Here is a 70,840-nt window from a genome sequence, read left to right on the forward strand (position 1 = left end):
AAGTTTTTGTGAGAACGATTAGTTTCGTTAAAAAAATATTGGTCGTGGTATTGAACGCAATCGTATCGGCTATAAAATCATCTAAAAAACCAGCGAGCACCATTACTTGTGCTCGGAATATACCGAGCACTTCTACTTGTGCTCGGCAAAGAGCAAGCACATTTAATTGTGCTCGGAAACGTGTAACATAGAATAAAATGGCAATACTATTTCAAAAACTACAAATATAGAAGAAGAATGGAGATATTACACAAAGAAAAATGTATTAAAATTATTATTAAAAAAAACGCCATGCTGAAATGGCGTGCAATAGCGCAACGAAACCGCCCGCTCGTGGCCGGTCCGAACGGTTGATACGGATTGTAAACCAATTATTTGATTCAAGTTTTTGTGAGAACGATTAGTTTCGTTAAAAAAATATTGGTCGTGGTATTGAACGCAATCGTATCGGCTATAAAATCATCTAAAAAACCAGCGAGCACCTTTACTTGTGCTCGGAATATACCGAGCACTTCTACTTGTGCTCGGCAAATTGAGATTGAGAAACCCTGCATTTCCTTCCCGCCACTCCCACCGAGAAGGAGCATCTATTCATCATAAAATCACACAGGTTTTCGGAACCGCCGCCGGAAACGTGTTGCAGGTGATCGATGTAGAGAAGAAGACTCTCAACAACGTCATCACGTTTCCTCTCGACGGAGTCTTCTTCGTTCGGTCCGATATTCAGGTTGCTTCCGCTCAAAGAGTCAATTTTCGGTAGTTTATTCAATTAGACCATAGTCTGTTTCGATCGCGTTGATTTTTCCTTTGATTGATTGATTATGATGTCATTCTATGGATTGATTGAGAGTATATTAATTGTAAATTAAATTGTTAAGCTGGTGGAGTCGAGGTCGAGGTCGAGGTCATTCGAAGTTTTCAATTTCTGTCATCGCTTAAGATCAATTGTTTGAATTTTTTGCCTCTGTGTAATGTATTCCTATTAGTTGTAATTTTTTTTGCCTGTGTAATGTATTCCTATTGAGGCAGCTACTTAGGTTCATTTGTCTAAGCAATATGTTCGTATAGTGTTGAGTTTTGTGATCTGATCATGTGAATGGACTAAATAAATGCTCCAAACGTCTCTATTGGTAATAAACAAATGTAACTAACTGTGACTCATATAGATTTCCTTGCATTCTTTGAGCAATGAACATGTATGCTTGATTAAGGAAAACATTTTTGAGTTTTGTGATGTGATCGTGTGAATAAACAAATGTGACTAACTGTGACTCATAGCTTTTCTTGCAAACTTTGAGCAATGACATATGTTAGATTAAGGAAAACATTGAGATGATAAAGATATTGAAGTTTTTATTGCTTGAATAAATGAAATAGTGAATTTTTGTGATGCTCTGTAAATTTACAAGTGCAGTTCTGTGGCATAAGGGTTGGGAGTTTCCTCTACCTCCACTTGATTAGGGTCGGTAAGTGAGTCTATCCTCTTTCTGAAAAAAGTTATTAATCAGTTTCATTCATTATTTTCCTCACAACATTTCACTGCATCCACAAATTCACCCTATAGAATACACTCAATCAGTTCAGTTTTACATGAAGCATTTAGGGGATTTAAACATTGTTTCTTAGTTTGGGCATGAAAATATATGTTAAGATGTATTCTTGTAGCTTATACAACTTTTAATTTTGCTATGTGTGAGAAACTTAGTTAACTATAGTGGAGGTATACTATTATTTGGTTGTTGAGTGTGCGCCTTATTCTTGAAAACAATGATCATGAGAGACTGCTGCATCTCTGATAAGTTCCATAATCAGTGAGTTTTACTATTTATTCAATTGAATTTACCTGAGTGTAATGCTATTCTCTTTGATGTTGCAGTATGCTTCCATCCATGGTGTGATATCTTTATTGTAAGTTGTACTTTCCAGCTTCCATGTCTTACACATGATACCTCTTTCTGCTTTCCCTTGAACATATTCTACTCGAGATTTTTCCAATCCAATTGACGCTGCATTTTGGTTTATCAGGATTCCTTGAAAAGTATAAACCTGTCAGGCAGTAGCTCTATAATTCTAGGTCTTAAAAACTTAAGACAGGTAGTGTGGGAGACTTTGACATACCCTGTACTCTTAACTGCATTTTCTTTCAGTCATGACCACTGAGCCTTATGCCTTATGAACCAGTTATAGCGATGGACAAGCAAGGTAGCACTTGATCACATTCCATTCAAGGTTGCCATAACTATTTCTTCTTACCTGCTTTTGTATGAGTCTGTTTTGTGTGAAAGCACCTCATCATGCGTGCTAACAACTCCAGGTGCTGCAGCTCCAACGTTTTCGCCGTCGACCGGTGAGGAAGAGGCCTACCATTCAAACTGGCTCTGAATAGGCCCGGCCTGACGGCCGCGGCCTCCACCAATGTCGCCCTGCATGTACGAATCCTTATTTGCTTTAGCCCCGTCTTTGTTTTCCTTCTCAATACCCCAATCTTTGTGTTTACTGTGCAACATATGCAGAAATTTAGTTTACTGTGAAATTGTGTTCTTCATATTTGGTTTTTGCTGCTGTCGATTAACTGTTTCTGTTGCATAACATGAAAGTTGTCCTTATCATCTATTCTTTGTGTTCTCCTTGTATTTGGATTTATTTCATGGGATCTCTTTCCCCCTTTAAGAAGCAGTTTTAACCTGAGATTGTTTGTTCTATTTCATGTTTAGTGGTGAGATGTGAGATATTAATGTGTTTGCACTTCTTATTTCTGTCATTTAGGTTGCTTGCTTCATTTAGTTGGCTTCCTCTTCATCATGTATGGCTGGGACTAGGGATGTTGTAGCGCTACCGTTCGAGATGCATAGGCTTGGATTCTAGGTCTTGACCCGGGCTCAGTGCTCGTCCACGTCCCCGAGATCATGCTTTGTATTCAAATTCATAAATTTTTTGCATTTCAAATTCAAATGACTGTAAAACAATTTAATTTAATTCAATATAATATCATTTTGAGTTGGTTTATTTTATATATTTAATTATTACTCCTGATTTAGGAAAATACAATAAATTGAAATATAATTTATTAATAATTAAAAAAAAATAGAATACTTTTATAAACCAGATACCGAGCACCAAGGTGCTTGGAACTATTCCATTGCCCCAGAGTGCTCGGAAATATTCCATTCCCCCTAAGTGCTCGGAAAATTGCAAGCACAAATCGGTGCTCGGAAATTTTCGACCACAAATTTGTGCTTGGAAATTCCGAGCACCTGAGTATGTGCTCGCCATGTTCCAAAATCTGAAAATCATGTAAGTGCTCGGAATATTTCGAGCACCTACAAATGTGCTCGGCATTTTTCGAGCACAATCAGGTGCTCGGATGTCCGAGCACTCTAAAGTGCTCGTATAAAAATTCCGACGAAGCGAAAGCCGAGCACTCTCGGTGCTAGGAAAGTGCTCGGTATATCTCGATTTTCCGAGCATTTTACCTTATATTTCCGAGCACTTGGTGCTCGGGAATGCCTGTTTTTCTTGTAGTGTTGGTACAAATATAGTAATAATTTGGGATTTTATTGTTGATATTATTAAAAGTTTATGACAATTTAGTGACGAGAAAAATTAGGATTTAGTCTGATAATTTTGCCGTAATATCAATAGTAGCATGCAAATAAGAATAAAAGCGAAATTGAGAAACAAACATAGTAAAGAAGCATAGATATTAAATTAGCAAGTGGGAGTGGTGATGCCGCAGACGGCAGCCACTTTTCTGGCGTTGGGAGAATCAATGTAAGGCTTAAACTCAGGGTTGCTCATGTATTGGCAGAAGCAAGGCTGCTGCTCCTTGAGCTTAGCGCAGCACTCCGCCGACGGATCCTGCCCCGACGACATCGCCCCGAGGCATGGAAACAGCTGAACCGGGTCGCATTCCGCGCCTGCATGCACCACCATCACCATCACCATCATCACAAACAAGGCCCCACCAATACCCTTCATCGCTCGATCGAGTTTAATTTTGATGTGGAGAAGAGAAACAATGCTACCATACTTATATATAGGAATAGAATTGAGATGAAACCATAACCATGGCTGTTTTTAATTCGAATCTGTACTGGAATCAAATCACCTCTTCCACGCTCAATAAGATTCATAGTAGATGTTCAGCTACATACTACTAACTCAGAATTTCTAAGTCAAACCAATCAATCTCTTTCTTCTTCGCCTATTAACTTGTTTCTGCACCCTAGCTATACCCTAAATTTGTCTGCTCTCTTTTAAAAATTCTTAAATCTTAGAATTTTAAGAAATACTCCATATAACGTAAAACCTAATGAAGTAAATTAATAGTGGAAAATGTTAATGAAATTGGGTTTCACTTTTATATGTAATTATTAAGTTATATTAAAATGTTAGGGAAATGAAGTTAATAGAACGTTGGGCTTACTTCAATAAAAATGAAAGTGAACTTATATTTCAGGATGAAGACTCTTATCATACAACGGAAGGAATAGATCAATTTACAATAACCCATATTATACACTTTGCATAGGATAAGAATATTTCTTGCAATCTGAAATCAACTTTGATGCCCTGCGGGCAGGATAAGAATATTTACTATTACATGCAGTAATGGTACTCCATTCGTCTATTAGAAGTGATTATTTTTTTATTCTTTATTGTTTGCATGATTTCCCCTTTTTTAGTTATTCCATCACAGATGATTGATTTCTACTTTTAGCAAAAAACAACATATTTACTTTCTCTTGCTTAATTCTCGTCTTCTCTATCCTATGTTAATCTTTCACTTAACTTAATAAATACCATTTTCTTAAATCTAATATCAAAAGTCACTTAACTTAATAAATGTCATTTTCTTAAATCTAATATCAAAAGAAACCAATCACTTGTATTAGGATGAAGAGAGTAACATATAGGGATCGGGCCAGTCTAGCGAGTTTTGGATTAATCCTGCTCGGGTTGCATGTTAATCGGATTGTAATTATATTGGGTTTAAAATTTTCAATCAATTAGTTGGCTGATCGAGAGCTGCTAGTTAAAAATGATCATGATTAATTTAATAAATATGAATAAAAATTAATCGTGTTTGTAGAATAACAAATACTCAAGCATGAGAATTTTGATGTATATGTTCTAACCCACTCTTGACCTTGGATACTAATTACGCTTGATAAATCTTGTGTTGTTAAATCAATTACTAACATATAAGAATATGTTGTGATGCATTATGATATTAAAATAAATACTCCATTCGTTCCGAAAATATAAGGACATTTGGGACAACACGAGAATTAATGCATATATAATTGATAAAGTAAGTAAATGAGAAGAAGAGTAATTAAAACAGTATTAATTAGTGGATAGTGAGACACAAATTATTAATAGTGTTTAACAATGGGCACTTGTGGTATAAATTGTAAATAAATTAATGTATATAGGTAATAACTTTGAGAGAAATTTCCATAAATGGAAATAAGAAATCTTTATGGGACAAGAAATAAGAACTTTGAAATGACATAAGCTCTAATGAAAATTTTGTAAAGTCAAAAAGAAATACTCCCTCCGTCCCGCTTAAGATGACACGTTTTCCTTTTTAGTTTGTCCCAACCAAGATGACACATTTCCTTATTTGGAAACTTTCTCTCTCCAATTAATACACTCAACCACTTTTTCTCATCAATATTAAAATATTCACCTTTCTTTCTCTCTCTATTTTAATACTTCCACTCACATTTTCTCTCTCCAATTAAACACATTAACCAATTACTCCTAAAATCCCGTGCCGGCTAAGGAATGTGTCATCTTAGCCGGGACGGAGGGAGTATGACATATCTTCAAAATCAAATTGTGTGCGATTGTTCAAGTGGTTGGAGAAGCGCTATTAAGTGAAATAAGTGCACTTCTCCAACTGTTGAATAATCACACAATTGTTTTTGAAAATACATGATATCTATATATGTCTTTCCTAAAGATGCGAAATAGAAACACGCGTTTCCCTTGGTCGAAAGTGAAAAAAAAAAGTTTGCGAAACATGTAATCCATTTTCTATATGTTTTGAGAATTTTGCCGAGCCACGTTTGTAAAAGATGAGGAATTAGTTGTTAAAATTCTAATATTTTGTCTCACATCGGCTGGGTGATGATCCTATCTCTTCACATCGGCTGGGTGATGATCCTATCTCTTCTATATAAGGATGGATAATCCTCTCTATTATGAGGCCTTTTAAGGGGTGAGTGGCCCATTTCTAATATGGTATCAGAGCGGGCCCAAGTCGATGATGGAGTTTATTTTCTTTATCTCTTCTCTTGCCTACCCACGTGATGGAAGTCCGATGTGTCATTCCGGCCCACACGTAAGGGGGCGTGTTAAAATTCTAATATCTTGTCCCACATCGGCTTGGTGATGATCCTGATCCTATCTCTTCTATATAAGGATGAATAACCTCTCCCTTATGAGGCCTTTTAAGGGGTGAGTGGCTCATTTCTAATATTAGTAATTTTATCTAATTATCTGGGTCTAGCTTTCAAAGACGTTATCCTCCAAATTATTTAGTTTGTCTTTCGGGTTTAAACATATATTAAGTATATATTTGATATTCTATGAACAAAAATGTCATTTTTTTAATAAAATTTCATTCACAGGTGAGTTATCTGTCCTATCAAATATAATTACTATATTTTCAAAGCAGGTTTCTTTGGGCCAACAAAATAACACAGACCTATAATATGTCGCAATTACTTTACTATCCCTTACTATATTCTCTCGCTATTTCTTTATTTTAACTTGCTAAATACTTGTTTATTGATCTATGTGCTTAAAAGAACACCCCAACATTGGGTCAGTGAGAGTGATTATGTAGTACTTAATAACTTTATTACATTGCTTTTTCACTACCACACATTCTCAAGTGTGTTGTCCATCCATTATTTTCAGCCACAATTTCATGGCTAATATTTTTTATGGAAGATCGGTCTTTTTATCTTCTTTTTGATGAATATATCCTTGTCATTCCAACGCATTCACAAGTAGGTTCTATATCACTATTGTGGAATCGACTTTAGTTTGATTCTTCCATTCTCTTTTTCATATACTCACAAGAGATGCCATAATCTAAAAAATTATACACACACAATGATACGAATCATATATCATAGGATCTTCTCATTATTTAGTTATATTTTAATTCACCATATCTTTCTCCTATTTGTTAGATATTTGTTTCTTGTTGCATAAGTTAGGGTATTAGTATTCTAGTATTATAACATATTTGTTAGATATTTGTTTCTTGTTGCATAAGTTAGGGTATTAGTATTCTAGTATTATAAATAGGAGAGCTTGTTATCATTTTAATGAATCAATGAAATACTTTTCCTAAACTTGTCTTGAGCAAAACAAAAAGATTATCTTTCGTTCCTAATTGTTGTTCGTCGGAGAACGTCCGAAAATCAGCAATTTGTGGTCTATCATTCGAGAACGTCGAAGGTTCGATCACCTTATACCTCCGAGAAGTTAGTTAACCGGCCACCGCCGCCACCGCTACGATCTGATCTTTTGCTAATGCAACCAAGTACAACATCTACTATTGAGCTGCCGCCCTACACCACCCCGAGACCGTGTCAGCCCTTGCTACCGCTATCCGTGAAAGCTCCATTATCGGCCTCTACTCGTCAACTGCAAGGTGATGTCTCAAGCTCGAGGAAAATGGAGTTGGAGAAAGATTTGCACGATAGTGAAGAGAAGAAGGAAGAGAAGTTGATCGTACTTAATAATGTGGGGAATCAAAAGAGATAGAGAAAGAGAATGACTCTAATGCCAAAAGAGAAGAAGAGGTCAACAACACTTTTCAAAAGCTGATCGAGAAAGAGATAAGACCTAAAGCTCTTGAATCCAGTTTAGAGACACAAGAAAAAGATTTAAGTATGCTTCCCGAGAAGAAGCAGAGAATCGAGAAGATGGAGATTCTATGCATTGTTGAAGAGGGCAAGACTGCATTTGAGATTCAAAAGCACGGCCTTGAAGGGAAAATGGAAGATAGGAAAGGGTTATTTGAGAATGAGATTAGAGTCATGACTGAAAAATTGGTTACGAAGAAGACCACAATCAGCAATACGATGAAAATAGTGAAAAAGAGAGGGCAGTCTTGTGTGTTTGATCCCGGAGGGACTCTTCGTCGTGTCGTGGTTCCCACCTTGAGGACAAGGTGGATTTCAACCGTGGGGGACTTGATACAAATCATATATCATAGGATCTTCCCATTATTTAGTTATATTTTGATTCACCATATCTTTCCCATATCTGTTAGATATTTATTTCTTGTTGCATAAGTTAGGGTATTAGTATTCTAGTATTATAAATAGGAGAGCTTGTTATCATTTTAATGAATCAATGAAATACTTTTCCTAAACTTGTCTTGTGCAAAACAAGAAGATTATCTTTCGTTCCTAATTCTTGTTCGTCGGAGAACTTCCGAAAATTAGCAATTCGTGGTCTATCTTTCAAGAACGTCGAAGGTTCAATCACCTTATCCCTCCGAGAAGTTAGTTAACCGGCCACGTTACGGAGCACGTCTGTAACACACAACTATCGTAACTAACGGCGGTGACAGCTTAGTTTAATTTTATAAATATTATTGAATTAGACAGATGTTATATCATGGAGTACTTAATTTTACTAATACAACAAAATTAATCTCAATTTTTTACAAAAGAATATTCTTAGTTTACATTTTTCTTTTTCTGTTCATTACGATTAGGTTTTATCTATTTATTTATGATAAATGTTTTTTAATAAGAAGACTCTTATTTTCTCTCAACACTACTCCAATGACTTTTTAATCTACTTTTTATAGTACTCTCTCCGTCCCATTTTAAGAATCTCATTTTGAGTTGACACGAATTTTAAGAAATGTTAAGAAAAGTTGATGAAAAAAGATAGCGGAATGTGAGTCCTATTTTTATTTATTACTCCATCTGTCCCGCTTAAGACGACACATTTTTCTTTTTAGTTTGTCCCAATTAAGATGACACGTTTCTTTTTTTGAAAACTTTCTCTCTCCAATTAATACACCCAACCACTTTTTGTCACTCCTATTAAAATATTCATCTTTCTTTCTCTCTCTATTTTAATACTTACACTCACTTTTTCTCTTTTCAATAAAACACTTTAACCATTAACTCCTAAAATTCCGTACCGGCAAAGAAATGTGTCATCTTAGCCCAGATGGAGGGAGTAGTTTTATAATAAAATGAGAATGAAAAAAAAGTTAGTTGAATGTGGGGCCTATTACCATTTATGGAATATTCCAACCATGACTCCTAAAGTGGAACACCCAAAAATGATAAAATGGGACTGCTAAAGTAGGACGGTGGAGTATTATATTTGCATTAAACTCATATTTCTCTCCCGTTGTTCGTCATTCTTCAAATCGTGTATTACTTGCTTTAGTTGCCTTATATGATTTAGAGCTGGAACAGTTAGATGTGAAAATAACTTTTCTTCATGGCAGCAGTCGGATGGGTTCTGTAACACCCCGACTTTGCTAGTAATTTAATTACCCTTTTTTATTTCTGACTTCATTATGGGGCTGAGCTCCTAGCACTTGGTCTGTTGTAGTGAATTCCTTGTGAATTTTCTCAGGCCTCGGGATCACTACTACTTGTAGGATCTGCCTCCAGGTCTAATAGACTCTTCTTTTCACTCAGATAGGGCATTAGTTTCTCATCGAAAACAACATCCCTACTCACCACTAACTTCCCCTTTCCTTACTCTGTGCACCAGAGGCTAAAAGCTTTAGAACCAAATTAATACCCCTAGGAAATGCATTTCATTGCTATGGGATCCAACCTTCCCGTCTTCACATGGGGCCCTACAACCAAAAGGTTTGAGCCTAGTACATAATATGGAATTCTCCCATACCACAAGAGATCTGGCACTTCAAAACTGTGTTGTAGTAGATACAGTTTCTTCCTAAAATCTCTTATCAGCTCCAGAAGTCAAAACATACATCTTACTCTTTTAAGAATGGTTTTATTCATCCGTTCAGTGACTCCATTTTGCTGTAGATTCCTAGGAGCAGTCATGTGTCTCTTTATGCCTTTAACTTTGCAATATTCATCAAACTCTGATGACAAATACTCTAGCCCATTGTTTATTCTCAAGCATTTTAGAGTCACTCCCTTATCCCTCTCAACCATGGTATGCCATTCTATGAAAAACTTAATAGTTTTTTACTTTTCCTTCAAAATCTAAACTCATAACTTGCTAGAGAAATCATCTATTATAGTGACAAAGTATTTTCCTCCATTCATAGTGGATGGCTGAGTCGGTTGATACACTTTTTATTAGCACTAAAAATACTTGCAAGTATACAGGGTAGATCTAGTATAGCTAAAGGTTAGTACCGGGTTGTCGATCACGAGGAATAAGATCACCGACGGGCTACCTTCTACTAAGCCTCTTTTACTATTTGGAGAAAAAGAGAATTTCGAAAACTTTTGGAATTAAGTAAATTGAAAGCAGTAAATAGCTAAATGCAACACAAACTAGAGATGAAATATAAGAGATAAGAGAATTTCAGGGATGCGCGTTCACAGTTATGGTTATACAAATTCCAACTACAATACCCTAGCATAGTATATACTTCGATAGAACGAGTCACACTAGTTATGCCCATGCGGTACAAGCGTAGATTACTAACACTAGGGTTGTCAATCCTAGATTCGTAACTCCTAAAAGCTCCTAAGACCCTTGAAAAGTCCTCACTCTCAATTAACAGTGTCGTTTTAAGGGAAACTAATTATAGTGTCTATTAAGTGGATCTAACTCGCCAACCTCCTCTCACGATTATGTAGAAAGTTATATTAAATCTTCATCAAATGTGTCACTCAAACATGAAGTATTACGAAACAACTTAAGGTGAAACAAAGTAAAAACAAAACGGATATTAAATAGAAAAAGGAATTGTATAACCAAAGTCGTTACTAACACATCCCTAGAATCCTATGAATTTAGTTACACATGATAGAATAATCTAAAAACATAGTTTGAAGGGAAAGCAAAGTAAACATAAGAACTAAAGCGATAAAACCCAAAGGTAGAATCCTTGTAGCCTTGATCTTCACTTGAATACGTCTTCAACCTCTTGCATAGCGAAGAACTCTCAAATATTATGCTCTAGAATTGTGAGGAAAAAAGTGTGTAAAGTAAAGTATGAGTGTGTCCAAATGAAGAGATATGAGGGGGTATATATATGGGGATAATTCGAGTCCTATGGATATAAGGAAAATGTTGGCTAATTATGGTAAAATCTGGAGGAAATCTAGGTCAAATCGTGCGTCACGTTTTCGCAGCGGACTACTGCACCTTGGCCAGCAGTCACTGTGCGTTGTCCGTAGCTTCTGCCCATTTGTGTAGCGATCGCTGCATGTTTTGTAGCGGTCGCTGCAAATTAGTCCAGTGGCTTCGAGACCTTCTTGAGCGGTCGCTGCGCACTCTCCAGCGGTTGCTGGGCGTCTTCAGATTTCTAACACAACTTTCTTCGGAGCGGGCCGCTATGGGTGTAGCGGTCACTATGGTCCAGCGGTCGCTGCGACACACGCAGCGGGCCGCTGGACGTCTTGAACGCACCAAACTTCCATCTTCGACTTTTTCCTATCTTTTTGGCTCAAATATGCACAATTCTCACAAAACATGTCAAAATACCAAAATAGATCAATCATGTAAAATATGGACATGAATTGCGATTTAGACATTGAAAACAGACCAAATAAGGGCCTTAAAACCGTACGAAATCCGAGCATATTCCATAACTGATCTTGAGGTGTGATTTGCCTTACAAAAAGGTTGTTTGCTGCTTTTGCCCATCGCACATTGCTCACAATTCTTGATGGTATCAGTCCAATCAGATTTGATAAATCCTTTCTTGACTAGTTGCAACAGCCTTTTCTGTCTCAAATGTCCAAACTTAATATGCCAATCTCTCTGATCAAATTTAATCACTTCTATGTTGTTAGAGTTCCCTGTGATCACATCTGCCTTCAGATAAACGGACTTTTCTTGACAGCACTCAAGATAATCTTTGATCAACTATAGATCTTCATGTAGCCACTTTCAGATTTGAAATCAAAACCTTTGGTCCGAAGCATTCCTAGAGATACCAAGTTCCTCTTTATCACCGAAATAAATATAACATGAGTTAGTTTGATGATGGAATAACCTTTGAGCCTCATCTTGATATCACCTATACCTTTGATGGAGCACATTTGATCATTTCCTCGAAGAACATATCCTTGTGAAGGCTCAAAAGTATTAACCATTATTTGTGGAAGAAAATATAGAAGCTACACCCTGAATTGACTATCCAGCTTTGGGGGTATTTGATGTGAATCAAATTGTAGTCCTTTATTGTATTGTTTTAACAAACAATTTTAGGTGAAAAATGGACTCATTTTGATATATTGTAGGACAAAAGACCAATCCATATGAGAGAGGGGGAAGAAAACAAAGGTCTGAATCTGATCAGTAATCAGCTCTGCAAGATTAACTTAAAATGTTTTTACAAGTCCACCATTCCATTCACCATCGAAAGAGCTTCGCGTGGATACCTCGCACGTCTCAATCGGAGTCCGGATGAAGAAGATACGGCTGTTTTACGAAGACTGCGCAATGCAGTGCAAAACGCGCGACCGGGCGTCAGAACGCGCGGCCTGATCGAGAGTATGACAAAATGCCCGATCGGGCGTTTTTCAAGGTGCAGATCGCCCGACCGGGCAAATGCTACTGGGCATGTTATTCGATCTCTAACTATTTAAATAGCTAGGGCACGACTTCCAATGGATCTTTGGTGGCTGGGGGATGAATTTTGAAGAGCATTTAGAGCTTGGAAGCCATTTTTAGAAGGAGAGAGAAGATCAAGCCCCTTCCACCTAAAATCTAGCATCATATGGTAGCATTTACTCATCTTCTTGTACTGTTGCCCACTAAGAGTGGCTAGATTTTAGGGATTACTTCTAGTTTGTTAGGGGAGCTTGTAAATATGAATCCATGACTTTGTTTTGATAGATTTCCATGTTTTGGTTCTTATCTATGTTTTTATTTCAATCCGTGTTGGGTTTTTCTAGGAAGCTTAATCCCTGTAAAAGCCTTAACTTCAATGTCTCCTTAACTTGGAGTAGGGAGCTAACATATATAAAGAACCTTAGGCTAAAACTGATCAGGGGATAGTCCAGGGTGGATCTTATATGTTGAACGTTTGTAGAAGTCAATCCTGAGCTTACTATGCGACTGTAGGAGTGAGGGGTTGGTGAGTAGAGCCTAGGAGACGTGATCAACTTATCCTAGGTGTAAAATTCCACGATCAATGATAAGCTGCGTGAGAGCGTAAAATCAACACGATCCCGATAAATATTGGAAAGTAATTAGATTTTAGGATTAATGTGAACAAGCAACCCGAAACAAGCTAGAAGTAGTTTTTCCTCTCTATTGTGTTTCTCTTGCATTTTCTTGTCTTCTCGTTTAGTACTTCACTCGCCTCTTGATCCTAAAAACTCAAAATCAAACTAATTTACTACTTTTTAGTTAGGTTTAGTAGTTTTAGCAATTAATCTCCTCCTTGTGGGTTCGACACCTTTTATACTGCATTGCACGTCTGTATACTTGCAGAGGTAGTAATTTTAGGGATTTATTACTCGTTTTGTGTACTTAAATTGCACCCTAAAAATCACAACAAGTTTTTGGCGCCGTTGTTGGGGATGCGTTAGTTGTTTGAACTTTATGTGTTTTACTTTTTGTTTTTCTTAGCTTTATAGGTAGTTTAGTTTAGTTAAATTTTTAGTTTTTTATTTTGTTTTCTACAGGGTGCCCGTAATTCGTGTGTTTCTTGTGTAGATATTATATTGTGGAAGGAGGACGGAGCTTGTGTCGAAGGCACGTGATTAGTGGTCCTCAAGTTCTAAAGTGGTTGACCGTTTCTCAATAGTTTGGTAATGGATGGCTTGACTCCCACTCTTAGGATTTTATGCTAGAACACTTTCCTTACCGCACACACGATTATTAGGACTAATCCCGGAGTTGTCGAGGTTCTCGCTTCCGGTAGAGGGGTGACACCGTGCCAACTTAACCCCTTATTTGCTTTGATTTGTTGTGTGTGCTTGGTATTTTATGCTTGGCAGGGGTCCAAGTGTATGTTTACATTGTTGTTTGTCGAAAACATGGATGGTGGAGAGGGAAATGTGCCACCGGAAGAAAAATTTGGAGATTTTTTCCAAGAGGCCAATGATCATCTAGATGCCTTTGTATAGGCGTCGGATAATGTCAACATACCTCCTCACTACATCGGTTTGATTACTGAAAGATCTCAGTTTTGGGGGAAGAGTGATGAAGACCCCATAGCCCATCTGAATTTGTTCTATGAGCTCACAAGTAACTACAAGCCGTAAGGAGTGCCACATGATTCAGTCAAGAGACTCCTTTTTCCTTTCACTCTACGGGAAAAGGCACGTCTATAGTATGATTCCTTGTTGGGGTACAAGATTGCCACATTTGAGGAGCTCAAGAAGAAATTCTTGATTGAGTTCAATTCTGCCGAGAGGTTAGACGAGCTTAGAGAGGCCATCCACAACTTTAAACAAGAGGATGATGAGACATTCTCGGAGGCATGGTATAGATTCTCTAACTTAATTCGAAAATGCCCAAGTCATGGTATGGCTCCAAACAAGGAGTTGCACAAGTTCTACAAAGGTCTAACTTATGAAGGTATGCGTTGGATCAATGCCGCGAGTAAGGAAGACTTGTTGCAGAATTCTTTTGATCAAGTGAGAGAGCTCTTCAAGACTCAAGCGGCGGCACAGAAGACTTGGCATAGCTCACGAAGAGCTAGTAAGAAAGCGGAGACATTTGGTGATAGCTTGCGTGATGAAGAGTTGGCCTTGGTGAAAGGCCAAATTGCGAGCATCCACACCCAAGTGAGGGTCTTGTCTAAGGCCTTCACATCCATGCAGTTGGGTGCTCCCTCTAATGTTGCCATTGTGAAATGTGGAGTTTGCCAAGGGAATCACCACACTGATAAGTGTCATCTTGTACAAGAAACTGAGAAGGTGAACTATGTGGGCAACCGTCAAGGATTTAATCAAGGCCCGAATCAATCATATTTCCAAGGCAATCAGTTTCACCAAGGAAACCAAGGGAATCAAGGGCCAAGTGGAAATTGGAGGCCAAATACACGGATTTGAAACAAAGAAGCCCAAGGTTGGAGATCCATTAGCTGCCATCATTACCTTTATGTCTGATAGTTAGAAGGAAAATGATCAATACCGGAAAGAAAATGAAGGATGTAGTAGAGAAGTTTCAGCAAATGGATGGCACCATGAAGAGTATGCATACCCAAATTGGGCAAATTGCATCGGCTTCGAACACAAGGCCACCTGGAGGCCTACCGGGTGACACAATTCCAAATCCAAAGGGAAACGTTAAGCATTGCAATGCCGTGATACTGAGGAGTGGAAGAGAGTTAGGGGCAACCTCAGTTAGTCCAAACACGTTGCACGCAGGGGCGGACAATGTGTTAGGTTCACAAACCTCGCACGCAGGGGCGGACGAGGTGAGTGAGCAGGCTACTGCGGTTGCACATGAGTCGACAAAAGAAGGAAAAGAGATTACATCTGGCTATGGGGATTCTAAGATAGGAAGCTTCATCAATTCGGCTAAGAACAAAGAGAAGCTGAGTCCTGCAAGAGACCCAAAGAGCCCCTACAATTTTCCCGAATACCTCCCACCACCACCTATCCCCCTTGTTGGAAAGAAGAAGCTTGAAAATGTTGGGTGGCTGAAAGAAATCTTGAAAAAGGTGAATGTTGAGGTATCCCTTATGGACTTGATGGCTAACTTCCCAAGATTCTTCACTTTGTGTAAAGAGTTGATCTCAAAGAAAGGAAAATTGCCTAAGGAAGGAATGGTGCAAGTGAGTGCACAATGCTCACATATCTTGACTAGGCGAATACCTCCAAAAATGCAAGATCCTGGGAGTTGCCATATTTCATGTGAAGTAGAAAATAGGCAGTTTTTGAGCTGCTTACTTGATCAAGGATCTGGCATTTCACTGATGGCTCAAAAGACTGCAGATGAAATTGGTCTTTTAAAAAGAATGAAACCGGCCAACGTACCAGTCCATTATCAAGCCTAGAGGAATCATGGAAGATGTCCGTGTTAAGGTTGATAAGTTCATTCTGCCTGTGGACTTTACGATTTTGGACATGTAGGAAGATAAAAACATGCCTATTCTATTTGGACGACCATTCTTGGCCACAGGTGACGTGACTCTTCCATGCTAGAGACAACACTGTGACTTTTAGAGTCAATGGAGAGGAGGTAACTCTCAAGGGGGTAGGGGCACAAAAAAGCCCATGGACTTTAAAGCTTTTTCTAAAGAACCCCAAAAATTTGAGTTGAAGCCTCCTAATGACTTCAAGTTTGTGTTTGTTGGAGAGGATGAGCCGTTCCCAATTCTCATATCCGCTCATCTCAAGCCTCTGGAAGAAAAAGGGCTCGTGGCATGGTTGAAAAAGAACAAAGGAGATCTAAAAAGAATCAAATTGAATGCCTCTGATGGCGTGAGTGGAAAAAATGGGAAGGAGAACCACAATGGTCATCCTAGTGAATGGAAGAGTTACGATTGTGATGGATATGGGTGAGTCAAAGAACCAAAGGAAGGTCTAGCCAAAGACGTTAAAGAAAGGCGCTAGATGGGAGGCAACCCATCATATGTAGTTTGAGTGTTTATTTGTTTAAGTTTTTGTTTTGATCGCGAGGGTTTTCTTAACTCGGTTCTTTCCCTCGTTTATGATCTTGAACCGGGTATTGTAAATAGTTTTTTTCTAGTTTTGCTTTGTAGGAATAAGGATGAGCTACTTATGAGGAGTTGTGCCGAAGTAAAGAATACCCGACCCGCCCACCCCGACTTAACATGATTTGAGGGGGTCTTCGTACTCCTTTCTTTACTATTTTTGTCCTTTACGTTTCATAAGTATGCACATTGAGGACAATGCATGATTTAAGTTTGGGGGGGTGTTTGCATGCTTGCTTGATTAGTGTTGATTTTGGCTTAAATTCTTCCTATATTTGTGTATAAGCATGCTTGATTTTCTTCCTTCGAATGTTACTAGGCACATCATTTCCTTTAGGATTTGTTGGTGTGGACTTAATTTTACTTAAGAGTTGGGCCGCGGAACCTTTCTTTCACTTATTAACCGCTTGAGAGCTATAACTTCCATATTTCGATCAAGTGAATGTAGTGTCCTTAGGAGTCCGATTTCTTGAGCTAAGGAGAAAGGATAATTCCGATTTTTGAAAAATTGATGAAAAAAGACCTTAAGGTTGATCTTCTAGACTTAAGCTTGATGAATTGTGAACTTGTTATTGTTGATGCATGAAAATGATTAGGCAATAGGACTTAAGCCTCACATCCATATTATCACATGCCTTACCCTTCATAAACCCCTAGTGAGCCAATTTTGAGCTTTGAAGCCTTATTCTTTGTTGAAAATTTTAAGTCACTAAATGAGCCTATGTTATTTATCCTTATTTAGCCCTTAATTCTCGGTCCCGATCACCAAGGTTAGAGCGCTAGCACATTCGCGGGAGGGTTCATTGGGTGACAAAAGAAGGCTTGTGTTTGAGCCATTAGGTGGTGAATGTAAAAAAAAAGAAGAAAAAGAAGAAAAAGAAAAAAAAAAGATAGTGAATAGAATAAAAGACAGCCTTTTGTGATTGAAAAAAAAAAGCCAAGGGTAAATAAGAAAGAAGAAAAAAGAAAAAAAAAAGTTGAATGAAAAATGAAAAAAAAAAGTTGAATGAAAAATGAAAAAAAAAAGTGTTGGTTTGTTAGTTTTGAGATAATGAAAAATCTCAAGTTTGGGGGTGTGTATTGAGTTGTATTTGAGATGTGAGATTTGTAATGGATGTGCTAGTGCTATAAAATTGGTGGTGAGTCACTTAGCCAAATATGATCTCACCTTGACCAAAAGCCCCATTACAACCAAATGATCAAAGTCCTTTGATTTTTGCATCACAATGACTTGTTAGTGGTAAGTTATGTTTAAGTTTGGGGCAAACACCTTAAGTACCTTAAAAAAATAGAATAGCCGGAAGAACTCCTTTTGATGATCTAGTTATGACGGTTTGAGACTCCCTTTGGAACATTGCATGTTCCAAAGTCTTACTTGCGAGTGAATGCGGGGTCAATCCAATAATTTTTGAGGACTTGTGTGGGTCGGCGTGATGTGAGAAGAATGATCATAGATGTCTAAAGAGTGTGTTTTGTATTGACTTGCTCGAGACGAGCAAGACTTAAGTTTGGAGGTATTTGATGTGAATCAAATTGTAGTCCTTTATTGTATTGTTTTAACACACAATTTTAGGTGAAAAATGGACTTATTTTGATATATTGTAGGACAAAAGACCAATCCATATGAGAGAGGGGGAAGAAAACAAAGGTCTGAATCTGATCAGTAATAATCCCTGTAAGATTAACTTAAAATGTTTCTAAAAGTCCACCATTCCATTAACCTTCGAAAGAGCTTCGCGTGGATACCTCGCACGCCTCAATCGGAGTCCGGATGAAGAAGATACGGCTGTTTTACGAAGACTGCGCAATGCAGTGCAAAACGCGCGACCGGGCGTCAAAACGCGCGACCTGATCGAGAGTATGACAAAATGCCCGATCGGGCGTTTTTCAAGGTGCAGATCGCCCGACCGGGCAAATGCTACTGGGCATGTTATTCGAGCCCTAACTATTTAAATAGCTAGGGCACGACTTCCAATGGATCTTTGGCGGCTGGGGGACGAATTTTGAAGAGCATTTAGAGCTTGGGAGCCATTTTTAGAAGGAGAGAGAAGATCAAGCCCCATTCCACCTAAAATCTAGCCTCATATGGTAGCATTTACTCATCTTCTTGTAATGTTGCCCACTAGGAGTGGCTAGATTTTAGGGATTACTTCTAGTTTATTAGGGGAGCTTGTAAATATGAACCCATGACTTTGTTTTGATAGATTTCCAAGTTTTGGTTCTTATCTATGTCTTTATTTGAATCCGTGTTGGGTTTTTCTAGTAAGCTTAATCCGGTAAAAGCCTTAACTTCAATGTCTCTTTAACTTGGAGTAGGGAGCTAACATAGATAAGGAACCCTAGGCTAAAACTGATCAGGGGATAGTCCGGGGTGGATCTTATGTGTTGAACGTTTGTAGAAGTCAATCCTCGAGCTTACTATGCGACTGTAGGAGTGAGGGGTTGGTGAGTAGAGCCTAGGAGACGTGATCAGCTTATCCTAGGTGTAAAATTCCACGATCAGTGATCAGCTGCGTGAGAGCGTAAAATCAACACGATCCCGATAAATATTGGAAAGTAATTAGATTTTAGGATTCATGTGAACAAGCAACCCGAAACAAGCTAGAAGTACTCTTTCCTCTCTATTGTGTTTCTCTTGCATTTTCTTGCCTTCTCGTTTAGTACTTCACTCGCCTCTTGATCCTAAAAACTCAAAATCAAACTAATTTACTGCTTTTTAGTTAGGTTTAATAGTTTTAGCAATTAATCTCCTCCTTGTGGGTTCGACACCTTTTATACTGCATTGCACGTCTGTATACTTGCAGAGGTAGTATTTTTAGGGATTTATTACTTGTTTTGTGTACTTAGCACCCTAGAAATCACAACAACAGCTTCGAGTCTCCTTCTTCTCCCCCTTTTCTTTATCTTGGGAGTTCTTGGACCCCCTGCCTTTGGCTTAAATTTATTCTTGAATTGCTTCACATTCAAGACCTCTGCTGACACATCAATTTGGCCATTACCCGATCTCTACAAATCCTTAGATTTCATAGCCGATTGCCTTATCTTCTACACGAGCAATAGCATCCTTAAGTTGCTCAAATGATTTTGGAAGAATATTCAATAAAGCAATTGCCTTATCTTCTTCCACCATCCTGGCATCGACATTTTCTAGATCATCAACTATCTTATTGAATTGATCTAACTGGTCCCCTATAGTTCTATCATCATTGAATCTGAAAGAGTATAGGCGTTGTTTGAGATATAACCTTTTAACCAACGACTTGGTCATGTAGAGTTCCTCTAATTTCTTCCAAATTGAGCAGCAGATTCCTCCTTCACAACTTCTCTTAAGACGTTTTTATCAACATACAAGATGATCGTGCTTCGAGCCTTCTACAATATCTCGAGCTACTTCGCACTCGGCTTGTCATCTAACTTGGTCGCCTCAAGAGCTTCATCAAGTCCTTGATGAGTAAGCAGCGCCTGCATCTTGTTTCGCCACTGGCCAAAAGTCATTCCTTCTGTTGAATTTCAATGTTTCAAACCGCGCCATCACCATCGATCTATCCTCTGCCTCCCACAGACAGCGCCACTCGTTGAGATTGATATATGGACAAGAAACGAGCAATAAAGATGACACACGTTTTACTTGGTTCGGCAAACTTTGGCTACGTCCACGGAAAGGATAAGATGTTTTATTGCTATCACTCTCTTTCAACGGAATACAGAAATGGGAACAAGAAAATGAAATTACAATGAGGTCACACACACACCACTCTTGATGAAACGAGCAAGCTCTCACTTTCTCTTTTTCTTCTCTTCTGCTCTCTCTAATTCTTGTTGATTGAGTTGGTTGCATAATGAGGCAACAACCCTCTTATATCATCCAACATGAAATCTCCCAAATTAAATTATAACCAAATTTACCTTCGCATGTTGCGATCACATGCAACGGACCCTCATGCACCGCGAGTGAGCGAGCCACATGCTCACTCCCAAAGCCGAGTTTTCGTGGCCGCATTCAACACTTCAAGGAAATTTTTCTTTTCTAAATACATGCTTTATCATAAACAAAAATAGTGTTATCTTTTCTTGTGAATTACGTGCTAATGTGGCATACAATTTATAATATGGGGAGAAAAAGTCGTTTCAAACCTAATTAGATATTGTCGTTTTATCCACGTATTTTAAATTGGTTGCCAAATCAATACCGGAAAAGTGAAGATGTGATAACTTAGAAAATAGTGATTTATCAGATTTCAAAAATGCGTGAATTTGATCATATTTATCAATTTATCTTTTTTCTCCCTTCAATTAAACATATCAACCAACAATTCAAAAACTGCTATTCTCTCCGTCCGCCATTAGTAGTCTCATTTTGATTAGGCACTAGTTTTAAGAAATTCTTTGATTTTGTGAAGAAAAATGGGGAAATGAGTTAGTGGAAAGTGGACCCACTTTTATATATTGGTTTTATAATAGAATGTGGGTGTAATAAGTTAGTTGAATGGTAGATCATTTCTAAAATGGAAAAAAGCAAATGAGACTTTAAATCACGGACATCCCAAAGTAATAAAATGAGATATTATTTCATGGACTGAGGGAGTATCATCTTAGCTAGGACAAGGTCAGTGGAGTAATATTTAGGTGCTTAGATCAAATGGTAGATAAGATTTGAAATGTTAATATTGATCTTGAAATTGTTTAACAATTGTTGTTCTAATTTTTAAGGTGCAATTTAAGTATAAAAAACAAATAATAAATCCCTAAAAATACTACTTTTGCAAGTTTACAGACGTGTAATGCATTATAAAAGATGTCGAACCCACAAGGAGGAGATTAATTGCTAAAACAATTAAACCTAACTAAAAAATAGTAAATTTGTTTAATTTTGGGTTTTAGATAAGAATGTGAGTGAAGTACTAAACGAGAATGAAAAATGCAAGGGAAACACAGTAAAGAGGGAAGACTTACACCTAGCTTGTTTCGGGTCACTTGTTCATATGAATCCTAAAGTCTAATTACTTTCAATTATTTATCCGGATCGTATTGATTTTACGCTCTCACGCAGCGGATCACTGATCGTGGAATTTAACACCTAGGATAAGCTGATCACGTCTCCTAGGCTCTACTCACCAACCCCTCACCCCTACAGTCCTATAGTAAGCTCGGGATTGGCTTCTACGAATGTTCAACACACAAGATCCACCCTGGACTATCCCTGATCAGTTTTAGATTAGGGTTTCTTATCTATGTTAGCTCTCTATCCCAAGTTAAAGAGACATTGAAGATAAGACCATTTACAGGATTAAATTTGCTAGCAAAATCCAACATGGATTGAAATAAAGATATAAGAGCCAAAATATGGAAATCTATCAAAACACAATTATGGATTTATATTACAAGCTTCCCTCAATAACTAGGAGTAATCCCTAAAATCTAGCCACTCATAGTTGGCAAAAAATACAAGAGAACAAGTAAATGCTACCATATGGGGCTTGATTTTAGGTGGATGAGGCTTGATCTTGTTCTTCTCTCCCCCGAGATGGGTCTCAAGCTTCAATCTCCTTGAAATTCGTCTCGAGCTGCCAAAAGGTGTTTTAGAAGTCGTGCCCTAGCTATTTAAATAAATATGGCTCAAAAACAAGCCCAGTAACATTTGCCCAGTCGGGCAATTTGTGACTTAGAAAACGCCCGGGTCGGGCGTTTTTTCTGACTCGCGACATGCTCCCAAATGGCCTAGTCGCGTGATAAGGCTAATTTCATGCATCGGTTATATGTGAAAAGCACTATATTTTGCTGGGTCTAACACAGTTTCTAAGCCAGGTGTGTGACAGAATCGCTAGATCCAGGAGATGCTGGAGGGAACGGACTAGCGAAAGAATGAAGGAGAAGTGAGCAGAATTTAAGGAAAAGAAGGCTAGAAGAAGGGAGTCAATAGCTGAGGGCAACAAAGTCTATCTATACCTCGTTGGGCCCCACTTCAACGCCTATAAATAGAGGAGCATGCAACACACAAAAAAAAGGAACTTTTTCACTCTTAGCTCACACACACACACACTTGGGAAATGGAAGTTCTGGGGTAGTTTAGGTTTCAAGGGGTCAAATCTTCAGAGAAATTTCGTCGTAACACCGTCCGCGTGAGGGCGAAGATACAATCTATTTACTTTCGGTTCTTTTGCACTCTATTTCGTTCGAACTTCACTTTTGGAAGTTGATTTGGTTGTTGATGTTACTGATTATCTATGCATTTCTTAGTTTTCGTTATATTTGTGTTATTTCGTGTTGATCTACGTTGATCCTGCTGTTAAGAGTTTTTATTTCGGCGAGTTGCATGTTGATCTCTGTTTTTGTCACTTTGGTGCTCGATCTGGGGAATTTGGCTGTAGATCTGCGGTGTTGTTGTTGATCGGAGGTTGTTGGTTGAATCTGAAGTTATGGAATGTTTTTTTTTTTTTTTTGGCTGGAGTTTGTGTCGGATGCTTGGATCCGGAGTGGATTTAGCATCCGAGGTTGGATTTGAACAGAGGAAGTCGAGTTATGCATGGATTTTGAGTTTTCTATTTACTTTCTGTTTTACTTCGTCTAGCATCCGTATATCGGTTTAGTTCTTAATTGTTCTTCATTTAATCGTTTTTTTTTTTTTTAAACACCTTTCACGGTGGAGGGATAAGTAGGACCCTCATCCCCTATATATCATCGAACAAAATCGAAAGTCAACATACAAACCATCCTAAAAAGATTGTCTAAAGAAAACACCAAAGACCATCTAAACTATTACAATGAGCACAGGCCCAGAACCAACCACTATCAAAACGAAAAACAAAACTATTGTCATGCTCATTCAAAACCGAAAATTTGGCAGACCGATCTGATCCATCCTGCAAAGAGCCTTTACCCGAGACGGAGCCGACACGCCCGTGTAAAGCACCTGTTCACCGGACTGGATTCCAGCCTCTGCAAGGAAATCCGCAGCTTTGTTACCTTCCCTAAAAATATGGGATACTTTCCAGTCCATTCCCAGCAACTCCTTTCTGATCCTAAGCAAATCCACGCACACATCCGCTGATCCGAGCTTACCTGAGGCTAGCCAGCTTACCACCCTTTCTGCATCCAACTCAATCCACACTCTGCCTCCCTGTTGCTTAGCAATCATAACACCTAGAAGCAGAGCCGCGACCTCAGCCTCCAAACCCAAAGCCACCTCTAGACCTGCAGAGAAAGCAGCAATAATTTCACCTCTGAGTCTCGCAACACAGCTCCCCCACCAGATTTTCGAGACACCAGAGAAAATGCTCCATCCACGTTGAGTTTACACCAACCCTCATCCGGAGGTCTCCACAGAACCCTTACAACTTTCCTCCTTCGGACATGACGAGCCCCTCCCCTCATCACATCCAATTGAGGGCAACAGCTCCCCCAGTGTTCTGGTCCTATCAGTTTGGCCAAAACCAGATTTCTCAAGTGAGAATTAACCCTCCTAATTACATTCTCCACTTCAAAGGCTTTCTCCCTATGAACATTTTCATTTCTCTCCGACCAAATAAACCACAAAATAAGATAGGGGATGAGCGTACATAAATGACCACCTGCTCTTATTCCCAAATGTCTTTGCCACCACCTAAACCTAAGCTTAATGTTCTCCCCAACCTCCATGAACGGCGGTACTTGAGGAAACCACCTTGCAAAATATTGCCACACTCTCCTTGCCGCCTCCCCGTTCACAAATAAATGCAGTCTTGTCTCAATCTGCGACTCGACACGGCATCTACACTTTGAAGCCAACGAGATTCCACTCCATTGCATCTTTGCCTCTACCGAAATTCGATTCGCCAAGAGACGCCAGAGGAACATCGAGATGGACAATCCAATGTTTTTTCCCCATATCATTTCAAGGATCAACCGCTTCCCTGCTCTTTTCCTGACTAGATCCCAAGCCGAAGCTGTTGTAAAGTCCCCATTACCGGATAACTTCCATCTTCCCCTATCTCGAACCCCTCTATCAAAAGGTGTTTGTAAAATTTTCTCGGCAATCTCCTCCTGCAAACCCTCCTCCTCCACAAGCATCCTAACCTTCACCTCATCCCAATGATCCCCCATCCAGAGATCATTAACTTTCAACGCTGGGCAGCTTAGATTCGGCCCACACAGACCTGCAAGGGGCGAACACAGAACCCAAGAATCAAACCAAAAGTTTATATTACCCTACCACCCACCTCACCTGTTCTCGACAAAGCTCCCCCACCATGAACAGTTTTCTCCACATAGGGCTAAATCTGTTCGATCTATACAAAACCATCGGAAATGATTTTGAGCAGTATTTTTGGAACATGTAACGAGCCCACAAAGACTCCTGATTCCTGAACCTCCACCACAACTTGAGACTAAACGCCATCACCGAGTCTGCCAAGTTGCGAATACCCAAACCCCCCTCATCAGTGGGTAGGCAAATTCTCTGCCAATTAATCCAATGAGTCTTTCTAGAAGTGTAGCATGACCCCCATAAAAACCGGGCCAGCACTTGTTCTATCTGCCTCAAGGCACCCTTTGTAGGATCCATTACCTGGAAAACATGGATAGGTAAAGCCCCCAGGACGCTTCTTATCAAAGTTAAACGACCCCCAAAGGACAGGTGTCTATGACTCCAACTGTGATTCTTGCCGATATTTTATCTCGAATAAATAGGAATAGGCTTGTCTTTCTCGGTCCCCTAAAAATTGGCACTCCCAGATAGAAAAAAGGAAGACATCCCTGTTGAAATCCACTTACCTCAGTCACTTCTCTTGCCCATGCGACATGCTTCTTATCAAGATAAAAGCAGCTCTTTCCCACATTCACTTTCTGTCCCGAAACCTCCATGTAATGTTTCAAGCATTCTTTCACTTCAAGGATTGCTGAGCTCTGAGCCTGCGAAAAGATAAGTATATCATCTGCATACACCAAGTGAGAGATCCCCATGGTATATCTAGCTGTGCGATACATCAATTCCTTACGCCCCAAAATGAGGCGGTCAAGCAACCTTGAAAGATAGTTAGCTGCCAAAACGAAAAAGGAGGGAGAAATCGGGTCCCCTTGCCTGAGACCTCGAGTCGATTTGAAAAAACCCGCCACACTCCCGTTAATAAGAACCGAGAACCAGCAAGGAGAAATACAATTTTCAATAAACCTCACCCACGTGTCCGAGAAACCCATTTTTCTAAGAATTTTCAGTAAGAATGGCCACTGAACACGATCATAAGCTTTCTCCATATCCAGCTTTAGAGCCAAATTCGGGGAAGTCACACCCTTCCAGATTTCATGAAACAGTTCTTTAGCCAGAAGCACATTATCACTTAACAACCTCCCTTGAATGAAACCACTTTGATTAGGAGCAATGATCAGGGGAAGAAGAGGAGCCATCCTTGAGGCAAGAAGCTTGGATATGATTTTATTCATTACATTGCACAAGCTAATCGGCCTAAACTCAGGCCATTGTGTAGGATTATCCTTCTTAGGAATTAGAACTATTAAGGTGGCCGCAATACCTCGTGGGATAGGGGAGCCCGAGAAAAAATCCAGCACTGCTGCCACCACATCATCACCAATTATCTCCCAGCAAGACTGGAAAAACAGAGCAGAATACCCATCTGGCCCTGCGGCACTTTCTCCATTTAAGCTAAAAACAATATTCCTTACCTCTTCCACAGAGGGTGCCCTCTCCAGCAACTCTGTATTAATGTGGGAAGGGAGGGTAGAAAGAATTTCCAGATCCGGCTCCTCTAACACTCCCACATCTTCAGAAAGAAGGCCCTTGAAGAAACTCTCTGCCGAACTCCTAATATCTGCCTCTTCAGTCAGGGTCTGGTTCCCATCCTCAATCGCTAGGATTCTAGATTTTACCCATTTCTGTTTCACCCATCCTTGAAAGAACCTTGTATTTCTATCCCCCTCCGCCACCCACTTCAAAGCCGCTTTTTGACACCAAAAATCTTCCTCCATCTTTAACCTTAGTAAGAATTCCGCAGCCATCTCTGCATTTCTGATCTCAACTCAGGAGCGGGATTCTGATCATATCTTTCCGTGGCTTTCTTAGCCTCCACCTCGGCTTTCCTTACTTTTTCAAAAATGTTACCAAAGACCACACGGTTCCAGATTCTTAAATTTTTCTTAAGCCGGCTGAGCTTGATTTGGATATTGATCATACCGCTAGTACCTGTTTCCTCCCTCCAGCTCCGTTCCACTTCCTTCAAAAACGAGGAATGCCGTACCCACATATTTTGAAACCGAAAGGATGGCTTAGCTCGAGGTCCTGGTATCTGACACCTTATCAAAAGCGGGCAATGATCAGACAGAATTCTAGGGAGATTCGAAACTCTCGTGGATTCGAACAGGTTCGCCCATCCTTCACCAATAAGAACTCGGTCCAGCCTCTCCAAAGTATCCCCCCTTGCCCAAGTGAATTTAGAACCATTAGCGCCCACATCCAGGAGCTGGCAGTCCGCAATTGTCTCCGCAAAATCCATCATTTCTTTGGCTTTCCTTCCTTGCCTTCTCACACTTCCATGCTCTCCTCCTCAGAAACAAAGATATTGAAATCACCTCCCACCAACCACGGCAGACCATCTAACTTTGCAGCTAATTCTCGAAGCTTCTCCCACATTCCCCTCCTTCCCTCCCTAGAACATTTGCCATAAGCTATCGTAAGAAAGGCAGGGGCAGGGAGAAAAGAAGCTACATGTCTGCCATGGAAAATTTGATCAGAATCATCCCAGCCATCCACCTTAATTCCCTCAGCAACAAAAATCCATATTTGACCATTGCAGTTAGAACCTTTAAAAGACAGACCAAAGATCTTACTAAAGAATTCCGGCTTAGGTGCAGTAAGAGGTTCAATAATTGCTAACACTACGATTCTATTCTCTTTTACCAATCTCTTAATCATCCTCTGGGTGTTAACGTTCGCCACACCTCGAGCATTCCAAATCAGAAGATTAAGCGACATGAGAAACAATTCCCACCACTGCCTCTTCACCAATTCTTCCCTTTTTTGAAACTTGTTCCTCCTCATTCTTTGAAAGGTCGACAGCAACACCCCTCTTCTCCACAGTTTGCTCCTGCTGCACCTCCATATCCGTTTCTAAATCATCTTCATCATCCTCTTCCTTTTCATCTTCATACACCTCGGAATCAAAATCACCATTTGGAAGCATCTTTAAATATTTCGGCTTAGACCCCCAAGACCTCCCATCCGTGTCCATGGCCAGAGAAGACAAGGCTGAGAATCTGTTTGCCATATCCTTCTGCGGAGAAACCTCCTATCCCGCCCCTCCTTCCAAGAAAAAAGGGTCCCCTTCAATAACCAAAGACCCAAGAGGAGTAACATCCACGCTTATCACCGACGGTCTACCCCCTGGCGACCCATCTCCTTCAAACACACCAACCGCAGCTCCCTGACCCCCAAACCCAGAAGGACCGCCCTGTACACCAGAAGGACCCCAGCCCCCCTTTCCCTGCTTCCCCCGCCGCCTACCCTGCCTTTGGAAACCCTCACCAACCTGCCCCTTCCCCTTATCCTTGTCAAGCACCAACCCACTCCCGGCCTGCTCTCCATCACTCAAAATCCCAACCTGCACCCCACCCTCAACTGCATCCCCTTCACCCTCACCCACCCCAGGCCGGGATCTGACAACCCCTGAGATATCATAATCCCTTCGCACGGGTCTTTCCCTATTACCATTCGCATAACACACGTCACTAGAATGACCAACATGTTTACAATCTTGACAAAATAAAGGAATTCGATCCCATCTTACTGGTTGTCTAATTTCCCTTCCCTGAATGTCTATAATAATCTCTTGAGCCTGTATCTTGGAGATATCAATTTCAACACATAATCTAGCAAAGGATAGTCTCGAACGAGATATTGTGGCATGATCAACCAACAAAGGCTCTCCAAGAAGGCCCCCAATCGCAAACAGAGCAGACTTTTCAAACAAGTGAATGGGGAGCCCTATCAGATTGCACCAAACTGCCGCTATAGGCGACTCAAAAAAAGGATCAAAGTCTGTTGTCCATTTAAAAACTCTCATGGGGTGACGATCCACAAACCAAACCGGCATTCCATTAGGACCATTTAACAATTTGGCATAATCATCGATCATAGCAAATTGAACTAGAACATGCTTAGCATTTATATATTTCCACGAGAACTCACCCTTAAATTTCATACCCATGAAGGCTCTCTGAATTTGAGGCGACGAGGGAATCGAGTGGGAAAATTTACCCACGATAGCAAAGCCCAACTTCTCAGCCAAAAACGAGGTCTCTGCACTTGAAAATTGGATAGAAGGGAGCCCACACCTTTCCCCCAACACACCCATCCTCTTGATCTTTTCCGGTTCAAAGCTCACTTATACTCTCCCTCCTGATTGCACCCCATCTGTGACTGAGGCTCTATAATTCCTTATCCCTGCCCCGCTATTGCCAAAGCTCTTAGAACTCCCACCTCCTCTGTTACCATTTGAAAATACCCGTGCCGCTTCCGAAACCCTTGGCAACTCACTCTCCCCTAAAACTTTATTCCTCTCCCTTTCCTTAGCAGCCCTCAAAAAGGATTTGTTCAGTGGGGGAAAGTCCTCATTCTTCATCACACCAGGTTCATCTCCCGAACTTCCTTTCAGAACATGAGTATTCATCCCTCCACTTGTCGCAACACCTGAATCTGCTTGTGTGCCAATAAACGCCATTTCATGTAGAGGTTGTGCAGAAATTAGATCCAAAAAAAGATCAGAGTGCGGCCCCTCCAGAATAACATCAACCTACCCTGGTATCACAGAGCGGTCCTCTCCCATGTCTCTGAAATGCCTACCCATATCACTCAAAATATCAGACTCCACAGGGTTCCGACCATCTGCCATTACAGCGTCCCTACCAACAACAACCCCTTCCTCCTTAGCCCTTTCAACCTCCGACACCACCTTACCAAACCCACCATCAGAAGCCAAGGCCCCTGCCTCAGAAACTACCATAGCACTAGCATCCCCTAGAACCCCACCATCAGATTCACCTCCATCAAACCCTTCCGCCTCCAATCCACCCAAAACCCCTTCCCCCAACTCCGAGCACTCTGAAATAACATCCAGCTCGCCCACACCCCTCCTATAGCCTCCCCTCGGCCCCCTATCCCCCTTATAACCCAAAACAGCGAGCCCATTCTTTCCAGACTGTCGTAGAGCTCTCCCCTTCAACCCCCCCTTCCTCATTTCAGCCATTCTCATCAGCGGCGACTTCGGACACGATTTCGTCCGTCTCCCCCGAGCATACGGAGACCGCAGCGATTTCCTCGCCGATCGCCTACAAACAGGCGAATCAGATCCACAAACGTCAACAAACGCCACCGATTTCAACTCAGGGCACTCCTCCGCCGCAACAACCCCCTCCAGCACCGGCGCCATTAACCGCGCCGGACCCAACAAGCCCTACCCGCCGGAGAAAAAACCCCCACCAACCCGCAACCCCCCTCACACCGCCCGAGACCAAAGGGCAACAAAGTAACCTAAGATCGACAAAAGAAAAAAACAAAGGCGCCGGGACAATCACCGAGAGAAAATCGCCAAAGAACTATGTGAAAATCGCACCTTCCGGAGGTGAACTCTCCATTGCTCTACTTCCCGATTCAATAAAAATACTCTTCATTTAATCGTTAAAATCCAGTCTGCTTTGTTTCCGATTATGCTCATACCTATTTCTTCTGAGTTTTTATGCAAATTGGTTGAAGAAGATGATGTCGCTGTTAGTTAGTACCTTAGTTAGTTGTTTTTCCAGCTTTTCTTCCGTACTCTGCTTTTTCAGTTATGGTCCCCACCGTCGGTTTATTTCCCAGATCTAGGTAATTTAGAATAGTCTCTCAGATCTAGTGATTGTTTCGGTTCTAGTTTACGTGCATGCTTTTGTTGTTTCGCCTAGATCTAACTGTTAGCGTAGCGTAGCAGTTTAAAATCCCAAGTTTAGTTTAATTTCCTCAACCCAAAAAATGCGTGGCAGCAGCCAACCCAAAAACAATTCCCAAATCCTTGAGCATGATTATTACGCTGTGGGATCGATCCCTACTTCCCTGTGCTAGGTTTTAGTATAAGTGGTTGAGGGTTTTTGAAGAAGTGCTCTGTGTGTCCGACGACCAGTGAGTTCCTAGTCCTTGTGATCTAGCGGATTTGTTGGACCAAGGAAACCTGTTATTTCTTTCTGTGCACACAGTGACCCACACTACGTGTCTTCATCGCGCGTTTTTCACTCCCATGCAATCTTCGTAAAACAGTCATCTTCTTCTACCGGACTCCGATTGAGGCGTGCGAGGTATCCACACGAAGATCTTTCGAAGATGAATGCAATTATGGTATTTTAGAAGTAGTAAAAAATGAGAGATTTCAGAATATGGGTCTCAATTCGCTGAACTTTCGAGATTTGACATTAAATTCATTGACCTTTCAGAATATAAATCGAGGCATGCGAATTTTTCGGAATAAGGAATTTTTACTTTTTTATATTTATTCTCTTCATTTTTCTTATTATTTTCCTTCCAATATTTATTAATTGACCAAAATACCCCCTCAATTATTCTCTTATTATTTCTTTTCTTATTTCTTATACTATCTCACTCTTAGATAGAACACCACGTAATTAACACTTTATACATAATAGCCTTTCTCTTCATCTTGCATCATTCGCTCGGCCAACCCATCCCTCCGTCTGAAGGGTGTGAGTGTTGTGTCCTTCCTTACCAAGTCGCAATTCCTTCAAAATTTGATACCCTAAGATAAACGGGAAGAAATCGAAGATGGCAGCAAGGTTGAGCCACGTAGCATCACGAATCATGGGCAGCAACGGCATCGTTATGCGTTCCGCGGCATCCTCTCTCTTCCAGCACTCTGGTATGGGCCTCCCCATCGGAAAGCACATCGTTCCCAATAAACCGCTTCCAGTAAATGACGAACTTGTGTGGGATAACGGGACTCTATTTCCAGAACCTTGTATCGATCGGATTGCTGATACAGTTGGGAAGTACGAAGCATTGGCTTTGTTGTACTTGATATTTTGCTTGCAGTAATATGATTCTGCAAGTATTTGGTTTCTTCATTGCTTTTACATGTGGTTTTTTTCGTTCTTGATTCAAGAGATTATATGTATGATGAAAATGCACTCTTCATTTTTCTAGAAAAAAAAAAAACCCATCCCTCCGTCTCCCACTCTATTTCTCTCTCGATTTCCTCTCGGTCGTTGCCCTCTCTCTCCAGTTCGTCGGTGCTACAGCCATGAAGCCTATCGCCACCATCAATCATCTTCGCGATCATCAATCAAGCCAGAGCCGATGATCCCTCCACACACGCCCTCTCTCTCACGGTATAACGTCGTCGTTCCTGCTACACGAAGCTCCGAACAGCCTTCGCTTCTCACGCTGTTGTTCGTCGTCCAGCAGTAGTGTTCGTCAATTTCGCTGAGTCTCCAATCGCAAAACTCATGATACTCCATCTCCTTCTGCAAAATCCCCCACTCGCTTCTCCAGTTCCCCTTCCCATCTTCTCAATCTCCTTCAACTCCTCGGACTCCGTCACACGCGGAGTATCAATATGAGCCCGCGACGCCTCCAATTCCTCGATATTCTCATCAACCAACCCCAGCTTCCCATCCAACTCATCCTCCCTCAACTTCAACTCCCTCTCCTTCTCATTAAACTCTGAAGCTATCGGATTAGAGCTATGATCAGTAGAAATGTCCTTCTTGATGAAGAAACCACAAACGCCACTTATTCCATAATTAACTTACAATAGATAGGATTCAAAAACTCAAAACTATTTCCTCCTCCATTTCTAATCCACTAATGTAAAATTGACATATAGATCCATTATATATATATATGTATAAGCCTACTAAAAGCCTACTTCATTCCTAATTCATGAATGTGCTGCGCTAAATCAGCCCCAAATCAAAACAACCTTTCATCTTCCATTTTCAAAATCAGCGCCTCTCTAATTTTTACTAACGGGAAGTATTTCTCCCTTCTCCATTGAAGCGTTGAAGCTCACAATATACCATTCGAGAGAAAGCATTCACAAGTAATTGTTTAGAAGCATCCAAAACATGTAAAAACCTTGCATTTTGTTTCCTGATTTCACATTAAATGAGTTATGTTAGAACAATTTTTTCTGATTTAACGTTATAGATGTGTATCTACAGTCTTTTAAACATAAAATCAAGATTCTAACTAAGTAGTTTTCTTTAATATGTACTAAAGAAGTTGACATTGTTACTGTTTACTTTCATTTTTTATATGCAGGTATGGATGACACTATATCACAAGACTTTATTCCTATGATAGGAATGGAGTTTGAAACAGAAGTTGAGGCATATGATTTATATATGAAATATGCAAAAGCAACAAGATTTGGAACTCGAAAAGAATCTGCTCATAAGGATCCAATTGCAGGCAAGCTTTTGGACATAAGTTTTTGTTGTTGTAAAGAAGGTTTTAGAGCAACAGACAGTCGAGTTGTTATAGTGAAGAGACCTCGTCCTGAAATTAGGTACGGACGTAAGGCTATGTTGAAAATCAACTGTAGATAGGGTTTAGATGTTTCCGGGAAATGTCTAATGTTCAACAAACTCAAGTTGATGTTGCTCAAAGTTAAGGGTTGCCTCCAAAGAAAATTTTGGATGTAATGGCAAAAGAATCTAGTGGAATTCAACATCTTGGTTTCACTCATATTGATTTGAAGAATTATTTGAGAACTAAGAGGACTTCGGAGATTAAACAAGGCGATTGTGGAGGGGTGTTACAATCTTTACAAAGGATGACAAGTGAGGATCCACACTTTTACTATGCAATACAGCTAGACGTGAAAGATCTAATTACCAATATATTTTGGACCGATGGTAGAATGATACAAGATTTTGGTCATTTTGGTGATGTTGTTTGCTTTGATACTACCTATTATAAAACATTGAGATAGTAGACCAATTGTTTTGTTCGTTGGCGTAATTTGGTGCAGCATTATTATACGACGAAACAATTGAAACCTTTGAGTGGTTGTTTAGTGCATTTGAAGATGCCATGATGGAAAAACGACCAAAGACTATCTTAACAGATCAAGATCAAGCAATGAGCACTGCTTTAGCTTCCAAGTGGCCATCTACTTACCATCGCTTATGTGTTTAGCACATTTTTCAGAATACAGCGATCCATCTTTCAAGTGTTTTTTTGAGTTTTAAGAACACATTTGCAGCTGATATTAGTCGTTGTGTGTACGACTTTGAAGAAGAATCGGAACTCCTCGGGGCATGGAATGAAATGTTAGAAAAATACAACTTGCAAGATAATCAGTGGCTGACAATAATGTTTTCTCTAAGGGAAAAATGGGCATTGGTATATGGAAGAAATACATTTTATGCTGATATCATTACAACTCTTACCATTGGTATATGGAAGCAATGAGCGCTGCTTTAGCTTCCAAGTGGCCATCTAATTACCATCGCTTATGTGTTTAGCACATTTTTCAGAATGCAACGATCCATCTTTCAAGTGTTTTTTTGAGTTTTAAGAACACATTTGCAGCTGATTTTAGTCGTTGTATTTATGACTTTAAAGAAGAATGGAACTCCTCGGGGCATGGAATGAAATGTTAGAAAAATACAACTTGCGAGATAATCAGTGGTTGACAAGAATGTTTTCTCTAAGGAAAAAATGGGCATTGGTATATGGAAGAAATACATTTTATGTTGATATCATTACAACTCAACGAAGTGAGTGCGTGAATGCAATGAGGCTCGTTTCATGCATGTGTTTTATAGCAAAACCGCAATGAAATCAGCAAACTAACGACCCTTTTTGAGCAAGGTGTGTGTAGATTTCGCCGAAAACCAAAGATCACATCATTCCAGAGGGTGAAAGCAAAATTTGGGAAAAGAGGAGAAAAAAGGCGGCTTTTGAACTGATCAAGTCATTATCCAACTGGAGCCAGCCAGACCTTGCGCTGGAGAGAAGACTATGAACTCCACTCTAAGGTGTGAAGGACAAAAGCGTCATTTCAGGGGGTGGTACCCTAGGGATCAGAGCCCTACGCCTCCCTATATAAAGGAGCCTTGCACACTAACAGAAGGGAGTTCCCCCATATTTTCATTTTCTTGCCGAGTAGTTTAGGGGGGTCCTCTTTAGAGTAGGTAGGATTTCTAGCTCTCTTCTAGAGATGAAATCGAAGTTCTCTTCAATTCCTTGCTTTTCAATCTCCTGCACACACTTGGTTTCGTTTAGATAGCTGGTAGTTAGTTGCTTTCCCTGTTGTTCTTGCGCATTTCAGTTTCTGTTTTGTAATTCCACTCCGAGAAGGGGTGCTAAGACAATTTCCTGCTTTCCTAGCTTAGTTCTGTTTTCTATTTATGTAATCGACTCTCTTTCCTGTTTTTGTATTAGTTTAATCTAAGTCATGTTTTCGTTTTCTTCGTTCTGTGCTTGTTTTATGTTTTGATGTTTTAGATCTGTTTTTGCTTTCCCGTTTAATGTGAGTCTTAGCTTAGATTTTCTGTTTTCTGTTTGAGTCTATATTTTCTGTTTAGATCTACGTGTTTTCTTTTCGTCTTTGCATGTTTTAGCCGTAGTTCTTGTTTTTTCGTTGTCGTAGCTTAGATCGTAGGAGTAATTTTAAGTTTTATGTGTTTTTGTTTTGTTTCGTCTTCCTCGGCTTTTCAGATCTGTTCCTGCTCTGTTTCCTTGCGCTGATCTGTTGAGGAAGACGATTCTGTTAAAGTTGTTTTGCTTTTCGTACATTTCTGCAGTGGCCTGACAACCCCGTTTATTCTGTTTCTCTTTTTATAGTAATGTTTTCTGAGTTGATCAGTTAGGTAGTTTAGTTGTTCAGCTTAGTTAGTCTCTCTTTTCCAACCCGTAGTTAAGCTTAACCCACCCCTAAAGTAAAGCGTGGCAGCAGCCAAGCCCCAAGCCGTATCACACAAACAATTCGAAACGCCTCATCTTTGTGGGATCGATCCTTACTTCCACATAATAATTAATAGTATTAGTGGGTTAAGGTTTTTGATGTCATATTCCCTTCAGGCTCTCAATTCTTCTCACTCAAGTCGAAGCCACTCAGCTTGATCAGCCCGAACCTTTACCGGATCCACTCACCCACAATTTTGTAGGTGAAACAGGCAGAAATAGGCTGGCTTGATCAGGTCGAATGTCCAACTTGAGCAGTTCGCGACGACACACACAACTTTCAAGAAGAGGGAGACGAGAGCGGAAAGGGCGATTGTCATGAAACATTATGCAAATTACAAAAACAATATTGTTGAGGTGTTCCATCATTTTCAAAGGTTGAAGATGATCGACGTAGAAAGAAGCTACAGAAGATTTCAAAAATGCTCAAAGTTCTCTTATGAACTTTTCCATTAGAAATACTAAAGCATGGAGCTGCCATATATACACACGAGATATTTGCATTATTTAATGAGTTGAGGAAGGCATTTAAAAGCAAAATCGAGAGTGAGAGTCAACTTGGAAGTTCAAGAATATATAAGGTTAGACCTCTTGATCGGGCTTATGAACATAGGTCACATATGATTCCATTTCTTGTAGCTGTAGAAAGTTTGAATTCTCGGGTATTTTATGCTCACATAGTTTAAAAGTCTTTACATTAATGAACGTCATTGAATACCCGATAAATATATCTTAAAGCGATGGACCAAACATGCTAAGAGCGGGATGGCAAGAGTTTGCAAGGAAGGAGCTGTCGTTGATGATGAAAAAACCCGAAAGAAACAACGATATAAAGAGTTATGTAATTCATTCATGACAGGCAAGGCAGCCGAGAGTGAAGATAGTTATGCTTATGCCATGGAATGTCTCTTAAAATTGGGAAACGACATTGATGGAATGGTAGAGAAGGGAAAAAGTGTTGCTGTTGAGGCAAAGAAGGTCGGAGATGTTGCAACCAAAGGTGAATGCGATGAAAATCAAATTAAAGGTTTGAAACCTACAAGGAGGGTTACATACAAAATATGTAAGAGGCCGAATAATGCTTTGGAACAAGCTAACAGTAAAAAAAGGGAAACCAAAAGCAATAAAGAGTGGTGTGGAACACGCTTCTTCTACGCGGGAATCTGAAGGGATTGTGCTCATCAATAATGACTACTGAAGCTTAACGCACACTACTTTTGACCCTCAAAATACATCATAAATTTGGTGGAGAAAGAGATGCAAGCTTGCTTGCAATGAAGAAGAGCAAATTATCTGGATTATTGTTTTGTTATTTTTGAAATTTTCATGCACTAAAGACCAATTGTGTTTGAGCTTGAACCGGAAAAAGATTGATGAACTCAATTAGTTTGCTGCGAACTATTTATAAGTTTTTATGGTAATTTCATGATTTCATTATTTTTGCTGCTTGGTTGGAGTATATTTGAAATTTTGCAGTTGCCGCTTTGTGGGAAAATAATCTAGAAATAGTGATTCCTTAATGGGAGTAATTGATTGTGTGGTGTAGTTTTATACATAGACTGGAGTATATATATACTGAAATAGTACTGTGATTAAAGGAATTTGTAAGTAGCAGTGATTTAGTGTCTTTAGCAACTTTGGTTGTGTAGTGAATATGTACTGGAGTATATATCTAAGGAATTTGTACATGTAAGGAACGTGTAAGGAATTTGTATGTGGCAGCGAATTGATTGTGTTCCTTTCATAGCTCTTTTCATAAATTAGTTTTCAGAAACTTTAGGTGAGAGAACCAGCTTCTCGTTAGGGAAGACATTGGGAGAAATTGTTTTGAAGGTTGTTTTGATATTTTGGTGATATTTAGTGCGGCACATTCATGGATTAGGAGTAGAGTAGGCTTTTAGTAGACTTTTTTATATGTATAAAAATAGATCCATATGTCAATTTTAATTTGTGGATTAGGAATGGAGGAGGAAAAGTGGATTAGGAAATCCTTACCGGTTAGAGAGAGATTAGAAAATAAATTACGAAATCAGAAAAATAATATGAGAAAAATTGATGTGGGTAATTTGGTCAATTGATAAATTTGGGAAAGATAACAAGAAAAAAGAAGATAAAAATATTAAAAGTAAAAATCCCTTATTCCGAAAAATTCGCATGTTTCGATCCCATATTCTGAAAGATGAGCGAATTTAATGTCAAATTTTGAAAGGTAAGCTAATTGAGATTTGAGACCCGTATTCAATCTCTCAAAAAGGTTAATCTTGGAGCGTTGATTACTATTCATATTTGGACCATTTATCCTTTCTCCGCTCTCTTTTATATCTTGGTTTTTTTCCTATGATATTTCAAAATAAGGTCACCTTAAAAAGTATGTTAAGATAATGTAATAGTTTTTCTATAATTTGATTCACATCAAAAAAAATGTATTCTACACATATGAATCATCATAGAATCATATCAGCATCTTCTCCAAATCCAAAACTCAGCCTCTCATTATCGCAACATTCTCCATCAAACATTTTCGCAGACACACTTGTTTCACTGCGTAGATGCGTCGAAAACCAAGACCTCAAAGCGGGTTCTTCCCTCCACGCCCAAATCCTCAAATCAGGACTCCACACCGATGTTTTTATATCCAATTCACTACTCAACATGTACTCAAAATGCGATCGCATACACGACGCACGCAACCTGTTCGACACAATGCCTCACACAACTATCGTATCATGGACCACCATGATGTCGGCCTATCATCGCAGCTCACGCCTCGATCAAGCGATGCTGCTGTTTTCAAGAATGGTGGAGCATCTCAACCCCAACGAGTTCACACTGGCAGTGCTTCTCCATGCTTGCGCGTTTAGAGGCGGTGATGTGAATTTGATCGAAGCTGTTCATTCTCACGCGATTACAAGCGGCCTCTTATCGGATAGCTTCTTGCGGAATTGTTTGATCGATGCGTATGCCAAAGTAGGGATGCTTACGACTGCGGAGAAGCTTCTGCTCAGGCTCTGCGCAGAAGACGTTGTTTCGTGGACTTGTGTCGTGTCTGGTTGCATAAGAAGTGGTGATTCCGAGAGGGGGATAGCGCTGTTTTGCAGAATGCAGGAAGATGGAGTCGTGCCTAATGATATCGCAATGGTTACTGTGTTGCAGGCATGCTCGGAGATCGGCATCTATGGAATTATGCAGTGGATTCATGGATTGGTGTTGAAAGGGAATTGGTGGATGAGTTGTTTAGTTTTGAATTCGCTGATTGAGATGTACTCTACAAATGGATACTTCAACGAGGCTATGAGAGTCTTTCGTTGTTTCTGCTTTGGTAGTGAGGGTTTGCATCCTAGTCCTGAGACTATGGCAAACCTTCTACATGGCTGTGGAAGGTTAAAGCTAGGGAAAGAGGTTCATGGATACTTGATTAAACACGGCTTTCTTCCTTGCACCGTTGCTGAGAATTCACTTATGAACATGTATGCTGCACACGGATTTGTTCATTCTTCGTTGCTCATCTTTAGATCAATGGCCGAGAGAGACATTGTTTCTTGGAACACAATTATGAAATGCTTCGTGAAAAATGCTCAGGCTGCTGATGCACTGAGACTCCTTCGTGAGAGTCACGGAGAAGGTTTGAGAGAGATCGATTTTGTCACGTTGCTTACATCTCTTGAAGCTTGTTCTGAGCTGGCGCGGATTAGGGAAGGCCGAGTTCTTCATGGTTACTCGATGAAAACAGGGTTGCTTGGTGATATCTTTGTGCAAAATGCTCTGATAGATATGTATGCAAAGTCGGGGAGACTAGATTTGGCTGAGTGTGTTTTCGAGGGGATGCACCAAAGAGATGTTGGCTCGTGGAACTCAATGATCACAGCATATGGTGTTAATGGAGATGGGGCATCTGCAGAGAAGGTGTTCAAGGAGCTCGAAAGGGAAGGGACCAAGAAACTGAATGCTATAACATTCACCAATGCTCTCTCAGCTTGTGCTCATGCTGGATTGGTTAAAGAAGGTTTTGCCATTTTTCAATCGATGGAGAAGCAGCGTGGAGTGAGTCGAAACATGGAGCATTATGCTTGTATGGTTGATCTGTTGGGGAGAGCAGGGAGAGTGAACGAAGCAATGGCCTTCATTGAGAAGATGCCAATGCGGCCTGGCTCTGATATTTGGGGAGCTCTGTTGAGTGCTTGTGTGGTTGTTGGTAACGTGGCACTAGCTGAGAGGGCGGGGGAAGAGCTTGCAGCTCTGGAACCTTGTAGTAGCATCTGGAGAGTTGCGTTGGCGAATGCATATGCTGCTGCTGGGAAATGGGAGAAAGTAGTGGAATTGAGAGGTGCAACGAGGTTGAGGAAGGAAGGGGGGTGGAGTAGTGTGAATGTTGAGGGATTTGAGTTTGATTTCTTTGCAGGTGACACGAGGCATCCGGAGAGGGAGATGATCTACGATGTTGTAGGGCGCTTGAAGATTCATATGCTCAATGATGGACCGGGTGATTTGATTTTGTTAACTTAGAAGAAGCAGCTTCAGTTGATCAAGGTTGAGGCATATGATGATTTGCAGACAAGTAAATATTTGTTTGTAAAGTAGTTAAAGTTTAGTTCATATGTCTTGATGCACAAGCCTATATATTTTCATTCAAGATGTGAGCTCTAGTGTTTCTCTGTATGTAAAATATAAATGAATTTAATCTATCATGTGTCACTGTATTCAAACTTGTGGATTTTGATCTATATTTGTTATGTCTTGATGCACAATCCATCTTTGTACACATAATCTATATAGATCGTACAAAGATAGATCGTACAAAGTTAGATTAAGAATGTCTCATATCATTTGATCTATATTTGTTAAGTGGATTGTACATTCCACTAATGCATTCCACATACATTTTATTATAAAACTAATATATAAAAGTATGGTTCACATTCCACTCACTTTTCTACTCACTTTACTACATAAAGTCAAACAATTTCTTAAAACTCATGTCGATCAAATATGGAACATTTAATCACGGACTAAAGGGAGTATTGCATTTCAAGATTTCATATTATATGACATCATATACATTGATCTGAATCATCACAAAATTGTACGTATATGGTAGTTTTACCGGCAAATTGCATTAGTAGTGCCATCCTATTTGCTTTCCACTGAAAATGAGTTTGACTTTTCTTATGGATTTCGTCTTCGAATTCTTCTAGCAATTATCCACCATCTGATGGCATATTAGTAATTAAAAGAAGATTATTCAAGAAAATTAAAAATTGTAAGTTAAATGAAAAGAATAAATGGTATCAAAAAATTACTCCATCCCAAGATGACAACTTTTTTTTTACGTTAAATAAAAAGAATAAAATAAGAGAGAATATAGTAAAAATAATATGTTTTGATATTTAGTAATAAGCCAAGGAAGTGAAAAAAAGAGTTTACCTCTATATCTAGAAGTAGCATCTGACATTTCTAACTTCCCATTCCACTTCCTAATTCACCTACGTCATGTTCTATAGTCCTAAATTAGATGATATATTTGGACGATCACACAAAATTTTAGAAGATTTTGTTGTATGTATTAAATAGAGAAAGTAATTATAATGTAATAGATAAATGTGAGTATTTATTTTCCAGTTTTATGATAAAATGAAAATAGTTATATTCAAAATAATAGAGTGACTTGATGTTTATTTATAAAAATGCCAGATAAAAAGTTCCACAAAAAGCCTGGTTAGCAATTTATGAAATCATATTTCAAACAATATTCCACACCTTTCAAAATTGATTAAATAGGTGCTTGGTGATTTCCTGCTCAGGGTTTAGTAAATACTTCCTTCGTCCCATTAAATATGATACATTTATGACTCAATATGTGATTTTTGTAATGTTATTTTGTAAGTTAATGAAGAGAAAGTAAAGTAAAAAAGATGAAAAAGTGGAAATAGAATTAATTCTATTTTATGAAATGTTTCATTTTTAAAGGGATAACCTACTCCTTCCATTTAATACTTATACCTAACTCTTTCATCTCAAATTAACCACATCAATCAATAACTCCTAAAATCTCATGTTGACTAAGAGAGCCGAGCCGGAGGGAGTAATTTCCAACTGAACCACTTCCTGCCACTATATATATAATACTATTATTTGGCAAAACTATCATAGTATCATATACTTCAAAAATTAATTTACGGGTACCTAATTCATTAACAATATATACAAGCTTTACAAAAATAAAATGGAAATGTTCTAAAAGTTTTATTTCATTTAAGAAAATAAAATCTAATCATTGAATTTTAGAAAGTTAATCTAAAAAACTGAAGAAACTTAGTAGGAGTAAATACTAATTCATGATACGCATAAACAAAACATGTAGAATAGGGAGTATAATATTTCAAGAAAAGTCGAGTATTTTGTCAAATTAATCAAGCATCCGTATTTGTTCTTCTTCAAATCAATGTCTTGTTTGATAAATAATGATTTAAAATTATTGTACCTTTAATAATTAAAATATACTAATATTAAATTCAACAGTTGCTTTTTTTCATTTTCGAGTGTTCATTTATTTCATTGTATGAGCATGCGGCTGCTAGTTTCCATAGAATGGGACCAAAATCCAAATCTGTTTTCAATTTTCAGTTTCTGGGTTTTAATCTGATGTTAGAATAATTTCGATAACTAGTGAACGGTCAGAAACTACCAGCAAAAGAAATAGTAAGAAACTAACACAATCATATAATCTTTCATACTTTTAAACAATTTGATTGCGTTGTCCATCAGTTGCAATAACTAAACAAATGCGTCTATAATACCAGACTTTATTCTGAGAAGCCACAGATGTAAACACAATCAATACATTTTATGTGTTTAAATTATAAGCCAAACATATATGTATCATCACATCACTTCCTAAAAAGGAGAACAACTGTATGTGCTGCTATACTCCGGTTCTCCCCAAGACTGTCTACCTTTTCATGAGTTTTTGCCTTGAGGTTCACAGCCGAAGGGTCCGCACCAAGTAGCTTGCATAAATTCTCCCGTATAGCCTCCTTATGAGGGCTCAGTTTTGGTCTTTGGAGAATCAATGTGGCGTCTAAGTTACCTAGTTCGTAGCCTGCCTCGTGCATTAGCCGAACCTAACATGCAGTAGAATAATAGCGTTAATAATTCATAAATGCAATGAGCGTGGATTAAGACTTTGAGATATCTCCAGGCCCTTGACAATTTATACCATGTCAGCAAATTTTGTTGGATTCATATCCCATTTAAAAGGTAGAATTGGAGGAATCCTGGTAAATACTTATTAATCATATATATACCAATAATAAAAACTAAATGCCCCCTTATGGTAATGTCAAAGTTACAGCACAAAATCAAACAAACGAAGAGCTAAAGTAATAGCAATGAAAAATAGACTTCGAAAGCTCTGTTTCTTATTATTCCTCTATTCTACAACAAGCATCTTGTCATTCAGCACGATCTAAAAACAAATTTTGATGAAGTTAGCAACTATTTTGAGTCTACTAAGCTGAGGAGCATTAAGATAAAGGAGGTATGGATTTTTCTCTCTATAAAAAAAAAAGCAATGTTCTGGCAGGCTAATAAGGATGAGTCATAATTTTGTCACTAAAATCCTTATCCTTCCAACAAGATAAAAGGGTCAATCAGTTTAAAATACATGAACTTTGCACCAAGTTTGGTTTTACAATGAGCTTAAATTGTCATAGAATACACAAATTTTACTTAGTTTGTAATATTCCCCAAAATTTTACTTTTTCTGACTAAATTGCCCAAATTTCCCGACACACAAATAGCCATACAATTATTTTCCATGTCAGCTTCAATTTCGCCCAAAAGTAGTAAAATCAAGAGAAATTTGTAAACAATGTATATTTGTGAAGAAAATTTAAAAGCAAAAAATCAGAGCAAAGTTGGTGTGTATGTGAATGTGTGATAGAAACAAAGCATTATGTAGTTAATGTAATTTTACTAACTAAATCATACTCCTATATAGAAAGATGAAGGATTATGATATTGGGATTTTGAAGTGAACTCACTGCCTCCTCCACAAAAACACAAGATGCTGCGCCTTTCCACTTGGGATCTGTGTCTGGAAATATCTGACCTATATCTGGGAGGCCAAGCGCCCCCAATATTGCATCAACAACACAGTGCAGCAATACATCACCTAAAATTAACAACACAAAATTGCACATAATTATATCAATCTCGATTTAAACAAGATAGGGAGGGTGAACTTACATAAGGAGTCAGGGTTGAATAATAAAAACCTAAACCTAACAATTGAATTGAATTCAAAGCAATTGAAATTGGGGGGTTTATACATATATATAATTAGATGTACCGTCGGAGTGAGCTTCGCAGCCTCGATCGTGAGGAATATCGATGCCGCCGATAATGAGGGGATACCCCGGTTCGAGGCGATGAAGGTCAAATCCATGGCCGACGCGGAAAGGTAGAAGCTTGGGAGGATTTGCAGCTCCGGATTGAGGCTCTACTCCAACCGTGGTCGCGGCGGAAGCTAGCGTCGGCCTGGCGGTGAATTTCAAGGAGGGAAGCAGCAATTTTCGGGGCAAGCAAGGTCCCGATGCGGGTGGTTGGAGGGCGAGTTGCTTTGAGGAGGTGTTGATGGGGAGCGGGGCAGCGTAGCAGAGGGAAGCAGCAGCCATGGCCATATCGAAGAACTCTGGTTGGAAATGGAAATGGAAATGGAAATATCTGAGTAAGCTCTGATGATATTATTAAAGATGCCTGAATTATGTTGGGAAGGAAAACGAGGGTGGAAATATTAAAATCTTTTTTTTTCTGTATGTTTGGAATAAGTGTTTATTTATTGCAGCAGTCAATTATTCTTAAATTATTGGTCATATTCCACAGCGCCGGTGCGACTAGGGAGTTTCCAGCCGTCTTTTTATTAATTACTCTCTCCGTCCAAGATTAAGAATCACTTTTTGCTATAAAAGTCCGTTCCAGTTTAAGAATCACTTTTAGAATTTTCGTCATACAATTTTACCCCATTCTTTATCAAAATTATATAAAAATGTCATTATCTACGTTAAAATATATCAAAATAAAAATCAAAAGTCAAAAAGACTCACCTTCAACCAACTCCACCATCTCACTTCATTTATTACACATTCTACCGTCTCACTTCATTTATTACACACTTCACCATCTCACTTCATTTATTACACACTTCAACTCTTTCTTAAAATCCGAGCCATAACAATAAGTGACTCCAAATGTGGAACGGATGGAGTAATTAATACTCCTACTATCATCAATTATAGGTGAAGTTTATTGTATTGCATTTTTCTATGCATATATCCATAGGTCCAATTGAAAATGAAACGTTTTTTTTTATTGTCCCATTAGAAATTAAATGTTTTTTAAAATAAAAATAACTTTATTTCTACTTTTTCATTTTTTTTACTTTACTCTCTCTTCTTTAACTCAAAAAAAAACACTACATAAAATCTCGTGAAGCAAATGTTTCATATTTATTGGGACGGGGGGAGTATAATTTACCGAATTTCATTCTCCGTACGCATCTGATACGATTGTCCCTATTTCGGAAACTGACGATAAACCCATCATTGAGGATATACGTGAAGAGGATACATAGCCTACAAAGGAGGCAACCAAGACCGAGTACAACAGAATCAGAGACCTCATCGAGTAACTAAGCCACCTGATAGCTATCAGGATTATGTTCGACAATACGAGTCATTTTTAACCATATTTCTAGCTATGTTATTCTCTTTCGTTTTCACTATGTAAGCTTGTAATAGGATAGAGAGTCAAGCTTATTTATAAGCTTCTTTATGTAATAGGCTAAGTGAGAGAATATTAAGACTCACTGAAGATAAAAGGTAAAACAACACAGAAAACATTTACACATGCATCAAACATTGAAAACCATGTCTTCTCACACTTAGACTATTAGATAGGCTAAGTGTTATGAATGGGGGATTTGCGCATGCTAAAAACATATAATTAAGATAACACTACCAAAACTATAAAATAAAATAAAGAAAAACAGAAAAATTAAAAAGAAAAACTAACGGGTCAGTCGGTGTGGTCGGCCATCTCTTACATTGGCTCCTCCTTGGTACGGAGCTCGGTGCAGTCGTTTCCTCTGGTACATCCTGGGGTTGTTCACTTGCATTCTCCTCCTCTTCCTGGGAGTCATCACCTTCTCCTTCTGGTTCTTGTGCTTCGTTCACTTGGCCTGCCTGGCCACTCGTTCCAGCCGCATCCTCTTTCTTTCTTCTCGCTAACTCCTTAAACAGGTCCTTCATCATGTCTGCCAACCTTGTTATCTGGGTCCGAGTCTCTCTGTTCTCTGCCGCCATGTATGCCGCCGCCCTCTCCAGCTCGGCTTGTCTCCACTCTTGTACCTATCCTTCCTAGCTTGCAATCACTCTACCAGCGGGGATGGCGGCCTCACCCATAGCATAAATATAGGGGACGTCTTCCCTTATATAAACGGTATTTGTGTGGGTGAAGAATTGTATATCAAAGAGGCTAGGGGGGTCTACCATAAACATCGGTGAGAGGGATTCAGTTTCAATCTTCACAATATTATTGCACACAAAAGCTCCCAAGATGTTGCACATGGACAGTCTCCTAGCTGGGTAGGTAGCAATTAGGTGGCATCGACATGCGGTCCAAAAGCCTAAGTATACTCTCCTACTGCGCCTCGCGCACCATAAGAGGTACAACTCAGTCATGGATGTCCTTACGGCAGAGTTTATTTGACCCAGAAGGTTATAGTCCAGATATAGTTGAACAATGCGAAGGATAGGGCTATTGAAATGGATGGAACAGGAGTGGTGGAAGCAAATTGGCTAGCAGCGGGGTGAGTCAACTCTTCCCAACCTGCTTGGGGTTCAAATTCTACGTGCCTCCTAGGTATGCCTCTCTCCCAGTTCCTCCACTCAGAACTAATCGCCTCTTCTAAGATACACATTCTCAATCTTGCCTTCCACTCGTCCAGGTTCATAGATAATTCCCTCCCAAATACCCGAAAAGAGATAGACACCTCATCTAGGTCATTATTAAATCTAAACGTGATGAAAAACCCATTTGTCAATCTAACAGGTATAGTGCGGTCTCCATTATCAAGCAACCAATCAAATCCCAGAGCATGCATATAAGATAGAAAGGGGTTGCGAGCTACCAACTCGTCTAGAGAGGGAAAATGGAGTACCTTTCTGCACTTGACCTGTTTGTTGTTGTCATCTTTCTCCTTAAATGCATCCTGCAACTTCTTTGTGTTGAAGTGCTTCATATCCTCCATCAAGTCGTCATCAAGCTCCACTTGCCACGGCAGATACTCCACCCTCTCCACGGGAGGGTGAACAAGTTCGCAGTGCTCATCAGCTAGCCGTTGGTCCCAAAACTCCTCATCTTCCAAGGACACGTCATCTTCAAAATCCGGTTCATCGATGGAGGTGTATTCTTCGTCACTACTCTCCTCCTTGGGCGGCCATCTCTCCTGTTCAGGCTCGCGGATTACTACGGTTGTGGTCCTTGGCTTTTTGCTGCTATGTTTCTTCTGTGTTGGTGCCTTCCCTTTTCTCTTTCTCTCTGGCTGGTAACGTTCCTCTTCATCCTCACTGTCAGACTTCACTTTCTTCGATGCAGACGGCTCTTCGTGGGCAGTAGGGGCGGCCGGTTAGGCTTCCATAACCACCTCACGTACTGGCCTAGGAGGAACTACAATTGGGTTCTCCCCAGGTTTTGTAGGAGTCCCCCCTTTCTCCCGGCTTGTAGGGTTTGGTGTTATGAGCTCCGTTTCTTGGTGGACTTCTGATGGGGCTTTAACTGATTGGGTATCCTCCTCAGGTTTTGTAAGAGTATCCTTTTCCTCTCCAGTTGATATTTCTACCGCCTCAGAAGCGTTGTTGGCCCCTTTTTGCTTCGTTGGCTAGCGCACTAAGCATCTCGTCGATGTGCGCTTCGGCTGTTGCCCTTTTGGATCATCTTTCTGTTAGAGTTTTGTATACTAGAAATCACCTTTCGAGTGATTGGATACTGTAATAATTCTTATTTTATTTTCAAAGGAATAAAACAGATTATTTTTGTCATAATATTGTTTTATTTTACATTTAATGGTTGTTTTACTACATGTTTAAATGTATAAGAAACTTAACAAAGTCTAAGTCTTTGTTTTAGTAGACCGGTTGTGGGCGTCGTCCACTTTAAGGTAACATGGTCAATTCTGAACAACGAAAAAATAGAACTCACAACCTAGATAGGTTGCAAGTGGTATAGCACTGAAATAAGATGACATTGGTATGGTATAGCACTGAATGGATCTAACAGCAAGACATTGTCATTATGCTATCTACTGAAAGATGAGGTCTTGATAAATAACTATTTCTTAATTTACATATGTTAGCATTGAGCATACGATATTGATGATGCACTACTTTGACTTATCAAATGGCGTGGTTTTTCGTAACCCAATAATCCTGATATATTGGGTAGTGGTGATTAATGCATAGCGGTGCTAGGATTGCTATTATGTTGAAACGCACGCGAGGTGAGTCTCGTTTGATAATGCCCTCAAGAGGAGCGTGAAACAAGGTTTTATTATTCAGAACCTAGCTAATTGGAGTTTGACTACTCTATGAATAATAAATATGTTTCGTGCTGAATCCACTCTTAAAATTAATAAGAAGTTAATTAATTACGTCTATAGCAGACAATAATTAATTAATGGACATTTCTATCTTAAGTGTGGGAAATAAAGTTTTAGGCAAAATGGAAATCCGGATTGCTTGTAATTTCGGATTTGGATAGACAGTGCAATATTATTACTGTAGTGGCTGATAATAATATTCCAATATAAGCTTGTATTAAATTGTGGGTTCAATTTAATTAGTAAAAAGCTTACTGGGGGAGGCCATATCTAAAACCTTCCAAAGATCTCTGACTGTGCACAATATGAACTTAATATAAATAGGAGAATAAATGATAGACAGAAGAGAGATTTATTAATTTTTAATATGAAATTTTTGTCCTCTCTCTCCTTGAGGAATTCGAAATCTTCAGCTCTCCTCGTGAGAATTTTTTGTCTTCTTTATTCGAGTCCTAGTGTTCTGGTGAGATCAGCCCAGTTAGAAGATCAGTGGTCGAGTATTGAAGATCGACACATGGAGAAGTAGCAAGCCATCTACGATTCTTTGGAGAATTAAGAAGGTATAACTTCTATTCCGTAGAAAAGCATGTTTTAGGTTTCTATTATCAAAAGCATGTTTTAATTCAAGTTATGAGCATGATACATGTGATAATTGCGCGAATAGAATTTGTCTGAATAATCTGCTAAATAGATCTGATTCTCTGATTTATTTGTGCTTCCGCTGCCAACCCTATCACTTTCAACATCAATTTCCTCTTTACACTATTGGGTTCCTTTGTTTGGGAGTTGGGACATGTCTGCTCCTGATGTTTTTCTCGATTCTTCTGGCTTATTCTCTGGTACCACCTCCCTTGTTAGCTTGGCGGATGAATCTCCAGGTTCCTTCACAGACGTTACTGCCTGGGATGCGAGGTCCAGACCTTAGTCATCTCGGCAGTACCCAGCTCGTTCTGCCTTACTTCGTCCAGAATCGCTTGGAATTCTTCATCAGTCATCAGGCCTTGTTTCTTGGCCGTTTCATTTAGATCTTGTTCTCCACTTGCCTCCTTCTCACCTACTCCCTTTTCTATGGGTGTTTCCACAGTCGCGCCATCCCCTTCTTCGATCGTCTCCTTCACTCCTTCCACGACTTCCGCCACTCCCACCAACGAAAAAATTTCGGCTATATTAATGGATTGAAGAACAATATTGGATGGTATACTTCAAGAAAAACTATCTTCAAATATTAAAGAACCTTTTTTTTTAAATTAACTTCTTTATGAAGGAGGAAATTACAAATAAACTGCTAAGAAAGGAGGAAATTACAAGTGACGTCGAGAGGACTCGAACTCGGCACCTCATACATTGATGTCTGGGACAAAGGCTCTGGACTCAAATATTGAAGAACTTGAAGCTCTTGAAGTTGTTGTCGAAAAATTATGAAAAAAATCCGTATCATGATATTATTTGCCATAATTTTTTCACCGATGGAAAATAACAAAACTCAGATGAAGTTCATGATATTATTTGTCAAATTAAAAGTTCGTGACTTTTTTAAAGTTCCATGATATTATGGGCCAATATCCCTTTAAAATTTCACTTACTTTTTTTTATTTTAGGTAGTAGACTTCATATTCCACTAAATTCTTACACTTACATTGTACTATAAAATTAAACTGTATAAAAGTAAGACTTACATTTCATTTAACGGCTTACGTCATTTTCCTTCACATTTCTTAAAATCAGTACCAATTACTTAAAGTGGGGGAACGGGGAAGTATATTACATGTGCATTAGGCAAAAAAAGCATGACTGTCTCGTCATTCTCCATTAAATTTGAGCATGTTAGTTAAAACTACACCGAAATATCAGTCAAATCCCGTAAACTTCATCACATCCTAAACTGCATAGGGACAATTAGAGGGAAGGAGATAACACAAAAGCTACTCTTATGTAAAAGTCGGTACATCTAAGATGAGCCACTGGGTAAAATGTCCGGCCCCACTGACCTGCCAACAGGAGCTGCAGAAGCAGAGTTTGGAGCCCGTACAACCTGAACATTTCCACGAGCCATGAAGTTCGGCATAACTGGCTGAACAATATTTGGAAGAGCCATAGGGTTTGAGATTGGTCGAGACATTTGAGCTTGCTGAGTCGGGTGAGTAATTAACCGGTACAAGGCATCAGCATAAGCCTGCCCTGATAATGCTCCTCGCATCCGACCAGGAGGCCGCAAGTTAGGATCTACAGAAGTTTGAGCAGTTGTGTCTGGTTGCGGCATTGGTGTAGCCCTGTTCGTGACCCTTGGATCAGCAGCCAGGGTTGGCATAATATGTGCAGCGGTGTTCCATGCATACGAAGGCATAGCTCTGGATCCACCAATAGACATCTGGACAGCCCTATTTGCAGTTGCAATCAATTGAGCTTGTTGGGTGCTACTGCTAGCTACACCTGTTCTATGCAGATTAAGCTGTTGGGAGCTAGCTACTCCTGTGTGCATATGGGGATGCATTACGTTGATTGAAGGTTGCATGGATGACTTGGCCGTACCCGAAGATTGACTCGTTGCTCGAGGGATCCTTAAATTTGTCTGCCGACTAAAACTTTGGTTTTCATTTGAAACTCTACACATATTGGACACCTGATTTGGGTGTACGAAACCAGTATTTTGCCGAGGTGATTGAGCACGATTTTGCTGCCAAAAGTTCGAGAAATGATTTTAATTATCTGATCAGAGTTTAGGGGCAGGCACAATATATATAACAATAAAACATGAAACCTAGACAAGCAAGGAATTACAATGATATGGCACAACCAAAAAACAAAATGAAAGGGGAAAAGTTCATAAGTTCAAGAATCAAACTTGTTGAACTAGAACAATGCTACCTGTATGCTGAGATGTTGGGGCAATTTAGCTGAATGTGAGCCTGGTGGTGCCTGAAGTGGACTGGCATGATTTGATGTCAAGTTAGATGCAGCAGGTGAGGCTTGTGAAGCTACGGAAAGACTATTTGTTGTGCAGGAGCTGCTTGCAGCATTTGCCGAAGTGCTTGGTTGCAAGGTGGGAGCAGAGGTGTTAGCAGGAAGAGCCTGAACTACACTAGCCGTTCTAGTTATATGACTGGGAACTGCTGAGGGCATACCATAGTCACTAATAACAGGGGAGTTCCCAAGTTGATACTGCTGATATTGGGGCAAAGGAGTTCCAGTCTGTGGTGTAGAAGTTGTAGCAACAGCATTATGATGGAAAGCCCCAACTTCGGTTAGATTCGAAGTGGATGCAGAGGGACCAGTAGTTTGTGCATTAGGTCGAACATCTAATGTACCCAACCCAAAAGTTGACATATAAATCCCAGCCCAGAAGTCTCTCTCAGTGTGAGTGCTGCTCTGATTGGCATCATTTGTGATGGCCAGATGAGGGTTGATTGATGTCGTCTGAGCATTAGCCACTGAAGAATGTCTGCTGTCTTCAGTTCCAGATGCATCAGAAACATCCATTGGATCATCAGTCTGAGTCAGATCCAGTAGTTCTTCGGGTTGAAGAGACTCATCCCGTTCTGTATTTAAGGTCTTATCCTCTGGCTTCTCTGTCATTTCTTCACCTTCCATCGCAGCATTCCATGACCCATCTGAGGAGACAATTATGTCGGATATATTGGGCCTGACCTCTTTCAAGATCTGGAAGTCAAAATTGAATTCACACATCAGAAACATATGACATATATAGAGTATGTGCCTATCTATTTCTTTGAACGCTGGAGAGTATATAAAATTGTGTTATATATTATTCTATTAGCTATAAAGATGCTAAATATATGGTACTGTATAATTTAGCAAAACCCAAGAATAAAAGAAAAGAGCTACTTGCCTTAACCATTTTTTGATCAATGCGTATATCAGAGAAACACACGTGCTGATTACAATGGGGACAGCGCCACGACGGTCTTCTTGAGTTTATGTCCACATAGTTGTCGAAATCAAAACACTAAGGGAAAAGGAAAAGTATGTAAGTGGCGCAAAGTTCTAGAACAAAAATTTAGCCTTCAAATTAACAAAGTTTGTCACAAACATCAAGCTCGAAAATTACACCAATATTATTTCTTCAGTCTTCATAGGTTCCACGGGTTTAAGACTTCACCATATACAATGATTAAAAGAGATTATCAATCTATGACATCTTAAATCTTATGATACCCAATAGATGACATCTTTCTTGATATACTCATCTGATTTTACAAGGAAAAAGATACTGCCTCAATGGATTCAAACATTTAGGCACTCAACCTGAAATCTAGAAGGAAATTTGAATTTGCAGGGGTAAGCAAGATATTTGAATGAATAATCACCACATCCTAAGAAATTAGAGAAACTTATCTCTACGTAACTATCACATGATAAACAGAAAGACATTGCTTCTGAATCCGAGCTTAACATGTATAAGTTCTATTCAACTATCTAATAATTAATTACCTGAATATGCTTGCATGAAAGCCCTTTGACCGGTATTTTGATACGTGTGAAGCTGTTGGGATTAAGAATGATGATACACAAATCAGCAGGACATCATGGTGAAAGAAAAAGTTCTCATGTCCATGAATGATGACAACAAAATTTAGATTAGTTAAGTTAAGGGGAGTGTAAAATAACCTCAACTCTGGCAATAGACATAAAGGACAGTTACTGGAGTCATGATAAGTACATAAATGATGGTAGGCAATTTCTAGATTGACACTTTTAGATAATTGAAAATAATAGTTAGCCAAAAACTTTTAAAAACTGAAATAGTCTTGACTTGAAGAGACCAAAATATCTCATAATCAAATTCTTGCTGACTCCTCCATCCTATTTCTCTCGTTATTTTTCTTATCTCTCTCTACTATGTTTAACACTTTCCAAAGTCGCCGCCGCGCCAGAAAATTGCCACTTCAGGAAAATTGCCACTTCAGGAAAATAGCCGTCCCAGGGGTTCATGAGATTGGGTTTGGAGGTTTCGTATGGAATGGTTTGCTAGTTATGGAACAGGTTTGGTATGCACAGTATTCCATGCAGAAGTTTTTGGTATGCTGAAAATCTTGGTATGCATAGTACGAATGGTTACCAAACTAAATCTGGTACGCTGGTATGAATCAGTTGAACTCATAACAGCATACTGTACCTACTCGGTAATCATGCTTTGATAATCTTTTCATGAATTGGCTACATTTCAGCTACATTACTCTGGAAATATTTTGGCTATATTACTGTTGACGGTCAGCAGCAAAGATCATATTTTTTTCACAGCAGCCTGCAAATAGCCACACAACGACGACAGCATCGGGAGGGAAATTTTAGGGTGTGGAGAGTAGAGTAGAGAGAGAGTGCTTTATGGTTTGAAATGAACAATTGTGAGGGAAAATCTCAAATAAACTAGAAATAGGGCTTAGGAGTGTCAATAGAAAGTTGGAGGCAATTTTGTCCAAAATTTGAAAATTTTAGGGTTTTATGGCTATATTTTAGTACTAGGTTTTTTTTTTATATTGCTAGTTAACATTTAGCTTTGACAAAAAAAGTGTCAGTTCAAAATATTAACACATTATGTGGTTGTAGATTACTTTGGTTAATCTTGTAACAGATGAATCATCTTTTACATCCAAAGCATTGTCATGCAGTAAAAAATAGAAAATTTAAATAGCGAAATTTTCGATATTAAAGCAGAGTTTAACAGTATATATAACATAAACATGAAAGATATGATAATCGGTTACCTAATAGGACAATTCAGTGATATCCGTGATGATCCTTCAACTACCTCAGAATCTACACAAAGCAAAACAAAAACCAAGAACAAAAAAAAGGAAAGAAAAGATTTAGCAAATAATTGACTCGAGAAGAACCTTTTATAATGTTCCTATCAAACTAGATATGCATAGAGAACAATAATGAATATTCTCTATCTAATTCAGGAGATTTATTGAAGAGGCACCTGCATCCACAGTTGCAGGAGCATGCTGCTTGCTGTCCTGGAGGGTGTTACTATCAGGGTTTGGCACTTCACTCATGAATGCAACTATTATTATATAATTTCCTTCAAAATCACAAATTTGCGAGTAAGCTACTTGTCAATGTCAAAACCCGTAGTATCAGATACGGAAACATGAGTCAAGGATACCATTAAATTCACCCACAGCTTGAAGAAGATTAGATCCATAATTTAGCAAAGGTGTCACAACTGTTGGAACTTGAGGGCCCGTATCCTAAGTAAACCAATGAAATTTTAAAGTAGAATCTAATTGTTAGCAAAAGCAAAGGACATCAATTGTAGTACTACTTAATATTTTTTGCAACAAACCACGAAAAGATTAGTCCTCCTTTCCACTCCCTTTCCACTCAAGAGAAAGCTGCAGATTGAAATGCGTTGTGAACTGTTATAAAAGAAAGAAAATATATCCCCATTTTTAGTCACGTTTTGTAAGTAAAGAACTTACTTTACTTTGGCAGGAGTAACAAGGCAGGAAGATGTCTCAATGCTATCTGTCTGGACCACTAACAACCTCTGCAGGTATAAGTCAATATGAGATTAACAAGTAAACAGCATCAAAAGTTCTTAGCTATGCCTGTAATTTCATGATTTGGCAAAGTAAATTGGAATAATTGAAAACAGAAACTGTTATCAATTTCCCCATGCAAGTTATCAGCTGATATCAGCCTTCAGGCATGGATGCATTGTGGAAAGGATCAAAGGAAAGCCTAGTGTTCCCAAGAGCTACTAATTACCAGTCATATATTCATTTCATGGTACAGAACGACAATCATGAAGGGCATCATCATAGGCATTAAAATAGTTTCAAACATGCCATATGAAATTGCGTCTTCACCCATTTCTCAAACTGTTGCAAGAATCAATCTATTCATTCATGCTGATTATATAGCATGGTCATAGTTAGTGTCAGTGAATAGAGGGACCCATTTATTTATTGTCTTATATTCATTCAGCCAAATGAAATTATTGAATGTTTTATTATACAAATGATAGTAGGTACAACCCTAGACAGCCCATGATCCACCAGATAGTACCATTTTACAAAAAGTGTGGGGGGGAAATGAGCTATAAGATGGTAGCAGGTTATGGTTCGTCCACCAGGAATCAGTTTATCTACATGCTACCTAGGTACCCATGTACATGTGCCCATTCTTCACCATGTACCTGATCCATATAAATCTTTAAGAAATAAGTTCTTTGAATCCTTGATGTTTCACTGATGTTTTTGCCAATACTTCATTCTGCATCGAGAAATGATATCCTTTGACGAACTAAATACACAACATCAAATGTTTAACTGGCATCAACACTTTACTTTATTTCTAGGTATCCCCATTCTCCATGGACTGGACTAAAAGATCCTAATTCCTAACTAATTTGAGAAATCATAGAGGACAGTGAAACACAGTAAACCAGCTGCAGTTGCAAACTTCACAGCTAACATATACGGAACTTGCTCTAACAAATTGTTAACACGAGTTATGGTTTGCAAGCTTACAATACTATCTCCTGGGGCATACGTCTTCTTTGATATCTGGAAGTCACTCGCATAAGCCTCAAATCCAGGCTAAATTGAACAAAATACAACAATACTATCAGCATAGTAACATTAATAAGAACTTTTGATAGGGGAAAGGAAGGGAAAATAACAACCTTCACTTCAAGAAAAGCAAATATATGTCCCATTCTCAATCTTGGATAGAATCTGTAGACATACTCACAACCCAACTCGGTCAGTTGCAAGGAAGGAAAATGACACAAAACAAACTAGAGTGGATTGCTGGCTGCTAACAAGGGAGAACAGAAAACCAAGATGCAAGAACTGTGTATTGGTACGTTTTATAGGACTAGTAAATTTCTCAATTAACCAAGTGAAACACAAATGTTATTTTTATGTTCATATCAAATCTACAAAAGAATAAGAAAAATGTTCAACATCCAAAAGCAACATGAACAATTTATTATAACTAAATCTTTGAAGCAGAACCAAAATAATTCATGCAATAAAGGATGGGTGCTCTATGAGACAAATCCATAAACATTGAAAAATCTATGGAGCAGAGCTAAATCCTTCATTCTTGTATGAAGAATAGCATTACCCTTATCCCATTGAATTTTTTAATTGCCATCACCATTCAGTTTATACTTTAGAGGAAAATATGATTTAGAAACTATCTAAAAGGAACAAAGCAAGGGAGTGATCATAACAATTTGTGATTCCTTCCTTCATGGCTGCAGAACCAGTTTGAATTGACAGGCAACCAAATAAATGAGAAGTTTGCAGCCTTAACACATGACACACTAAGTTGAAAAATTAGGATCAAATCATCAAGTTGTAATAAAAGAAACATATATACCTTGACATGACTGTTGAGATAACTGGGTGAGAAGGGTTTGGGTCAGTGCTGAAATCAGATACACTACAAAAATTGCTTGCTACCTGTAGATATCATCACATTCCAAAATTACATACAGAATATATTGAAAGTTAGATTATATCAAATAATAAAAAATATTGACATACCTTTCTTGCCAAATTGTGGAGCTCTTCAGAGTCTTGATCAGGAAACCACCCATTCTGACAAGCACTCTATCACAAAATCCATGACTGAGATGAACAATTAGTGGAAAAAAGGAGGTGTACATGCAAAAGCAATGTTTATGGATTCCACAAACACTTGGGATAAGTAGAAACACTTGGGAAGGGAAAAACTTGCAAAATTTTGCATTCTAGTTCTATTAACACATGCAATTTGGGAAAAAAATAGAAACAAACAAGGTTCCATAACACTAAAAATGAATAGATATATCATAAATAAGTGTCCCATTTCACTGTTTCAAAGAAGAGAACTGAACAAGTTACACTGGTGCAAAGGCTAGAAAACGACTTCTTGAAAACTATTTTGGTGGTTCATAAAATATCAGGCATTAATGTGGTTGCTTAGGGATCTTTACAGATGTATAAGAAAAAAAACTGTTTCTTGTTTTACAATTTCAAAACTTTGCAAGCACCAGAGTCGCATTTTCAACACGTCACACCACCAGGAGTCAATAAACAAATGATGCATATGATCCAGGCATCAGAACATGTAATAAATGATCTAACAATGCATAACTGAAGCAAAAAAATAGTACTCCACTTACTATTAAAAATTGGCAGTGAAAAGGAATTACCTTGACAGAAATCATCAGGACCATAATAGCTGCTTGCGTTGAGGCATCATTTTTCATTTGGCTCACCTAACAACATAACATTTCAGACAAAAATGAGAAGAACACTTTACATCATCATTTAATGGAATATATGAAGAAAACAAATTCCAAAATATCATCGGTCGTCCATCTGTAGTTCTTATGTTGTGACTAGAGGAACTCATTTAATCACACGTGTCCACTTCACAACGGGAGCAAATAGTGAAAAAGGCAACACCAACAGTACTGCAGCTCTATCTCAGAAGCAAACCAAGAATTCAATAGAGTACGAAAACAACTTATCCAAGCTAGTCAGTAGTCACACTTAGATATCACTAAAAATTTAAACAAACAAGAGTGTATAAAATCATCACCTGCTTTACCAGAGAAGGTAAATCGCGTGACCTGTTTGGAAAATAATTGTTTGCAATGGAAAAATCAATATATCTGCATTGCACAAAAGAAAAAGAATAAATTAGCAGTGATAAGCCAAAAGAATCAGCTAAAATCACCCTGAAGTAAAAGGAACTGTCAAGATATACACACTCTAAAATCTAAATGGTCTTGAAAATAAAATAGGCAAAATGCATATATAGCAGGCAACAGATACTACATTAAACGAAGGAGGAATGCCTGGAGAGCGAGAGGCATAGATTGTCGAACTCATTGTCGTTTCTACTGTTGTTGTACAAGTGAATAAGCAAACGATCGATGGCAGCAGAAATTCGGAAGTTATTTATCTCCCACGGTGTCAAGCCGGTGCCTCCGCCGGTGAAGCCGTCATTGGTGTATAACCTAGTCGCCAGCGCCGCTGTGATTCCGGTCATTCTTCTCTCCCGCTCTTACTCTTTTCTTTATTTCAATTTTTTATGAGGGTTTTAACTAAATCAAATGCACGACCCTCTTTCTCCCACCAATCTTTTCTTTTTCTAATTTCTCTCTTATTTCTCTATCTTATGGAGTAGTAATAAAATTGTTAGTAGAGTGCACTGCCTCAAAAGTTTTAACTATTTAGGTTGTGACGTCACAAACCTCTAATAAAAAAAAATAATATTAGAGGACCATAATGTTATACTCCCTCCGTCCCAAGATAAGTGACTTATATTCCTTTTTGGGTGTCCTACTATAAGTGATCTATTTCCATTTTTAGCAAAAAGTCATCTCTCTTATTTTATTCTCCACCTACTTTATTCTCTCTTCTCTCCTCTATTTTTCTCTCTCTCATACTTTACTCTCTCCACTTTAACTTATTTAAATACCATTCCTTAAATCCCGTGCCCAAAAGAAGTAGGTCACTTATCTTGGGATGTAGGGAGTATATAATTACAAATCATATTTTTTCATACCAAAACATCCCCAGGCCCTAAAATGATATTTTTGCAACTTCTTAAAGCATCTCCAAAGGAAGAGGTCAATGAAGAGGTAAACTAATATAACTACCATATTTGTCTTCTTTTCATGAAAAACCATTCTCCAAAGGAGAAAGTATTTGAGAAAGTAAATAGATAATACTCCCTCCGTCCGCCATTAGGAGTCTCATTCCTTGGCGGTACGGATTTTAATACTCCCTCCGTCCACGAAAATTCGTCCCGGTTTGACCGGGCACGGGTTTTAAGAAATGTAATGGAAAGTGAGTTGAAAAAGTTAGTGGATTGTGGATCCTACTTTTAAAGTATTAGTTTTATAATAAAATGTGAGTAGGAATGAGTTAGTGGAATATGAGGTCCACTACCAAAAATGGTAAAAGTGAAATGGGACAAATTTTGGGGGACGGACGGAAATGGAAAACTGAGACAAATTTTCGTGGACGGAGGGAGTAAATGTTAAGAAAAGTGGGTGGAAAAAAATTAGTGGAATAGAAGTCCCACTTGTATATATTAGTTTTAAATGAAATGTGAGTGGAATGAGTTAGGTGAAAGTGAGACTCTATTACTATTTATGGTAAAAGTGAACCAGGACTCCTATTCACGGACGGACTAAAATGGAAAAACGGGACTCCTATTCATGGATGGAAGGAGTAGATAATATACCTCTTTCATTTGCCACTCCTTGTTGGAGATGCTCTTATATAATTTTCTAATAAATTCTCGTACTTTATAATAACTTCTTAGGGACTTTTGAAATCATAGCTTAACATAAACATAAATACATAATCATAAAAGACAATATGGATCCTCTACTGTGTTATATTCTCGTTCAACATTCTAAGTATTAATTGAACATTTAATAAGGGCACTGTATTATCATGCATTTTGAATTGTTTTTGGCTAATCATTTTACTGAATAATCATTATAAGTAGGAGTACTACTATTTTGTAATTGGATTTTATAGTGTGTGTTTGCGCATTTGAAAGAATAAAATTTGACAACTACATATGTGAAAGTGAAATAAATAAATAAATAAATACGGATAACCTATTTTAGGAATACCAAATTCATGCGTTTCATATCAAAAAAATTTTCATCTTGTCTACATTGCATGTTGTGCTCTCAAGAACGGTAGAGGATCCAAATCCCTCAACCCTCGCTTTCATATTTTCTCACATCTACCATTTTTTTACCTTTATCTAGTGTAAAATAGTAGGAGTAGTATCTTGAAAAGGGGGGAAGTGTGTGTAGTGTTGCGATATTCAAATAAGGAAATAGCAGGCTCTCTAGATCCAGCAAGTCCACTAGATCACTCGGTCTAGGAACTCGTGGGTCGTGCGGAATCCCGGTCGTCGGACACACAAGCACTTTTCCTTTCAAAAACCCTCAACCACTTTACTAAACCTAGTATAGGGAAGTAGGGATCGATCCCACAGAGAAGGATGCGTAAGACTCATAATCAAGGATTTGGGAGTGTTTTTGGTGTTGGCTGCTGCCACGCATTTTCTTGGGTTGAGGAAAATTAAAATTAACTTGACTTGGGAACCTTAAAAAAAACTTAACCTAACAGCTAGACCTAGGAGATAATTCTACGGTGGGGACCACGTCTAAAAAAGTGCTTGTACGACTAAAAAGTTGGCAGAATAACTAACTCTCGTACTAACTGACAGTGACATCGTCTTCTACAACCAAATTTGCATAAAACTTCTTAAGAAAAACACATAAGCAAATAAAAAACAGAGCTACTAACTTGAAATCAAATCTATGCATAATAAACGAAGAACTTAACAGATCTGCTTACCCTAGACGAAGTAAAATAGAAACCAAGGGGAAATAAAACAAATCTATCTACTACTGTCTTTCCACACGCCAAATCCAACCTCAGACGCTAAATCCACTCCGGATCCAAGCGTCCGACATGAACTCCAAACAGAAGAAACTCTCCATCACGTCAGATTTTATAAATAAGAACTCCGAATACTCAAACAACCACAGATCTGTCACCAAATTCCACATCAAACACCTTAACAACGAGATAAACAGAGATCGACATAGCAATTGAAGAATTACGCTAACAGCAGAGAGATCTATGCAAAATAACTTGAAATTAAACAGCTCAACGCAGATCCATGAACGGTAAAGCAGTAAAACATTATCAACATCAAAGTCGACTCCCAAAAGTGAAGTTCGACGGTGGAAACTAGCAAAAACAACTGAAATTAAAAGTAATTGTATCTTCGCCCTCACTAGGACGGTGTTGCCAAGCACGAAATCTTTCAGAAAGTACCCTCCCTATCACGATTACCCCAGAACCATTCCCAAGTGTGTGTAAAGAAAAATGAGCTAAGAAGAGTGAAAAACTATATCCCTTGCGTTGCATGCTCTTCTCTATTTATAGGCGTTTTAGTGGGCCCAGCGAGGTATAGATAATGACTTTGTTGCCCTCAGCTGTAGACTTCCTTTATCACGCCAATTTCCTCGTAAATCCTGCTCATTTCGTTCCATTCTCCCGCTAGACCATCTCCTTCATTACTTCCTTGATCTAGCGATTTTCTTCACACACCTGGCTTAAGAAACGTGTTAGACCCAGCAAATTTATAACATTTTTCGCACATTACCGATGCATGAAATTAGCCTTGTCATATCTTTTATTTCATTAAATTTAAAGAATAACATATAATTCTTTCACCAAAACTTATAAACAAAAAATATTTAATACTTATGTATTCATAACATAATAAAATCATGACATATGTTCCCCTACTTGCTAAGTAAACAAAAAATACAAAACAAAGTCAGAGTTAAATTTAACTTTATCAAAACTAAATTTCCAAATAATTCTTCTTTTATATGATCCAATTCTATTAATTCCATACAATAATTATAAAAAGCCAGGACATAAGATTTATTTAAAAATAAATAACAATGATTCTTTATTTATTAAATTTGACAAATTGTGTGGATTAGATCTTTATCGTATCAACACAATAACAATTCATGTTATTCGACTATAATTGTCTTTATCTTTAATAGCAAATCAAACAAGCACATTTTTCCAATACCTATAATTGAAAAATACTACTGGTCAAAAACAAAATATAACTATGGTTATATATTTTTTGGAGCAAAAGTAGTTAAGATTTTTATGTAAAGCCATGATATCCAATCAATTTATATGAAGTTTCCGATAAATTATTAACAAGAATTAACACAATTATTTAAACTAAAAATACAAATGGAGAGGTAAAATAAAAGAGAGAAGGTGGGTGAGAGAAAATCTATATCTATCTATTATTCTAGAGGGATGTATTAAGATGACAACTCTCTTTATTGTAACACCATATCACCATTTTAGGCCATTGGATCTAAAAATCGTGTGTTTGTCATGCTGTCACGTGTAAAAATGCAGAGGGATAAAATTGAAAATTTCTAATTTTACATTAGCAGATTGTAGTGTTATTCATTGAATATTGCAGTCTTACCACAACAATATTGCAGTTTACCATGACTGCAATATCTAATACAGTAGACTGCAACTCGTATTCTGTTCACGAAATTTAATCCTAGGCGTCCATAAATGAGATCTAACGGACTATATTGGTGGTATGATGTTATCCTATCTATGGTGGCACCATATAGTGCTCCCCACATATATATATATATATATATACATATATATATAGGGGTGCACTAGGGTGCCACTATGGTTAAAATAACATCATACCACCAATATCCACCCTTAGATTCAGAAATTCAATGCTCAAGATTTAATTTCGTGAACAGAATTGAGATTGTTGTCTAGTGTATACCGAATTGCTGTCGGGGGCATCTTAGTCATTTCAAACCGATTCAAATTAGGGTTACCCCCAAAAATACCGTCATTCTCCAAATTCACCTCTCTCTCTTCCCGACTCTTCTCTCTCTCTCTCCCCGACTCTCCAAAATCTACGATTCTCCAAAATCTCGCCGATCCTCCACCTCTAGATCCCGCCGCCTCCACCTCTAGATCCCGTCGCCTCCGTCTCTACCTCTAAATCCGACCGCCTCCGCCCCTACACCGTGTAACTTCAATTTCCAGCCACGACTACACGGTGAATCGCGCGATTTAGGGCTAATTTCTGGAATTCCGAACGCCTACAACAAGTAATCGGTGAAAACAGTTCAGAAGGTATGTTAATTGGATTCCGTTTAGGGTTGAACGAAATAGGTTTCCAGAATGTTACATTGTTGTGAATGCAGATTTATGTATGTGTATTATTCATTAAATTGATGTCTTGTTTAATGTTTCGATCTGAGGTTTTAGTCTGTTTTTGGTGATTTTCGAAATTTTATAGCTATTTGCTCCATGTATGAGGGTTTTTTGAAACGTTGTGACAGACTATTGTGATTTTTTATCTATTGGATTAAGTATTGTTGTACTCGAAGTGAATTGCTGATTTGGTGATTTGCTTAGTTAGTGATTTGCTTGTATTAATGTATAAAAGGGGTTATGTTACTGCATGATTCATTTTGTGGATGATTTGGATGTTATTGGTTTAATGCAGTGTAAAGACAACTTTAAATGGCAAGAAAAAGAACAATATCACAGGTGGAAGAGGAAGAATCTAGAGGGGATACAAGTGAAGCTGAAACTAGAAGTAATCATGAAAATATGAATGAGGAAGAAGTGGAAGCTGAAACAAGCACAAGAATAAACACGAATGCAGAAATAAGAGGACCGGGAGGTGAAGGTGTTGTGAAAAATCTTGCAGTATTACTTGTTATATATTGCAGTGGATCATTTATAACAATGCAGTCTTATTTGTTATATATTGCAGTGGTCCATTTAGAATAATGCATCATGATCTTGCAGTTTTGCATATTTACACTATTGATTTGGATTATATGATAGATCTTTGTCTGACAAAAATAGTCTATATATGAGTTAGTGCAAGTAACAAAATAGATAACAGTGTTCAAAATCTAAGCATTACTGTATAGATTAAATGAACTTTTGCTAATTTTAAATTCTGTTTCAAGTGATATTAGTTATAGCAATTATTGATAATTCATACCTAAATCATGACATGATTAGATACTTATCATTCTACTAGTTAAAATGAGGGACCAACAAATAAGATAATTTATGTCATATTGTTGTGTTACTTCTTATACATTGCAGTGCAACATTTAAAATAATGCAGTCTTGTTTGTTATAGATTGCAGTGCACCATTTAGGATAATGCATCATCTTGTTGTTTTGCATGCTATATTGCTTTATTTAATGGTATATATTGTTGTATTGCTTGTTATACATTGCAGTGCATCATTTAGAATAATGCATCATCATCTTGCAGTATTTGTTGTTCTATATTGCAGTCCATCATTTATAATAATGTAGTATTGATTTTTTTTTTTTTTTTTTTGTAGTTTTGATAAGATTAAACAAGGGTGTGAATGCCCTGCTATTCAGATTAAAGCCAGAAATATTTGGAAATACCATGGAGTATCTAAATGGAAAGCAAAAAAGGGATATAATTGACCTGGGGTTTGGGGCACTTCTGAATTTCAAGTTAAATTTCATACCTCCAAAACTGGGATTCTGGGTTGCATCATACTTCAATCCCATTGCTTGTGGGTTACCTATAGGAGGGCCAGGGACAGAATGCAGGCACATCGACGAAGTTGATGTGCATCTGACGCTTGGCCTTCCTAAAGGAAAAAATCGTATTGAACGGAAACTCCGGAAGCATGATTTGTCGTGGATGGAAGCCGTTGCAAAGTCTCTTAAAAAACCAAGGAAAAATATATATGTTGATGACATTGCCATCCTGATGTTGAATGAGGTAGATAGTGGTGACCAACTCAAGAGACTGTTCTTGGTGCTCATGGAATACTGTTTTATAGAGACCCCAGCAGATGGACAAAGATCCTACATATCTTGGATGATTTGTCAATCATCCATGAATACAATTGGTGTGAATACGTCATCAATGTTCTGTTAGATGTGCATAACAGATGGCTGAACTCCTCTAGCAGATACTACACTGGTCCAATAGTTTTCCTTATTGTAAGTGTAACTTTCTTTAAAAAAAAATTAAAAAATGCATATACTAAAGTTTTTTATGCTTCTGTATGTCAGGGATGTTATGTGGACAGGATGATAGTAGGAAGAAGAACAGTTGAACGACGTTTCCCATCAATTAACATGTGGGAGTTGGAGGCGTTAAAAGCAAGAGAAGCCCTAGAGATCAATGCTGGTGGATTTGGGCTGGGTTACTATGATGACAGAATGCCACAACAACTTGTTGATGATGACAAAGCATTAATCCGAACGCAAGAGCAACAAATCTTGGATGTGGTGAATGATATGGCCGGTCCTTCAACTTCAGCAGAAACAAAGCAGCAACACAACGAGGAAATAGAAGCAAGAAAATTTACTGCTGATGTCTATCGTGCTGGAAATCTTTTGGCTGATGGAATATTCAAGTTTGCTGCTACGTTACATGCACCACCAGAGCACATACGTGAAATGAATAGTTTTAAGGTAGCATCTGCAGCGGGGTTGATAATGCTGACTAATGGTAACAGAGAGAAGAGACGGATGAAAACAAAAGATCAAGTTGAAACACTTGCTCAAAATTTGGATGACGAGGATCTGCAGAATCCTGACTGGCTGGCAGCAATCGAAAAAATGATGAGTGCTCTAGATAAAAAAATTGAATTGGAAAATTATATGCCTAATTGGAATCTGTTTGATGGTGATGACAGTCAAGTAAGTTTTTCTTATTGATAACAATATGTGGTTTATATATATTGTATTTAAAATTCACTACACTTTTGCAATTGGAGATTGTTCATAATGATGGTTTTATGGATATGCAGAATGTGCAAGCACAAGGTGGCCAGTCGAGAGGTGAGAAATCACCTGTTGCAGATCAAAGTCGTGGAAAGGAAAAGATGGGTGATGCAACTGAAGCAAGGAAGGAGCCTTCATAGGCTACGTGCCCATCGAGCCCAGCTGCAGCTGCTGCAACAAATGAGCCTTCAAAGGATAAAACTGATAGTCCATCGGCTCCTGCAGAGGTATGATATACATTCCATAACACAGAGTGAATTGTTGCAGATTAGTATATTATATATTTCACATTATAATGCATTTGTGTTTGTGGCTATTGTAGAATGTCTGTGAAGAACCTTTGAAGCCTCCACAAGGAGTGAAAACTGCAGCTTCAAAGGACACGCAAAAACTTGACTCAACTTCGAATGTGAATGATCCTTCCAAAGAAAAGGAGGAACATGTATATAATGCATCTTGCCAAATTATACTATGCATTCTTAAGTTTAATAATTGTAATATTGTTTGTTGTAATTTCCAACAGGGACAAAAAACAATCTCCACCCGTGACAAGACAAAACATAAAGTAAGTGATGCGATTAAATCTCCTTATGTTGTGCGTGCAGTTACAATGTCAAACAAACTGACGGGGGATGAGAGGGAACTGTATTTTTGGATGATGAGTACTGAAATCAATGCCACGTATGTTTCGTATGAAATTATTTTTAATACCAAGTGTTTATTCAATAATTGTACAGAATGATAACATCCTACATTTTGTAACAGGGAGCTGATCAACATCAACAACTTGAAAATTACTCATACTCAACTAATGTCAATGCTGCCATATGCAAGGATCCATGTTGCAGTCATAGATGGATGGAGTTGTTACTTAAATTTGAATGAGAATTTCAAGTCCCGTACATCACCCAACAGATTGTTTCTGTCTACTTTCCCCTCCGTATGTCTCAAACACTTAATGCATATTAGACTTCTCGTATGGTTGTCCTAATTCTTATTTTCTTTGGCTGCAAAATGGTACAGTTGTGGACCCAAAGACTGATTGGAGCAATGATCAGACAAAGGAGGTCTTTCATGAAAGAATCATTGATGAGCTCAAGTATATCCAAAACTTCAAATGGGAAAATTACAGTCTGGTAATAAACTATCAATACATTGAACTACAATATGTTTCTTAGTAGAATGCAATTAAATATACTCATTGTTATGCAACAGGTTTTTTTCCCTATATATACAAACGACCACTACTATGTGGTTTGTTTTGATTTCTTGAAAGCAACAATCTGCGTGATAGATAATGTTAGATCAGAAAAAGCTGATGTTGGGGATAGATATGGTGACCAAGTCTATAGGCTGGTAAGCAAGCAAGGCTATATATGTTATTCTGCAATATACATTATATAAATATGCAAATCTCATCAGCTTGACAATTCTTATTTTATAAATTGCAGATAGATTTCTTTGTCTACACTCTGGAGACATGTGGTTGTGCTAGCTACGGTCGCATGCTCCAAAAAGCAAATGTGAAGGTTCTAGAAATGAAATGGAGTGCTAAAGAAGACACTACAGATTGTGGCTTGTATGCAATGCGCCATATGGAGACTTATATGGGCATGAAGGTCACTGACTGGAAATGTGATCTGACAAACAAACAATCAAGGCCTCTGCAGCTTCTTCGAGCCAAATATTGTACAGCAATGCTGTATAACAACAACAATAGGGCCTTTAGGTGTGTGTCAAGACTTGCCTCACATCAGTATACGGAGGCAAAAAAGACAAGACCGATTGATGTGGAGAATATGGTAGCGGAGTACAAGAACAAACCATCTTGGCGTTCCTCACAATGAAAATAGGGCCTAAGGCTGCTGCAACAATGAAATCTTGGATGTTTGCCATGAAGTCTTGGATGTTTGAATGAACTTGTGCTGAAACATTTCGTTTTATAGTTTTATTTTGGGGTAGACAATGTAACTGACTTAATTTGGTTTGACTTTTTATCCATAATTGTTTTGATGGCAGTTACTCATAATATGCTTGCATGCTTGAGATTAATTACAGATCATATTAGTTTCTGGGTGTAACAAAGTGTTTAGGACCTATTTTGATTTGAAATATGAGATTCAGTTAGAGCAGGGAGTTCTATTGGGAAATTATTGCAGTGTAAATGTCATGACTTTGCATAAAAGAAACTTAAAAGAATCATCTAGTGAATGAAATTAATGGAATTTGAGTGAACATTTCTTTAAAGTCATGTGATGTTTTCCTAGCACTTGAAAGCTAATTATGCTTTGGTTGTAGAGAATACTGACTTTAAGGTTGTGTACCACCTAGCTATACTCTCGTTCTATTAAACTACATCAGAAAGAACAATTGTAACAATAATATGTAAACTGCAACATTGTTGTGGTAACACAGCAATATTCATTGAATAAGACTGCAATATAGTACTGTAAAATTTTGTAATTAAAAAAGATTGAAGTTAGACTATTTAATGGAATAAAAGGCAACTTGGAAACAATAGTATAAAATTAATAGTAATGAAGGAATAGAAAGAAGAAAATAGTGTGTCTGCACTCGTTTCATTAGACTGCAATATATCTACCCTAATACTGCAATATCTTCTGTATAAGACTGCAACCTGATAATGTAAAAATGAACTAACAATTTTATTTTCCCTTTTGTCGACCACAGTTCCTAGAGTCATGGTGACCAAATTCGCCACATTTTTTACACTGACGCAATGGTTTGCTGTTCAACTTTATAGCCTTTTCCTTCGCGGACACCAAACGGCTTTTGGAATCACTTTTCGAACCTTTGGTGGACACAACTGATGGTGGTTGTACTCTAACCACAGCTGGCTTTTCAGCAAAATAGAAATCTTTAACTGGCTTATCCTTGTCTCCTGAAGATGGTTCATGGATTCTTGTCATAAGACTCTTCCCAAGCTCATCAATTCCAGCTGAAAACAAATCAATGATGGCACTATCAGCATCAAATTTTTTCATGTAACTGAAAAATATGTCAGCAACTTTATTCTTTGACTGTTGGTTTGGATATGATAAAAGTTCAGGATCTGTCAAACATCGAGTTGGTCCACGAATAGCATCAACTTCAACCACCTCACATGGAAGTACTTATCAGGTATAACCTTCAAAAACCTGTTCTTGAAAACCAAAAATATATGACTACAAAGAATTCTCTCTCTCCCAAACAATTTGCAAGAACAGGAATACGAATCCTCACTGGTCGTGTAGGTAACAACCCAAGATTTACTATACTTGTCCTTTATTGTGGAGATCTCTAACACATCATCTTTCAACAAACCATCAGTGCTACAATGGTGCAATGCGTCCACTATCTCACGTTGCACTCTCTTGAACATGTGATCAGTGTACTTTGTTGCAGCATGCTTTTCTAATACCAACTGACTGGAGAACGGTGGTATAATAGTTGAATCCATATAATCTAACTTCGAGCTAGAATTTCTCTGTGCAGCCAAGGCATGATCAAAATTCATGATGAACTCAACTAGATTGGAGCGAGGTCTGGTGAATGTTTTATAAAAGCTATTCTCAGACTCGGAAACAGACGTCGTCCTAATAAGAGACCCCATGGGAAAGTCTCTAAAATAGGCAGGGACCCACATCTCTCTATCGTCAAACATTGTTACAAACCACTCGACATGAAGAAGCTCATAACGCTCCATTATCCCCATCCATGAATCTTCAAACTCTTCCGGCTCTAGTACCTCAGACCACACACAAGCACTAATCTCTTTTTTCAACTCTTCATTTTCTAGACATCTCCTTGGAATTTTGTCGGTAAGTTTAAGCATAATGTGCCACATGCACCATCTATGCTTTGTATCCACCAAAACATCACGAATAGCTGCTCTCATACCTCTATCTTGGTCGGTAACAATCATCTTAGGAGCTTGACCCATGGATTCCAAAAAGTGCTTGAGGTCTCATTGGATAAGAGTGCAGCTCCAAATGTGACTGGCTTTCCATGGTTGTCCTTGCCCGTGAAGGGTGAAAATATCATGCAATACCTGTTTCATACATGTAAATGGTAGACTGCAATATTAGAGTCCAAAAACTGCAATATAATACACAATAGACTGCAAATATTAGAGTCCTAATCTACAATGTTATCCAAACAGAAACCTAACACATGGAATGCAGAATTTATATATAAACGAACAAGGCATTACCTATTGGTATTGTATGTGGAGTCGAAGGAGACAACATTACCATACAGTTGATAATTACGCTTAGATATTGCATCCCACCAGAAAAGCGCTTTCAACTCTTTTGAACTCCCAAGCTGATAGTGATATGTGAAATCAGGACATGCCTTCTTTTTCCTCGCCATTTCATCTAACAACATTTGTGCATCAGAACCTTCGACATAAGTTTTCAGACCTTGGACATAATTCCTAAGTTCTGCCACGGTGATTCCAACAGTGTCATAGCCTCCCAAGAACTCATTCAAGAATTTGAATGTCATGGTGGGTCCAATATTGGCTTTCGTGCAGTCCCATATGAATCGCCTGTGTACTTCACCCAACCTACGGTTAATATGCATGTAACGTCTAAACGGAAGTTCAATCATACTATGATTGTGAACTTCCACAAATTCTTGAACAACATACCCCAAAAATCCAGCCTCAAATACATACTTGAGTGATATTCGCGCCCTACATTCACACCTTTTGGATGTGCGTCTACGTTTGGTTATAAAACCCTCTTGTGCATGCATCTCATCCATTTCAATCCCCACCTTCAATCCCTCTCTGTTACAAACAAGATATTGCCACGTAACAACATCTCTAGTAGATTTGATTCCATGTTTACGCACATCAAAACCAGTTTCACGACCATAAGCTTCATAAAAGGCAATACCCTCATCTAATGAATGGAATTTCTTACCAACATAAGGACGGAGTTCGTCGGGGCATGCTGGCACACATGCAACTGGATAAAAAGATAAAACATGAGGCAAATTAGTTCAGA

General features: G+C 38.6%; 7 protein-coding genes and 1 long non-coding RNA gene across 11 annotated transcripts in view; 2 read left to right on the forward strand and 6 right to left on the reverse strand.

The window, feature by feature from the left end:
- Window positions 1-534: 534 nt before the first annotated feature.
- On the forward strand, window positions 535-2,947 carry LOC125217506. Of its 3 annotated transcripts, none has more exons than XR_007175735.1 (7): window positions 535-727; window positions 1,410-1,466; window positions 1,877-1,908; window positions 2,026-2,094; window positions 2,182-2,229; window positions 2,315-2,429; window positions 2,767-2,947. It is a non-coding gene; the product is annotated as an uncharacterized LOC125217506 (long non-coding RNA). The 3 variants fall into 3 exon arrangements; XR_007175733.1 differs by having other exon boundaries at window positions 1,415-1,466; XR_007175734.1 differs by having other exon boundaries at window positions 1,415-1,466; window positions 2,324-2,429.
- A 20,713-nt stretch (window positions 2,948-23,660) lies between these two features.
- Window positions 23,661-26,794, reverse strand: LOC125220327. Its single transcript, XM_048122486.1, has 4 exons — window positions 25,586-26,794; window positions 25,154-25,379; window positions 24,139-24,969; window positions 23,661-24,028 (listed from the first exon to the last, which is right to left on the reverse strand). The coding sequence occupies exons 1-4, from the start codon at window positions 26,792-26,794 to the stop codon at window positions 23,661-23,663; spliced, it is 2,634 nt and encodes an 877-aa protein (XP_047978443.1).
- Window positions 26,795-26,802: 8 nt separating this feature from the next.
- On the reverse strand, window positions 26,803-27,318 carry LOC125220328. The gene has a single exon (XM_048122488.1). It carries the CDS (start codon window positions 27,316-27,318, stop codon window positions 26,803-26,805), a length of 516 nt encoding a protein of 171 aa, XP_047978445.1.
- A 10,841-nt stretch (window positions 27,319-38,159) lies between these two features.
- LOC125219471 (pentatricopeptide repeat-containing protein At3g53360, mitochondrial-like) lies at window positions 38,160-40,480 on the forward strand. Its single transcript, XM_048121448.1, has one exon. It carries the CDS (start codon window positions 38,199-38,201, stop codon window positions 40,278-40,280), a length of 2,082 nt encoding a protein of 693 aa, XP_047977405.1. The 5' UTR covers window positions 38,160-38,198; the 3' UTR covers window positions 40,281-40,480.
- A 2,002-nt stretch (window positions 40,481-42,482) lies between these two features.
- Window positions 42,483-44,566, reverse strand: LOC125217586 (2-C-methyl-D-erythritol 2,4-cyclodiphosphate synthase, chloroplastic). Its single transcript, XM_048119106.1, has 3 exons — window positions 44,125-44,566; window positions 43,817-43,947; window positions 42,483-42,895 (listed from the first exon to the last, which is right to left on the reverse strand). Exons 1-3 carry the CDS (start codon window positions 44,453-44,455, stop codon window positions 42,662-42,664), a joined length of 696 nt encoding a protein of 231 aa, XP_047975063.1. The 5' UTR covers window positions 44,456-44,566; the 3' UTR covers window positions 42,483-42,661.
- Window positions 44,567-50,201: 5,635 nt separating this feature from the next.
- LOC125218771 (E4 SUMO-protein ligase PIAL2-like) lies at window positions 50,202-58,536 on the reverse strand. Of its 2 annotated transcripts, XM_048120526.1 has the most exons (16): window positions 58,253-58,536; window positions 57,994-58,066; window positions 57,602-57,667; window positions 56,952-57,017; window positions 56,785-56,867; window positions 56,081-56,132; window positions 55,926-55,994; window positions 54,873-54,940; window positions 54,737-54,785; window positions 54,557-54,641; window positions 54,371-54,472; window positions 54,153-54,204; window positions 52,879-52,930; window positions 52,277-52,393; window positions 51,295-52,086; window positions 50,202-51,103 (listed from the first exon to the last, which is right to left on the reverse strand). In XM_048120526.1, exons 1-16 carry the CDS (start codon window positions 58,444-58,446, stop codon window positions 50,378-50,380), a joined length of 2,646 nt encoding a protein of 881 aa, XP_047976483.1. In that variant the 5' UTR covers window positions 58,447-58,536; the 3' UTR covers window positions 50,202-50,377. The 2 variants fall into 2 exon arrangements, with proteins under 2 accessions (XP_047976483.1, XP_047976484.1); XM_048120527.1 differs by lacking the exons at window positions 57,994-58,066; window positions 58,253-58,536 and having other exon boundaries at window positions 56,952-57,035; window positions 57,602-57,640.
- Window positions 58,537-68,491: 9,955 nt separating this feature from the next.
- Window positions 68,492-69,750, reverse strand: LOC125220329 (protein FAR1-RELATED SEQUENCE 5-like). The gene is made up of 2 exons (XM_048122489.1): window positions 68,945-69,750; window positions 68,492-68,834 (listed from the first exon to the last, which is right to left on the reverse strand). Exons 1-2 carry the CDS (start codon window positions 69,748-69,750, stop codon window positions 68,492-68,494), a joined length of 1,149 nt encoding a protein of 382 aa, XP_047978446.1.
- Window positions 69,747-70,840, reverse strand: part of LOC125220330 (protein FAR1-RELATED SEQUENCE 5-like) — a 2,989-nt gene continuing 1,895 nt past the window's right edge. Inside the window, exons 2-3 of the mRNA XM_048122490.1 lie at window positions 70,039-70,801; window positions 69,747-69,876 (exon numbers count right to left, since the gene is read on the reverse strand). Of these exons, the coding sequence (XP_047978447.1) occupies window positions 69,747-69,876; window positions 70,039-70,801 (893 nt within the window). The remainder of the gene's footprint in view (window positions 69,877-70,038; window positions 70,802-70,840) is intronic.

This window comes from Salvia hispanica, chromosome 4 (assembly GCF_023119035.1).
Source record: "Salvia hispanica cultivar TCC Black 2014 chromosome 4, UniMelb_Shisp_WGS_1.0, whole genome shotgun sequence".
Taxonomy (NCBI): domain Eukaryota; kingdom Viridiplantae; phylum Streptophyta; class Magnoliopsida; order Lamiales; family Lamiaceae; genus Salvia; species Salvia hispanica.

What these genes read in the sequence shown, in the direction of transcription:
- LOC125220327 (XM_048122486.1), bottom strand. Translation starts at nt 26,794, where the DNA reads ATGGAGGAAGATTTTTGGTGTCAAAAAGCGGCTTTGAAGTGGGTGGCG. An exon ending in GGGCAAGAGAAGTGACTGAG is followed by an intron (nt 25,380 to 25,585) that starts GTAAGTGGATTT and finishes CATGTTTTCCAG; the next exon opens with GTAATGGATCCTACAAAGGG. An exon ending in GTGGAGACCTCCGGATGAGG is followed by an intron (nt 24,029 to 24,138) that starts GTTGGTGTAAAC and finishes CTTTCTCTGCAG; the next exon opens with GTCTAGAGGTGGCTTTGGGT.
- LOC125218771 (XM_048120526.1), bottom strand. Translation starts at nt 58,446, where the DNA reads ATGACCGGAATCACAGCGGCGCTGGCGACTAGGTTATACACCAATGAC. An exon ending in ATGCCCCAGGAGATAGTATT is followed by an intron (nt 54,941 to 55,925) that starts GTAAGCTTGCAA and finishes TTATACCTGCAG; the next exon opens with AGGTTGTTAGTGGTCCAGAC. An exon ending in TTGATCAAAAAATGGTTAAG is followed by an intron (nt 52,087 to 52,276) that starts GCAAGTAGCTCT and finishes TTTGACTTCCAG; the next exon opens with ATCTTGAAAGAGGTCAGGCC.
- LOC125217586 (XM_048119106.1), bottom strand. Translation starts at nt 44,455, where the DNA reads ATGGCCATGGCTGCTGCTTCCCTCTGCTACGCTGCCCCGCTCCCCATC. An exon ending in CTGCGAAGCTCACTCCGACG is followed by an intron (nt 43,948 to 44,124) that starts GTACATCTAATT and finishes TGTTAATTTTAG; the next exon opens with GTGATGTATTGCTGCACTGT. An exon ending in GTGTTTTTGTGGAGGAGGCA is followed by an intron (nt 42,896 to 43,816) that starts GTGAGTTCACTT and finishes ACTGCATGTTAG; the next exon opens with GTTCGGCTAATGCACGAGGC.
- LOC125220328 (XM_048122488.1), bottom strand. Translation starts at nt 27,318, where the DNA reads ATGGATTTTGCGGAGACAATTGCGGACTGCCAGCTCCTGGATGTGGGC.
- LOC125220329 (XM_048122489.1), bottom strand. Translation starts at nt 69,750, where the DNA reads ATGATTGTTACCGACCAAGATAGAGGTATGAGAGCAGCTATTCGTGAT. An exon ending in GATAAGTACTTCCATGTGAG is followed by an intron (nt 68,835 to 68,944) that starts GTGGTTGAAGTT and finishes CATATTTTTCAG; the next exon opens with TTACATGAAAAAATTTGATG.
- LOC125219471 (XM_048121448.1), top strand. Translation starts at nt 38,199, where the DNA reads ATGTATTCTACACATATGAATCATCATAGAATCATATCAGCATCTTCT.